Here is a 72,089-nt window from a genome sequence, read left to right as displayed (position 1 = left end):
TTGGTTGACCCAGCTAAGCATAGTACCCTTTTGAAATTTGTTAAAGCCAAAATAACTGGGGATGCTAGATCTAAATTGTTAGTTAGAAAAACCACTACTACGTGGGAAGCTGTTAAACAAATATTAATAGAAAATTATTCCATTAGACGAACTATTGATTTTTATGCATGCCAGCTTTTTAGTGCTAGACAAACCAAATCTGATTCAATTGCTTCATGGGCAAGTAAAGTAGATACTCTTCAAAGTCAATTACGCGAAGCCGTTGCTCGTGTTATAGATGCATCTAAATTGCCAGGAGCTATAGCACTTGTTGAAATTTTAGCTAAAGCAAGTTTTATTCAGGGGCTAACAAATGACAGAATTCAGATGATTGTACGATCTAAAAGCGATGATGATACTTCCTTAGGATATATTATCGAACTCGCTCTAGAAGAAGAAACACAGATCACTTCCCACACTTCTCTCCCCTTTTCAAATGTAAATAGTAAGAAAGCTCAAAAGAAAGAATTAGTATGTTACCTATGCCATAAGCCTGGTCACACCAAAGCTCAATGCAAATTACAGAAAAGAAAGGAAAGAGGAAATTCTTCTAATCAGTTTATGAAAACGGTACATGTTTGTGAAATTTGTCCTGAGATCGCCGCGAGAGGCACAGGATGTAATAATGGTAATTCTCCTGAGATCGCCGCGAGAGGCACAGGAGGGGTTAATTGTAATTTTTCCGAGAGCGCCGCGCGAGGCACGGAAGGTTATAGCAATTGTTTGCATGTTGCTAGTAAGGTAAATACTAGTGGAAATGAGAGAATTTGGGATAAAGAACAAAGTTCTCTGCATTTTAATGATGTAAAAGCCTGCAGTAGTCAGATGTGCTCAAGTTGTAATGGTCAGGGAAACCGCAAATGGATGTAAATGAGCAACCTGTTTGCATCTCAGATAACACGAAGGGTTGCATAGTAACAAATCAAGAAGAAGGTACTATTACGGCATTCATTAAAGAATTGCATGTTGATGCAACTTTTCTCTTAGATACAGGCAGTGACTTAAGTCTTTGGCAAATCCATGCACTTCCATGCAGTTTTAGAAAGAATATCGATACAACACAAACTGTGACATTGAAAGGACTAAACAATGTTAAAACTAGGTCACTAGGTACTATTTATCTAACGTTAGTGATAAAAGGAGTAGAATTCTCACATAAATTTCACGTTATTTCGGAAGGATGCTTATCAGAAGGCAGACACATTCTTGGTCGTGATTTTTTGAAACAAAAAAATTGTTTGTTAGAATTCCATCCTCCCCCTCCTCCTCCCTTGTCAACACATGCTTGCCAGAAACTTGACCTTAAGGGCAGCGATAAGGTTATACTACCGTTGACATATAGTATTCCAGCTCGATGCGAGAAGCTAGTTTTTGTTCCCACAAACAGCACAGGAATTGGAATTGTAGAAAAACGAGAGATTAAACCGGGTGTTTTTCTTTCTTCTTGTTTGACAGTAGCGAAAGAAAATAAATGTATAGCTAGTGTGTTAAATGTGAATTCTTCCGTAGAGAATATAACTTTAGATCCGATAGACTTAGAGAAATTAGAAGAAAACCATGTTTTAAATATTCAATGTGAAAAAGACAGGGTTCCACAAAAGTCAAATTCAGAAAGTTTAACTGAACGTTTAAAATTACTTCATAAGCTTTTAAGGCTAGGTCATTTACCACCCAAAGAAAAAGAAAGTATACTTGAACTTTGTGATGAATTCAATGATGTTTTCTTTCTACCAGGAGACAAACTAACTGCTACAAATGTTCTTGAACATGAAATTATTATTGATCCTAAACATGTAGGCAAGATTGTTAACAAAAAGAATTACCGAGTGCCAGAATGTCATAAGGAAGAATTAAATAGACAAATAGAAGAGTTGTTAAGACAAGACATTATAGAAGTTTCTACTTCTCCTTGGAACAGTTCTATTTTCCTTATTCCAAAGAAACTCGATGCATCAGGAAAACAGAAATATAGACTAATAGTCGATTATCGATCTGTCAATGATTTATGTGTCCATTCGTCCTTTCCGTTACCTAACATAGACGACATTTTGAGTAATTTAGCCAATGCGCGTTACTTTTCCAGTTTAGATCTCCATAGTGGGTACCATCAATGCTATATTAGGGAAAAAGGATAGACCTATAACTGCATTCAGTACACCTGAAAATCATTATCAATTCAAGCGACTTGCTTTCGGTCTGGCGACAGCACCGGCCACTTTTCAAAGATTGATGAATACAGTGTTAGCAGGGCTGACAGGTACGAGTTGTTTCATCTACCTGGATGATTTAGTGGTCTTCTCTAGTTCTTTAGAAGAGCATAATAGTAGATTACGTGAGATTTTGCAAAGATTTCGCAAAAGCAACCTGCAGTTAAGTGTAGATAAGACTGAATTTTTGAAGCCAGAATTAACATACTTAGGACATGTCATTACACCTAACGGAGTAAAACCAGATCCAAGATTAGTGGAGAAAGTTCAGAACTTTCCTGTTCCTCAGAATAAGAAACAAATTAAGGGATTTCTAGGACTTACTGGATATTATAGGAAATTTCTAAAAGACTACAGTAAAATTGCTTTACCCTTAACGTCCTTATTAAAAGAAAACGTCCAGTTTTCTTGGGGAGTCAAACAACAAGTTGCATTTGATTCACTTAAAGAGAAATTGACAACTCCTCCAATTTTGCAGTATCCTGATTTTAAAAAGCCTTTTATAATCACATCGGATGCTTCGGCATTTGCCTGCGGAGCTATTCTCTCACAGGGTGAAATAAACAAAGATCTTCCAATTGCGTATGCTAGTAGAGTTTTCAATAAAGCAGAGAGATCGTACTCAGCGACTGAACGGGAACTGGCGGCTCTAGTGTGGGCTAGCAAAGTTTTTAGACCGTACATCTACGGAACAAAAGTAACCTTTGTCACAGATTGCAAGCCACTAACGTGGGTTTTTAGAGTACAAAATCCGACATCTAGACTTTTGAAATGGAGAATACTTTTAGAGGAATATCAATATGAAATTGTGTATAAGAAAGGAAGCTTAAATACAAATTCTGACGCCTTGTCACGAATGTATTCTTTAGATGTTATTGAAGAAGAAGATAGAGTATCAAATTGTGATTCACAACAGAAAGAAAAAGCTGAAGCTTTAGACTTAGAAACGAAAAACAAAATTTTAGAAGAGTTTCATACTCAAATTCTAGGTGGACATATAGGAATGAATAGATGTTATGAAAAGATTAGGAAGTACCTTTCTTTAAATAATATTGACATTAAAGAATGGCCAAAACTGAAGGAAGATGTTGAAGATTACATAAAAGGGTGTGAAATATGTCAAAAGAATAGAAACACACAACAAAAGGTAAAAATGAAGATGGTAATAACTGACACGCCCAGTACAGTTTTTGAAAAGGTCTCTTTAGATTTAGTCGGGCCTCTCCCAGAAACTTTAGAACATAGAAACAAATATTTATTGACTGTACAAGATAACCTTTCCAAATTTGTTATTGCAATTCCCATCCCTTCTCAAGATGCTGATACAATCAGCAAAGCCTTTGTCGAGAATGTAGTGCTAAAATTTGGCATTCCACACAGTATATTGTCAGATTGCGGAAGTAATTTCTTAAGCGATGTCTTCACGCGTATTTGTAAATTGTTACAAATAGAAAAACTACATACAACCCCATACCATCCAGGATCCAATGGTGGTATAGAAAAAATTCCATCAGTCTTTAAAATTTTTCTTGCGATGTTATGTGGCAGAAAATCAGAATAATTGGGATGAATTAGCATCATATGCTACTTTCTGTTATAATACTACTCCTCATAGTTCCACTCAATACACTCCCTTCGAACTGTTATTCGGGAAACCTGTAAATGTACCAGGTGTATTACAAAGAAAACCCTCTGAAGTTGTATACAATTACGATGACTATGTAAAACAGTTGAAACACAAATTGCAGGAGATGCACGGATTAGCTAGAGCAAACCTCATTGACAAAAAGGAGAAAAGTAAAGAATATTATGATAGAAACGAAAACGAATGCATTTTTCAGAAAGGAGATAAAGTGTTATTATATGATGAGTCAGTCCGCCGCGGCAGATCAAAGAAACTTAACAGTCTGTGGCGCGGACCGTACGATATAATTCGAACAAAAGGTGTAAACTGTACCTTAAAGGTTGGCAAACAAGAGATGACTGTGCATGCCAATAGATTAAAGATGTATTATTAAGTAACTCAAATTCTTCATGTTATCTTGTAAAAAAAAAAAAAAGTAAGGAAAGTAAAATAACGTTTCTATATTTACAGGATTGTTCAAAATGATAGGACTTAAAGCTATTCTACTGGTTTCTCTTATATGTAGTAGTCTAGAGCTTGGAGCACGCATAAAGAAATTTGAAAATACGGCAGGTATTTATTATGACTCTTTAGGAGAGGTTCAGTTATATAATACTTACTGGCAATTGGTCTCTTACGTTAACTTAACTAAGCTAGATATAAGCTTTCGTAATTTGGAAACTTACGTAGATAGGACACAAAACCTGTGTAGACACTCAGTGGTGAAATCAAATAAAACAAGTTGTGCTACAGTGTTCGTAAATCAAGTTTTGACTAAGGTATCTGATATCAAAGAGGTTAAGGAAATAATAAAAGAAGTAACAAAAATTTCTTCGCAAGAAAGTAGAAGAAAACGAGGGTTAATAGATGGTATTGGTCACCTTGCTAAATTTCTATTTGGCACCTTGGACGATGAAGATGCCAATTATTACACTCAAAAAATCAATAAATTAGAAAAAGAACAATTAGATTTCTTGAAATTGAGTAAAGAGCAGATGACTATTGTTAAATCTACCCTTCAAGGTATTAATAACACTCTTCATACAGTAGAAACTAACGAAAATATTTTGAGTCAAGGTTTAGAGCATATAAGTAAAGAGATATCAAAAAGAGAGAGACATTTAAATGAAGCATTTTTGGATTTAAATTTAAAGTATACAATAAATGAACATATCGCAAAAGTTGAAAGGTATTTAAGAGATTTAAAGGATCAGTATGAAATTGTTTTGCAAGCAATTTTAAATGCACAGAAAGGTGTATTACAGCCTCACATAATCACTCCTTATCAAATAATCCAACATTGGAAGGCTAGTCAAAGTGACCTCCATAGTGCGTTATCTTTACCAATTGGGACAAGTACTAGGAATAGTTACCTGTTATTGAAAATAATTAATTTAGATGTGTTTATCAATAATGGAATATTAGCCTATGTAATTCGTCTCCCTTTGACAGATTCCATTCGTTATCTAGTATATAAGTTAACTCCCTTCCCCACTAAAATAAAGAATACAACAAATAAATTTGTTTTTATTCAACCTGAAAAACCTTACCTTTTAGTTGATTCAATTAAACAATATTACGCAAAAATGACTGAAATTGAGTTCAATAAATGTAAGATTCTTAAACAAGATTGGTTTTTGTGTAAACAAACGTTTCCTATCTTGTCAAGCCATATAAATCAAGAGTGTGAAATGAAATTATTACAATATGTTCATTATGTTCCCATGGATTGTAATAAACATGTGATACAAATTGATCATTGTATATTTGTAACCTTAAATAACAATGAGTGGATTTTTGCTGCTCCACAGGAAGAGAAAATGACAATATTATGTAATGGATTTGAACCTTATGATTTAATTTTAACAAATTCAGGTATTATTCATCTAGATAATAATTGTAAAGCTTATGGTTTGAAGGCGATCCTCCAAACACAAACATGGTACGAAACCAATGTTACAGGTAAAGACTTTACTCCGAAATTAAATCTTACTGATAATTGTTGTGAAATATTAAATTCTCATATATACCTGGAAGATATGCAAATTAACCTACCTATTCAGCATGTAATTAATTCGGTTAGTGACTTAAGGGTAGCAAGCCATAAAATTCAGGAAGTAGAAAAGAAAATAGATGATGAACAATGGAAACTACTTCATTCTGAAAAGGTAACTCATCTCTCTTGGTTTTCATATTTTGGTACAGTTCTGATAGCTCTAATATTAATATTTTGTTGTTGTTACCGATGTAAATGTTTTCGCTTTTTCAAAAGGTATTTTGATGATGATAGCTGTTGTAAACAAATATGCATTAAACCTTTTATTATTACCAAAATAAATCAAAAACAAGATACCACTGAGCCTGTAGTCATGTCAAAAATTGCTGAGCAGCTTACTGAGATTACAGATGAGTTACAGGTAGCTGTTCCCCCTAAGAAAAGTCCTAATCTACGTAAGGAAAGGTAAAAAGAAAATCTTTTAATGTTTCATATCAGACTGTGAATTTTCAGTATCCAAATTCGCAACCAAATTCGCAATTTGATATGAAAATTCAAAAAAGGAGGGAGGTGTTGTATGAACATATATTTACTGTTATTTTTTTCTTTTCTTTTTCTTATTTTGTTTATCACCTTCGATGCACCTCCCCTCTTAGCAGTACTTACCTGGAATGTCACTGTATATAGTGTATATAAAGGTTCGGGGTTCGATTATAAGTTAGTGTATTTTATAGTTGTTATATTATGTTTGAAGTCAATGTTAATATTGTATAAAAGACGAATCTTTATTCTTTAAGCTATTGATAATGTGCCAGCCAAGAACAGGATGTAGGGTCACTGAAGGGTCACACATATGTGATGATAGTGTATGTACTTTCAAAATACTCTCTTTTGTAATGGTTTCTTTTTCAAGGAAGTAAGATAATGTACGCGCGTGTACATCACGCAGTGAGAGCATGGATTACTAAGTCCAGTTTCAAAGTCTGTATGATAGGTCTCCACGTGCGTCCACGTGTCGACCTAAACTCATGTGATTATTCGATCTTTGTGCTTACGATAGTTTTATATACTAGTTGCTATACAAGGCTCGGCACATTCCGGGGAAGCACTTCGATATTGTTACTAAATTCTTCGCGGTCTGTATCTGCGACTTCTGTATCTAGCGTTACTGTATCTGAGACTACTGTGTCTAAAATTACTGTATCTTGATTCGTCATAGTAACTTGTTTTATAACATCTTGTATTTTCGTCTATCTTATTAACGACATTTTTACATCGTATATTCTTATATTTTATCGTATCTGGTGTCTTGTTTTCTATCTAAAGTGGAACTATAGTAATTTTACTGAAAGAACAGTCAGTGAGATTTTGTAGTTGTTTGTTGTGGAACTTGTAACTTCTATTTTTTCTTATTAACTTCAATAAACTTATCACGCCTACCAAAAAGAGATCCTATTTTATTTGAAGAAAAAGAAGAACCTGCGCGTGACGCAAACGTCAATCATACAACAGTGGTCAGTGTCACAATCAGCCCCTCTAAACGACCGGACATCAATTATGCTAGATTTCCTTCTTCTATCTACTAAAACGTGATCAATTTGATTATGTGTTTTCCCGTCTGGTGATGTCCAAGTGTATTTATGAACGTCGCGATGTGGGAATTTTGTACTCTTCACGATTAGGTTTTTGAATGTTGCAAAGTTCACGAGTCTAACACCATTGTCATTACTTTCCTTATGCAGACTTTCGTTCCCTATAATCGGTTTGAAAATATCCTCTCGTCCTACCTTCGCATTGAAATTCCCTAATAGAATTTTCATATGGTATCGCGGGAGTTGGTCAAATATCCGTTCCACTTCTTCGTAAAAACTGTCTTTTATATCGTTATCCTTATCTTCAGTTGGGGCATGTGCATTTAAAACAATAATATCACACCACCGTCCCTTATGGTTGAATGCGTTGGTTCCATATATGGTTGAATGCGTAGCAAAATTTTCAACCAAATATTATGGTTGACATTACTATATGAAGTCATTCATGTCGTCATTTTTACCATATATAGGTTGTTTTTACCATATGGTAAATTCAACCATATTTTTCAACTATAATAGGGTTGAATGAAATAGTTGAATTTACTCATATAAGGTTTTCGGAAGGTTGATTTTACCACTAGTTGTTTCAACCATATTTTATTGTAAATTGAACTATAATATAGTTGTCCATATAATAATTCTATTTTTTTTTTGGTAAATTTAACTTTTTTTTTTTGATTCAACCATATCGTTTTTTCTGTGATCTGATAACTATAAAAATGTGTTTTAATATTTAAAGCCAGAAGAGATCTGCTATTGAACTATAACATTAGACTTTTTGATTTTCTTAACTGGAAGATTTGTTAACAGCTACAGATTACAAATTAAATATGTATAGTGGTACAGTCCACAGCAAAAAATCTCCAACATGAGTATGTAAGTTTATTGTGAAACTACGCCTAACAGCGCAAGGAATCAACATAACGCTAAGTGGCACGAATTACGCCAGGAGAAACCTCGGCGTCCTCAACTGGACACTTATTTTGGGGCAATAGACTTCGTTGTTTCACAATCAACTTACATGCTCATGTTGCAGGTTTTTTGATGCGGACTGTACAAGGATTATCCACTCACGGGATACCGATTATCCTACCCAATTCTCAGCTCAACAAAAACCGTAAAAAAATAAATAAAAATTAAAAGACAATTTACAAACCAAACGCCAGCTTGAGTCCCATGGTCCCTCTTCTTCTCACAAAAACCCGTTGCTGTGAGATGTTCGTCTCTGTCGTTCGTTTGGCAAGATGTTTGTGGTTGATGGCTGGTTAAAAAAAAAAAAAATGCTTAAATGATACTCGCTGCTTCCACTCTCTTTTTTTATTTACAAAGTTTAGCTTCCACTTAAGCTTATTTACAATTTTAAATTTTATTTTAATAGTCAATTATCAAACATTGGGTATTAGTATGCGGAGCTATGACTTGTCTCGCCAGTTTTAGCTTTGTTCAATTTGTTCTGGTTTACACTTCTTGCAATTTAATGTTTTCTTCGGGGTGTAAGTCCATAAACTTATTTTAATCGGTAGAGTCGTCTGTTATAATAATAATAAAAAAAGTTTTCATGTCACTTTAACAACTAACTTTTTCTTCTTTCTTCCTGGCGAGTTTTTGACAGGGAGTGTTTTGAATTAATACTCTTGTCTTACTCCTTTTTACAAAATTACGTTCACAATAAAACACTGGTAAAAATGGTATGTTAATATACACTCATATCCAAAATGATTGTCGCATGTCTATAAATAGGAGATCTTCAAACTCATCTAATGATGTGACAGGTGTATCAAGTGATATGGAGAGTATGTCGAATAATAATCTAATGTATGTAGTCTCTGTTGGCTGTATTGATTGTATGATATATATATACGTTTCACTGCAGGTTTAGTAACCTTATTTTCTGATCAGCCCTCGTATGCATTGTGCAACGAGAGGAAGGATTGTATATCAGTTGGAACAGTATATCTGAAACTTGGAGAGTTTTTGGTACCATTCATTACAGTATATGTGTTACACATTTTTAATACAACCCCTTCAATCCTAATGAATCATTTATAATCACCCTGTATATTGTAATCTTAAAAATCGGAAGTGTCTGTCCGGAAGATTGGTATGAATCGCCTTATATAAAGGGTTCACTAGAAATGCCCAGGTCCCTTAATATAAATTGTGACAATAAAGTAGAAATTACTTTCCGGAAGTAGCCAAGATTAGATTTCTTTCGTTGTTCTCGGGGACCGCAGTGGCTCAGTGGTAGAGCGTTCACCTCTGGTGATTGGGGTCTTGGGTTCGGTCCCAGCCCCCGCCAAGTGAACTTTGTGGTGGACAAACACCGTGTGCGTGGGTTTTCTCGGGGTTCTCACGTTTCCTCCCACTTTCTTCGTTCCACCATTTCATTCATTACTCATCATCACCGTCTCCTTTAGCCTAATCGGCATAACCGTGAGACGTAAAACTCAAAGATTTCAATTTTTTCTTTCGTTGTTCTAAATCGATTGATGTACATATTACCCATAAAGAAATATGAATACTAGAAATGTCAGGGCCGCAAAAAGTAAATCATTTCCATGATCAGATGGCTGCGAAATATTACTTCAATTTAATTAATTATTAATGGAGAATAAAATATTAACAATAATGCCTTACTCTGTGTACACATTATTTTAATTTAAAAAATATTTTATTATTTGAGTGTATGCATTGTTGGTTATTCATTTTTATTTCTATAGATACGATTATTAATCAGAGCAGTGGCTCTTAAAGTATTTCGTAGACGTACAATCGCGCTGCTCTACAAGATTAAGTGGTTTTTCACAGTGACTTTGCGAAGTATCAATTTTTCATCGATTGTAAGTACATAAATAACATTTTTATATACTACATAGTATTAAATTACAAGTTAATATAATTTATTAATATATATATAGTAAAAATTTTTATTATGTGCTGTGATGTTGGTAGGTGGGATTGCAGTTTAACTTCTCTTGCTGGTGTTAATCATTCGGGAACAAAGAAGTTTCCACTATATGTATCAATAAATATTTTTAATTGACTGTATAATGTTATAGGTAACAGGCTATACATTAGATTTCTTTATTATTATTAGGGGTCTATTATTATTATTATTATTATTATTATTATTATTATTATTATTATTATTATTATTATTAGTAGTAGTAGTAGTAGTAGTAGTAGTAGTAGGTAGCAGTAGTAGTAGTAATAGTAGTAGTAGTAATAGTAGGTAGCAGTAGTAGTAGAAAGGGAAATGGAAAAATGAAGTTTTTAGTTTAGCGTCTTATGAATACGACCTGCAGGCTAAAGGAGGAGGGACTTTGACGAAAACAAATAAACATTTATGAAATAATTGGTGGAATGATAATATGGGAGGAAACGGTGATAACATGGGAGGAAACGGAAGAATCTTGAGAAAACTCAGACACGATGGAGTCCAGCATAAACTCATATGACTTGAAATTGACGACAGACACTTTGTATCAGATGTGAGTGCTCTTTAACTGAGTCATATTATTATTATTATTATTATTATTATTATTATTATTATTATTATTATTATTATAAGCATTAAAAGTACCACGTTTTTAATCGCTACGCTGATTTTCCTTTAAAATCTTTTCCATAAGTAGAAGCTTTGCTTTGCTTTAATTATTTGCTGAGCAAAACTATATATTTTCATTAAAATTCAACACGTGTTACAGTTTCGCCAACTAACTCTTTGGCTTCATCAGACACTATGTGATACAGGATAACTGTACAATCGTATATACATACAACAGCTAAGATATCTTTCTTCTGATTGGCTACTGGCAGCAGCAAATCCCTTTCAATTATACTTATTTGAAAATTTCTTTATAGATGCATTCTATTGTTGCTAATTACACAAAATGACGATCTTAACTAATTTAAACTAACAATTAATTAACTTAAACAATTAAGTAAAGAATTACACACACACATATATATATATTTTCACTTCTTTCCAATTTGCTGCATGTCCCGTGTCCCTTATGTGTTTGTAGACCGCATTTTTGTCCCTTTCTAACCTAACGTCATCTTTATGTTGTTTTATACGTTCTCTAAGTTTCTTTCCAGTTTCTCCAATATAACACATATCACACTCGCTGCACTGAACTTTGTATATCACTCCTTTTTTCTCCATCAATACCTCTTGCTCTTCTTCTCTCTTCTTCCTTCTTTTCTCCCTTATTACTTCCAGTAGTCTCCTGCTTCCTTTTCTGTATGTTGATATGCCTCACATCTTCTTCAACATTCTTTTAATAATTTCTGTTTCTTCTCCCAAACTTTCCATCCCCCACCACAGTTTTCTTTCTCCTATCCCTCCTTCACTTCGTCCTTCTCTTGTCTTCTTTCTTCTCTTTCTCCATTTTTGTTCTCCCATCTTCTGTACTTTATTTTTTTTTCTATCGTATGAATTATTCTTTAGCTGCTTATGGAATGTTTGTATACTTTTGCTCAGCAAATAATTAGTTTATATTTAATTAAAATCTTTATTTATTTTTTAATCGAAAAAAAAATACAATGCCAATTACAAGTGAGAAGTGATAGATACTTCATTTATTTCAATAATACGACACAACTTCCTGATATTTTGAAAGTATATTACAAACAAGAATGGAAAGTTCGAGGTAGTAGAAATCAGTGCTTTCATAAACGAAATACCTCATCTGGTGCTCGGCGCGGTCTACTCCACATGCAGGGTCCACTTTGGAAAGTATCCGAACTGTCCGCATCGAGGCTCGAGAATCGGTTGAGACTGCGGAAAATGAAATGAAATGAAATGTTTGAGTTTTACGTCCCACGTTTATGCCGGCTAGGCTAAAGGAGACAGTGATGATGAGTAATGAATAAAATGTCGGAATGATGAAAGTGGGAGAATCCCGAGAAAACCCACGCACACGGTGTTTGTCCACCACAAAGTCCACTTGGCGCGAGCAGGGATAGAACCCAAACCCGGGACCCTATGCACCAGAGGTGAACGCTCTTCCACTGAGCCACCGCGGCCTGACTGTGGATAAGCGCCGACAGGTGCTAATGGGGACCTTAACCTTCAAAACCAAGCCTCGCTCAGTTACCTGCGAGCAGTGGTTGAGGTGCTATCGTCGTGTTGTGTACCGAAACAATATCGTCGAGAATTTGTATTTGGTAGATTTAGTGACAATGAAGTGCACTTTGGAACAGAGTAACGCCGTAAAATTTTGTGTTAAATTGAAACGAAACTTTTCGGAGACTTTAAACTTGCTACGGAAAGCTTACGGCGAGGCAGTGATGGTCCGTACGCAAGTTTGCATCTGGTACGCCGCGTTCAAGGTAGCCCGTGTGAAAGCTCTTTAAGACAAAGACAGGCGTTAAAGTCTCTAGGGGATTGCAGAGGAGGTGGAACTGACAATCAAAGGAGGTGGAAGTTTTTGAAATTGTTACCGAAAACTTAAACATGCGAAAAATCTGTGCAAAAATGGTACTCAAAAGCACCTTTCATTTCAAAGTATCTTACTAAATAGCAATAATACCTCTATTCAGTGTCGTGCGGCGGAAAATCATCGCCCGGGGCGCGAGTATACGACGGCGCTCCTGTACGTATGAGCGAGGTCAACAGACTAGCTGCGAAGCGCTACCATGATTGGCGCAAAGCGTAAGAAAGTTTTCGAAAGTAAACTCTGCTTTTCCTTCATTTTCAGCACTTTTTATTACTTTTTCTTTCCATTTTATATAGGGTAGAGGGTGAAATTGGGTTTAGGGGATAATTGGACGGAAAACTTTTAAAAATTTATATTTTGCATTTCAGTATATTTTTATGGAATTTAATTACACCAAAACTTTGGGTGGGTAGATGTTGAAAAAAAAAAGAAAGAAAGAAAGAAAGAAAAAGATGAATTTTGAGAGGCTGTAATAATGACAAAAAACCCAAAACAATTTTGTTGAGAAATAACATATTTGAAACCGAGTTCCATGTTTGTGTGTGTTTTGGTTTGAGTCGCAACAAATCGCGCATCTGTTCATGTTTTCAGTCAGATTTTTTGCTGCTGCTTAAAATCATCGTAAGGATGGTGTCGTGAAGAGCAGCAATCTTGAATTCTCACTGTGAGACAGTTAAACTTTTGTTAAAGTTTGTACCTCCGGCATGTAATTGGGCGCATGATGTGGGGGTAAATGGGTGGAATGCCTTAAGTGAACATTTTTTTGCTTAGAATTCATTTCAATGCTGTGCTACCATTGTCTTTTGTGGTGTACTCTTTTCTTTCATAGTGCATTGTGTTTATTAAGCCATTCCATTCAACCATGTGCGTGGGTTTCCCCGGGGTTCTCCCGTTTCCTCCCACTTTCTTCATTCCACCATTTTATTCATTCCCCATCATCACTGTCTCCTTTAGCCTAACCGGCATAACCGTGGGACGTAAAACTCACAGATTTCATTTCATTTTCATTTCCATTTCATTCAACTTAGGCCTCCAGTGGCCGTGGCGTATGTCAATAGTGCTGATGCTATAAATAGGACCTGTTTATCAATCCAGAATTCCAACGCATGTTCTATTGGAATAATTTATAGCTATTTAACGTTAGACTTATTACGTTCTCCTATATTTGTTTGAATATCAGGGCCTCTTCTCTTGGTTTTTCTTTTCTTTTTCTTTCTTTCTTTTCTTTTCTTTTCTTTTTTTTTTACGTTTTCGGCCAAAGTTTTGACCGCTTATAGTTTTTTTTTTTTTTTGTGTGTGTGTATGGAACATTTTGTAGTAAGTTCACAGGACAATATATTGTGTTATAAACAATAACTGGAAGGTTTGAAAAGGCATTTAAATATCTTTGAGATTTAGAAATAAGTTACTCCTTATTTTGCGTAAACAAAGGTACTTTTTTTCTAGGTCACATAAAACTACTAGGTTTTAAGTGGAATGCAAGTTATGTACACCAAATGAAAGCTTGAGTTTTCTTCATTTACACCCAACCACCCCCATAGGTTTATCAAAAGTAAAGATGGCGAAAGCTTACCACTATCATAGTAGGTGCAGAAGAACCTGCGACATATAATCAGTTCTTAAAACTAGAAAAACATCTATAACCTGTGAGGGGAAAAAAGGTTGACAAAAACATACCTCCTAATCTCCCTTCTATCCTACACCTTTTCTTTTTTCGATTCCTACACTGTTCGCCTTTTCCCGTTTCGTCTTATGACCTCTAGCAATGGAATTTACATGTGAAACCTATTTTCACTTTCCATCTTGATGTAAGGCGGAACGGGAAATCTCGATGTGCATTTCCCATTTCGTTTCGGCAACTTTATGTTGGTAGGCTTGCAAATGCATTCATAGATATAACAAATAAAGTGCAGTAACTACAAGAAATACAGAACATCTATACAAGATGCTATTTATCTTCCATGTGTATACAATGAGCAACAGCATCTACATATTGCCTTAGAGAAATCTGTTTACCACTCATTTTACATTTCAAAGTACGCAGGCGAATGTTTAATTGTCTCCACTTATATTTCTGGTGTCTGTAGCATGTCCTGCTATAAACATGGCCATTGAAGCTTCATTTTCTGATTGCTCCTGCTTCAGTAACTCAATTAGCCTAACTAGGTATATATATTGAGGTGAGGATTCCCAGCACTCTTATTTCACTTTGAGTGCCAACCCTCTGCTCGATTTGTAGACCTGTCCCCTTCATTATCAAAATGGTTCCAAATAAATGGTTATCATAATGGGTCCAGAAATGAAGTAAAAATTCCCTTGAAAGTTTCTCAATAAAGTATTAACAATAGAATACGTGGTAATTGAATTATAAACATAATGAAATTATGTAATAAAGACCATTGTAAATTGAATTTGATAATTGGAAGCACCTTGTCATACTATAAGGTCTTTCAAACAATCAGAAGCTGCTTTCTAAGAACGTGAAGCAGTGTGTATTAACTCCCTAACAACATAACAGCATAATAAATTTGACCTAAGCTTGCAAGGCAGAGCTCCAGACTTGTAACGAGTCTCCCACCCTTAATACAAGTCTATATTTGATGTATCTTTTAGCCTACCCGCCATAACCATGGGATGTAAAACTTAAATATCTCATTTCTTAGATTTATTAAACATCACAGCTTTGTAAATAAATAAATTGACAATAACATATAAAAAAAAATCAAGACTTTTGTACCTTATCCTTTCTCAGGGACCCCAAAGACTTCTAGTATATAACTGCTTCTCTTCTATTTATTGCTATTCGGCCAGTGTTCGGGGGCCGCGATGGCTCAGTGGTAGAGCGTTCACCTCTGGTGTACGGGATCCCTGGTTTGATCCCAGCTTGCGCCTAGTGAACTTTGTGGTGGGCAAACACCGTGTGCTTGGATTTCTATGGGTTTTCCCGTTTCCTTCCACTTTCTTCATTACACTATTTCATTCATTTCTCATCATCACCGTCTCTTTTAGCCTAGCCGGCATAACCGTGAGACATAAAACTTCAAGATTTCATTTCGTTTCGTATGATAGAACTTTCGAGCTGCTCATTTCTCGGAGGGTGCGTATATTCACCAGATTAAGATTGAAATTCATCACAAATTAGAACAATAGTGACCTTACACCCCTTCACTACAATTGCAATATTATTTTGACTCGCAACGATAGTTTATCCGATATACAGGGTTTTCATAAAGTCTGGACGGGACGGATTTAATTTGCTTATAATTTTCATAAAAATGCTCATAATTAAATTTTTAGTTGGCAACACTGTTAGATAAGCGACAACTCTGAACACGTTGAGAGAGGGAGAGGGAGGGCAAGGGTCAGTTTCTTACCAAATTCCATCCATTGTTGTTTCAATGTTGACTGTTAAAAGTAAGTTGTAAGCTGTATTGGTGTGTGTGTCTTTTAAATAAATAAATAAATGAAAAACTCCTCTGAGAAGACTATTTTTTTTTACCGTATCAAAGATGGCGTCGGTGAAAGAGAAAGCGCAATGTGTTCTGTGGTACGCAGAGCTAAAATCACCAATTCTGGTGTGTCGAAAGTTCACCAAAGAGTTCAAAAAGCCGGCACCGACTGAGAGTGCAATCCGAAAGTGGCATGCTAAGTTCTTGGAGACAGGAAGCGTCCTGGACCGTCCTCGAAGTGGGAGGCCGCCAACATCGCCTGCAACAGTGAGCAGGGTAAGGGAAAGCATCATCAACAGCCCACAGAAGTCGATTCCTAGACCGTCCATGGAACTCTGAATTCCATGTGTGGCGGTGAATGAACTGAGCTCGTGCAGATTACAGGTAAAAATTTAATCCTTCCGCTACCGTTTGCACTTTATTTGATTTCAATATGAGCATTTTTATGTGAATTATAAGGGAATTAAATCCGTCCATACTTTATGAAAACCCTGTATATGTTCTTTCCAACAGAATAACCTTCTCCTTCGTTTCATTGCAATGAAAGATACAGCCATTTTACACACTTAAACACGCTTGCACTTACGCACTTTCGAGTGACAAACTCAGTACTGATAAGGAATTTTTACTCATCAGACTCAGTATGAAAATACTTGAGCAAAATACAAGATCTTTAAATGAGACTTCTAATCGGAAATCTGATCCCTGATTCATTCCTAACGATCAATCAACTTACAGAGAAAGAAATTACACAAAAATTCCAAAATACCTTCCCCCTGCTCTATCCTTACAAATGCATAGAAATAATATTAATTACATGTATAGGTAATTCTTATGCCTTTTAAATAATTTATCCCACTGGCAAGAGCGGACTTGCTTACCTGGCTACCTGGCAATTGCCAACATGACAAAGAAGAAAGTATATTTCTAGGTTAAATATTTTGTTCGAAAATTTAATCTTTAGTCTGTATGCTAGATAGATGCTTTCAACACCTTCCACTGCTAGATTGTTTTAATTTTTTTTTCCATGCACAATATTTTTAAAAATCAAAGAAGGTTTGATTTGATCATAATGTATAAAATATGGTTAAAATGTATCAGAATAATAAGTACAGTATTGTCAATGATTATTGGAAATATTTATGATTCATATGCGTTTATTATTATGTGTTGGGTATGCGATCTTATTGAGGCTTTGGTCTTCACTGTACGTGGACTTACAATAATAGGTTGTACAAAATGTACCTATAAACTATTAAAAGGAAGCAAAAATCATTTATGAAAGTCAATTTATTTGATTTTATCTGATATGAATGAAAGAAAAAAGCTCGAAGAAAATATATTAAACTCAGACTCCATTATAGAATATGTAGTTTAGCAATAAATTCGCAACTGTGTATCCAGTTAGGCAAATCAGAGTATCGCAGTGGATTATTAATTTCATTTTTTAAAATCATTTTAAAGTATTGTTCACTTCTTTTTTTTTTTTTTTTAAAATTATTTTATATTACACTCTTCATTTGCTGCAGGCAGGGGGTGGGTCTTGGCAGTCCGAATCCCCCTCCTCGAAATCCCGACTTTTCTGTAAATTTTGTCTAATTTTAGGGGCGATATTACAAATTTTAATACAATTTGCCCTCATATTGAATATGGAAACATCTCTTCCGAAATGAATTTCTGCTCACGTCCCTGGTTGTAAGTATTAAACAAGTTTAATTAACATATAACAAGTGACAGGATATGGTTTGGAGGTCCAGCTTCGCTTTCCTCTCTCTGGTTACCCCTGTATATATCGCTATTGTAAGTTCCTTGTTGCTCTCACTATTTTTTTTAATGTTAACTTTACCAAATAAACTTATCCTCCCTTTAGGTTGTAGAAGAAGGGACCGCGGTGGCGAAGTGGTACAGCGTTCATCTCTGGTGCTTGGGGTTCCGGGTTCAATCCCAGCCCCCGTCAAGTGAACTTTTGTGGTGGACAAATACCGTGTGCGTGGGTTTCCTCTGGGCTCTCCCGTTTCCTCCCACTTTCTTCATTCCACCATTTCATTCATTACCCATCATCACCGTCTCCTTTAGCCTCACCGGCATAACCGTGGGACGTAAAACTCAAGGATTTAATTTCATTTTAGGTTGGGAAGAGTTTATTTCTTCCTCCCCCCCCCCCTATTTAAGTATAGTCGTACACTTTTTGCTTGACATTTTTTGCACACTAATGAACGTTGGATTCAGACTGTTTGATGTCTGGGAAGTTTTGTGAATCGGAATTTGTGCAAAAATGTTTTCATTACGCAATAAATGAAACATGATTATGAGAACTATCATTTTAATCTGTTCTTTTTCTTTACACATAAGTAATGAGCGTCGGCGGTTTTTCTTCTTAACTCTTCAAAACTTTTCTGCACTCCTGATTCGAGTTAAGTTATTTTCGAGGAGTTACAATTCTATTTCTGTAGACAGAATAAACATTTGTCATTGAGGTTAAAAGAAATAAAATACATGTAAAGTGGATAGTGTTAAAAGTGATTCTACTGTTTTACGTACAAAACCAGACACTACGCACACCAGAACTTGTAGAACTATGTTTATGCTGTTTTTTCTATTTTTTCTATCTTTCTTTCTTTCTTTATTTTTTGTGATTAGGTATAACTTTGTTGCCGTGAATGGTAGTAGGGTGTCGAAAATCCGAATTCGTGAGCCTTGATGGTCGGATTCGTGGGTCAAAATTACGATGGTGGGCCAAAGTTCGCCAGTCCACCCCTGCCCTGTGATCATTAATTCTAAGTTATGAATTCCAATTCATTACATTGTTACCTTCTTTCTCAATGAAACTGGTTTCTTTCCAGTTTCTCAGAATCCTTCTGTTGAACACTTTTAATTACATTTATATTTGCTAAAGTAGGGCTACCAATATTTGAAAATTATTGTAAGGCGAAAGGGAAATTCCCGTTTTGCCTTACGATAACAAGTCATGAAGTACCAATTTATGATTGGCGTTTGTTGCGATAAGAATCATAAGGCAAAACGGGAAAAGGCGAACAGTGAAGACACGCTTTTTTCTTCCCGAATTTTGCGTCCCCTTACTTCGGCGTCCATGGACGTCGTCCCCCCCCCCCCCGCATGGCACGGCACTGCCTCTATTGCGGAAGAAGAAAAGGTTTGGTAGTAATTTATTTTAAAAGATAGAAGAAAAGAAAAAACTGCGTATTAGTAGATAGTAATTCTCCTATTAGCAAAATCTTCTCTACTACTATCTACTTTCAACATCTAAATTTTAAATAACGCTTTGCGTTTCTAATAAAAGTATCAGTAGGGAATACTGTGACATCAATTGTGTAGATTCGTATTTCTGACTCACCCTGTATGGTACCATGAAAATCCGTTAAGCTTCGAGTTTATACTAACTCTTAAATAGCTATACAATGTTTTCGTGTTTTTAAAATCTGTTCATTAATTTGAATATATTTATTTAAATGTAAAAAACAGTTGTTAATTATGGACAACGAGGAACACTGGAGAGGAATTTGGAGAACATATCAGCAGACATGGAGGATGTTAAGGCCTGGAACTGCAGCCCTCAGCAATTGCTTACAAGGTGCTAGAGCAATGACCATTATTGCTGGATTACAACACATTGACTTCCTTTTGGCTGAAAGGATTGTGGTAAGTACACACTAGTAATGATCTTTTCTTCTTTTTAATCAAATTGTCCCATCGTAAGAAATTTAGTTTACAGTTTTTGTACTTATGGAAATGTTTTCTTCAGGATTTTGCCAAGTAACTCATGTAGTGAAAAGCACAAACTTTTACTTCCCATTCTAGTATTTCATTCTTCTGAAGATGATCTATGATTGGCTTATTCTTCTTCTCGCATCGGTTGGTCTTCTCCAATCGTGGAGAACGCTGGCCTTCTACATAACGTTGCAGGAACGACAGTCAAAAGCATGGATCAGTCTATGAGTACCAAGATCCCCTGAGTTTCGTGTACTGAAGTCACGAGTCAACATTTTGTTCATTGTCTGATTTCGATGCCAATTGTCTCATTCGTTACAGAAGGTAAGACCATCAATCCCAGCTTCTAGTTAGAGGTCATAAAACAACTCTGCTAGTGAATGGACCATATTAAGATACAGGCCCGTATCCAGGGGGGTCTGGGGGGCCGCCCCCATAATTTTTGCTTCCTCCCTAAAATTTCACGGCTTGCAAATGAACTATAATATGGTTGGATCGCTCTCCCCTTACATTTTTGGGCTGGCTATGGGCCTGTTAGGACACAATTAATAAGCTTCGGCAATTCGAATCTCTCCACATCTTTTGTCCAAGAAATGGACTCTGCCATCTTTTGCCACAGTTTATGTTCTCAAAGCTAAAAGTCCTCTTCAAAGGCAAAAATTTTTTAGAACATGATTGTCATCAACACAATCGACAACAGAACTCAAGGGTACCAAGGAGAGGGCTTCTTCAATGGCTTCCAGTAGCTGCATCAACAATCAAAGTTGTACATCAAGAGAGGACATGACTACATTGAAACAGAAGAGCCATCACTTTCCTTCAGATAATACTTTTCACTTTATGAAATTAGTCCGGAAACTTTACGCCAGCAATGTATATAAGACAATTATTTAGTCCTTTATTCAGAGAACCACAAAATAAGCCTTTTCTCCTTCCGAAACAGTTCTTTCGCATCATATCATCACAAATACAACTACATTTTAATAGTTTCGTTGTATAGCAACAAAAGAATGATCATTTAGTTACAGAAGGCAAACGAATTACGCGGTATGGAAAACTTAATAAACTTAGCTAGTAAACAAGTATGTTATTGAATGACATATGTTGGGTCTTTTGTCATGAACTTAGTAACATACTTTATTTTTCCTGACATGAAAGCCATTATTTAAACAAGATAAAAGATAATCCAATTACGAAATTCTCACGGATTCAAATTAGTACGACATATTCATGCTCTCTCCTCTTGAACAACATTACTATAAAGAAAGTTCTGTCACCTTTTATGGAGGTCTGTGTTCAATTGGCTCTCACACCGTGAGTTGAATGTGAATGGAGATAAGATGAGTTGTTGCTGTGGGTATATCCAACATACTACCTGGTTATGGCAGTTCAGTTACACTGCGAACTTACGTAAGGGCAAAGTGAACATGGAACCTCCACAGGGAGTAATAAGGACGTGAATGCTGTATGAGTTCAAACTGAGGTCAAAGGCCACTTCAGCGAGGCGGAAGATATGCCAGGCCTTTGGAGAGCGTGTCGTGACTACGCGGACAGTGCAGCAGTGGTTTAACAAGCTTAAGAGTCGTGACGAAACACTCGAAGACGCATCACGTGCCGGAAGACCAACACATGTACAAAATAAAGATCTTCAGGCAGCAATTGAGGCGAACAGTGGCCAGACATGTGAGCAACTGGGACTACAATTCAATGTGAGTGGAGAAACCATTCGGTAACACCTACATCAACTTGGGAAGCACTACAAGTTGGGTCGATGGGTCCCACATGATTTGACTCAGGGCCAGAAGGCAACGAGACCAGACATCTGTGTTTCTCTGCTGTCTCGTCTGAGGAAGGAACCATTTCTGGACAGAGTATTGACATTGAGGGGGAGTGGGTCTAGTACGAAGCTTCACGGCGCCGTCATCATTGGTTTAGCATCCCATGAAGCGGTTCCGAAACAGCACTGCACCAGTAGAAGGTCCCCCGGTGTGTTTGGTGGACTGCTCGCGGGATCATGCATAGGAAACTGCTACCAGCTGATCAGATCATCAATGTAAATGTGTACTGTCAGCAGTTGAGCCGTGTTCAAGGAAAACTCAAAACTCTGGAGCCAGCACTTCTGAATCGCAAAAGTGTCCTCCTGTTACAGGACAACGCTAAGCCCTAAGTGGCTAGGATGACCCGGGATACCATTCTACGCCTTGGATGGGAAACACTATTGCATCCACCATAATCCCCGGACATTGCACCGTCCAATTATCACCTGTTGCATTCATTGAAAAATCACTTTAAAGGACGTCAGTTCAAATCCCTAGTAGAGGTGCCAAAATGCACTTGATACCTTCTTCGCTCCACAACCCACCAAGTTCTACCGCAATGGAATGCATGGCCTGGCATGGAGCGTTGCCAGAAGGTCGTTGATGCTGATGAGGACCATTTTTGATCTTCCAGTTACGTCTTAGGTGACATATCGATGTTCGAAGATGGTGGGTGAAAAAGATATAGAACTTTCTTGGTTACCTTTATATATACGCACTCAATTAGGGTAAACTTTACACGCTCCACCTGTGCATCAATAATAGAATCGCTTGAAAAGGGTGTAGTAGAGTAGGGTAGGGTAGAGTAGAATAAGATAGGGAGGTAAGAGTTTATTTTGTGCCGACCAGTGACTCCATAGTATAAGTAGTAGTAGTAGTAGTAGTAGTAATAGTAGTAGTAGTAGTAGGAACGGGTTAGAAGCCCCGCAAGAGTTGGTTGGGTTTTGTTCTTCTTGAACTGTTCCTCCGGGAACTAGATCAGGTGAATCGGTTGCAGTCACTGGTCGGCACAAAGTAAACTCCTGCCGATAGGGATAAGTAGGGTAGGGGCAGGAACTGATTAGTTTAAGGTTATTAAAGTTTTTACCCATTTTCATAAAATTAATAGAGTCTGGTTTCTCTGTTCTGAGTGAGTATACCAGTTGGAGCGGGCGTTGTAAAGTTAACCCCACAATTATTTACATAAAGTATGAATATCGTTGGATACTACAATAACTTAAACAGAATTGAATTCGTATGATTATTCTAAAATACTTAATTTCGAATTGTCCGTTATCGAAACTACTTGTGCTTGTTCTATAACCACAATGGTGGCTTTATAATAGAAATGCCGTGGCCATTAGCCATGTCGACTATTATTCTGGAATTGTTAAATAGTAAAGTTGTTTTAAAAACAAAATTGGTATCCACTTTAATTGCCAAGATCGCAACCAAAGTTACTTACAAGTACATAGGTATTGCTTCAGTACTATTCATCCGAATGTAATGGCTAATACGTCATTAGCTTTTCAATGAAATAAGCTTTTAAATGGTATCATGCGCATATGTGCATGATATACAAGAAAAGGGAAATTTGAGGTAAAATAGGGGAAAGCTTAAAAAAATCACTTTTTTGAAATTTGGTACCCTCCTGGAGCGACCTCGACTACAGTTTCCCTAACATAATCTACCTTGGAAAAACTACTCTATACGTAATGCGTGTGCCATGTTCATTGCTATTTCTAGAATAGTTGCGAGGAAAAGATATTTCTCAATCCTGTTTGATAATACCAAATATCATATATTTATATAAATATGGAAAAGTGGTAGGCTCTCTCTATATATATATATCTTAGCATGCTCAGCCAGGAGGATCGACAGGTGTTGCGGTTTGATTTGTGCTATATGTATGCCACATGGCGAGAAACGGATAACTTCAACCAATCAGAACCGTGTATTTATCTCCTATGGCTAGAGTCGAGTATGATTAAAATATATGGCCCTTGATTGCCACAGAACTAAATCATATAAAATTTTGTGGATGTAGGTAAGGAAATGAGGAGAGAGAAAGGAGGAAAACACTATAATGATCATGTGTTAATATATACGCATGAACTGTGGACCTAAAGTATCGTAAAGTAAGCATGGGCGGAGTTAGGAATTGTCTACTGGGGGGAGGAGATTTTTGGTCGGTCTCGGATCTGTGGAATACTTTCTAGACGAGTGTAGATTTAATATGAGTAACTCATTTTTTTGTCAAAAAGTTGGGGGACAGTGCCCCCCACGTCCCCCATCGCTCCGCTCATGAAAATAAGTGATTAACTTTCTTTTCGTTCCATATTTTTACGCTATCCCAGAACACGCGGTTTCATTTCAAGCCCAAATTTGAAGGGCCGCCATCATCTTACATCGTCAAACGCAAAAAATGGAAAATGTATAATATTATATCCTCTGAAGATAAGAAAAAAATCACGTTTTAAGCAAGCATGTAAGTTCTAGGGCAGGGTCGTACTGGAGAGGCGGGAAACCGGAAAATTTCCCGGTGGGCCCTGAACGGTGATTTTTTTTTTTTTTTTTTTTTTTAAGGCTCTCTGCCTCGTATCGTACGTAGCGGTATATGCACAAAATGACACACGTCACGTACTCCTGGCATATGGGAGTAACGGAACGGATACCGGTAATAGCAAGGATCTTATAAAATACAGGATCTGCCCTTACAACAAAATCTTGAAGTCATACGTCACAGTTTCGCCACCCCTATTCTGCCCACTCTGCCCAATAGGATCGCAATGTTTTGAGCCAACAATCATGGCGGAAACGAAAGTAGCCAATCAGACGATCGTAGAAACGAGAGTAGCCAATCAGACGTGCCGATGCTCGGTTGCTTTTTGGCTTCACCGATTTAATAGGATGAAGATACACATGGGCAGATCCTCTATTTATAACATCTTTGAGTAATACAATCAGCTAATCCCAAACCAGTGTTGCCAGCCCATGATATTGCGAAAATAGCCTTTCACATTTTTCGTAATTCAACCTTTGGAAGATTCCTGATTTCCCACTCTGCTTTCTAATTTTGCTAATATTGAAGTATTCAGTTAAATTGAAATTTCAAATGATGCCATAACTTGAAACTAAATAATAATTTACATTTTACATCACCATTGTTTTCCGTATAGAAAATATACAGGGCCCGATTAAGACCATTGGGGGCTCTGGAGCTGAAAATACAAGGGGGCCCCATTAAAACTTTTATGATGGGTCCTCTCTCAACAAGTTCAAAAGGGTCCATGATTTATATAGGAGTGACTTATGTAATGTTTTTTAAACTTTTATGGTGAAAATATTTTCAGTAATTTTTAAAAATTTTGGGACCCCTTACTCACTGGTAATACAGGGCAATGGAGAAGTGTTGCATTGGTATAAATTACAAATTGCTTCTAATTATTCATATATGTGTTTGTATGTGCACCAGCGGCACCTATAAAGGGTTCATGACAGGCAGTGGCGGCGGTTGGACGTTAAAAGTGGGGCAAGACATGATCTCAATATTTGTATATCAATGTTAGTTTTCATGGTTGCTTCTAACATTTTGTTTGACGAAAGGTTGTATAACTATTAGGATACTTAGTCTAGCAGCTAGGAGAGTCCTGTTGGGAGTTTGAGAGCCAGAAGGTTTGTTTATTTTACCGAGTTCTACTATCTTTAGTGTTTTAAAAAAAATTGGTCACATGTTCTGAATCGTGGTCATTATTGCGCAATGGCCGCCATCTTGAATATTCCTTTCGTATTCACTACATTTTTCTTAAATACATCTAGCTCAAGCTGTAATTGTCGCAAAGTTATCAGTTATACCTCGTTCGATTTGCAATAGTATAGGCTTTTAGGTGACATTATTTACTTGTCAGTAATACACACAAGAGGGAAGTAAATGAGGGAAATTTTGAAAATTTCCCTAAAAATTTTCCCTTTTACCGATTTTTTGCTATTCTTATATGGCAACGCTGGGTTCTAGGCGAGAAAGAAAAATTACATACATTTCCTGTAATGTGATAAATATATGCTGAAAGTTTTGTCTTGATTGGTTCACTAGCAGAGGAGTAATAAAATATTTTGTATTTTATGATTTTGGTCGCTCTAACAATCTTTCGATTTAATGAAAGTACTTTTGTCACATAGAAAGACCTCCAGCTCAGACTGTAATTGCCGCAGAGGTACAAATAATATTTCGTTTTATAATTTGTTTGATTAGAGTAATAAATGGTGCGGATTAATCTTACATATATGCCATTATAACTTATGACAAGGAATTATAAGGGAAATAAATATAAAATTCACACGAAATATTTTCCTTTAATGATGTGGAAACACTAAAAGATAGAAGTGGAACTACTAGAAATTCACTAAACATTAATACCCAATATTTAATTCACAAGTGAAGACATAGATTTTTTAAAAATCATAACATTTCATGTTTCGTAATTAAGAAATAGTCCACAAATGTCTGATAAACTGACACTTTCATCCCACATTTACACACATATTCTTCACTTTACATTTATAGAATGGACAACACGGCATTTGTTTCACTCTGCAAGGACAAACATTAACTTTTGCGCATGTCTTGCACATACAAGGAGAGACAAATTCAGGAGGTCTGAAATATCCAGTCGTTATTATTGGCTTAAGATATCCTGCTCCTTCTATGTAACCATACTCTAATGGATTCAGTGGTTGGGCTTCATCCAGCACAGTCATCCATATGTAGCACTGAAGATATGCACGCTGTATATGAAAGACTATCGTTGATGATGGTGGACATAGTTGAGAAAAGTTGATAGCTTTTGCTTTGTGGTATTGTTCAAATCGTACCATACCACAGTTTGTTTTTGGTGAACCAAGTACTTTTGCGATAAAAAGCTCGGCATTTTGTATCATTCCTTCATTCAAGGGAGCAACCCCAAAATTGTTCAACAGGGTTCCTGATGTCATTGCTGTTTTAAGTGCCATAAGTTTTCTCCCAACCTTACTTGTGGTATCGCAACCAGTTAAACTGTGAACAGCAGGAAGAACATATAAAAGTGTGTCGTCCATGTTCTCCGTCATTTTGTGAAGTGGTATGTACCTCATAGATGGTCGTGTGTCTTTGACAACCCACAGTTCTTTCAGGCCACATTTTTTATAACTCTTTTTGAAATGATATAGTGCCGAAATCATAACATCTGTATCTACTGAGGCAATCATAACTCTTTCAATGGAATCAGTTTCGACCATGTGTTGGATGTGTTTCATGATTCTATTATCAGCTTCCTCACATTCACAGTAAAGATCTGGTACCAAACTAACAGATTCTTCGGTTAATTTCAGGCATAGCTTTGGGTTATGTTTGTGACCTCCTCCCAAATGCAAAGATTTTATAGAATTTCCTTGATCGACAATCCACTCGATGAATAGTTCTTGCAAACGAGCTTTGTTCTGGCTTGAAGCCCAAAAAAGTATCCATGTTGACAGGAAGGGCTGCATTTGGGTTACTAGGAATCACATCAATAGGATCAACATTTTTTTGTCGCCTCAGTCGCTCCCAGTTTTTGATACTTTTATCTTGATACAAGTCAAACACTATGTCAGTGCGCAAACAACCTTCGGAGAGTTTTAAAAATATTTTCCACAAATAGTCAAAGTAGTCTCCAAACGTGTTACACATAAGTCGTTTGACATAGACTTTTCGAGCGTACACCATAAAGTCAGTCACCATTGCTGCTCTCGTTTCCTGCGTTGGTAGATGACTAACTACATAATTCTTATTTAAAAAGTGTTTTTCAAGTTCTTTGCTGAGTTGTGCTTTATCTGTTTTCTTTAAGAACTCATCATCTGTTAGATAATACGATGTAGATGTAAGCTCGTATTTTAGTACTGTCTCAATATCGAAATTTCTTGAACATGCTACTTCTATGAACCGAATAGCATTATTTGTTTCTTGGAGTGCCGTCTCGGTTGCAGATATGTGTTTCTTTATCTTTGGAAATTGTTTATGTATGGGATCTAGAATACCTTTGGATTTGTCAATAAACCTTTCTTGAACGAAGTTTTTGTAGCTAGTATCTCCTTTTCCTTGTATAGAGAGTAAGTACTTAGCTATTGCTTGACCAATTTTTGTTCCACTTATAATGTTAGAAATTCCACAACTATCAACTTTCGAAAAGGGATTTCCTTTCTTAAGCACAAGAGTTATCAAATCTAAAATATTTTGCTGCTCTTGAATTGTTAAAGACTTCGAAAACTCATGATGAAGAGCATATTAATCGTCTTCATTAAGGCCACAAAACCGCCTCAAAAAGTATGTTATATTTTCTTTCTAATGTTTGATAAGATCGTGTTTTGTCACGGCTTCTTTTCGTCTGGTTACTCCGGTTATACCTCCAGATCCCTTAGCTGGCTTATTGTAGTGTTGCTCTAGTGCTTGATCCAATGCAACGCTGCTAAATCTATTGTTACGATGTTGAACTGTGGAATGACCGTTCTTAAACTCATTATAGATCAGAGGATGTTCTTGTTCTAGTTTTAACCAATCGTGGTAATATAGAGTACACCATCATGCATAATTTGTTCTGTCAAATGAGAAGAAGAGTGGCAAACACTCTCTTGGCTGCACACATGCAAGTCCCAGTTATTTTCTCTGTCTGCTCGAATTGTCTCTGAGAAGAGGAGCAAGTGTGGAGACAAACTGTTCCCAATAAGCAAACATTTCACTTTTTTGTGCTCCACTTTCTCTAAATTTCTCAAAGTCCATTCTGATATCACTTAGGTTTTCGATAGCACATTTAGTTTCTTTAGTTAAACTTTGTTCTTCATACACTGATAAATGTATGCGTTTTACTATTGAGAACAATTCGGAGTATTTAGTTGTGTTAACCTGTTCCATGAACGCCTTCCACTCCAGTGTTTCCATTATTTCACAAAGCATTCCTATTGCTCTAACTCCCCTGCTATAGTGGTTTCCTTTTAAAGCGCTTTTAGCAGTGTGTGGACCCATGGTTTCAGTCTGAACAAGAATTTCCAAAGCTCCACTGCTCTTGAGGTATAGACCAATACATGCAAGCACGACTTTCTGAAGATGAAATCCTCCGAGGCTAAGAAATATGTTTGAAAACTTTTCGGGTTGAAGAAGCTGAATTTCTTTAGCTATATGATATACGCCTTCGTCACACCACAGTGAACTCTCTTCGACATTTAACTGGTGCAAGATATCTTGGAAATTACACATTGTTGTATAAATAGAGTCATACCGAGTTGCAGGATAGGGTAGTGTTGGAGTATATCCCGTAATGATCCTGTGAGATGGATGTTCAGACAGAGCACTCATAAAAGAGTTTCTAGAGGGAATCTTAACTTCCTGAGGGAAATCTAATTGAGGTACTTTGGATTTTTTAAGAAATCTTGAAAGAAACCATATGAGAAACTTAAAAGAAACCACCTGCCTGGCTGTTTTATTTCATTTGCTGTAATTAGGTCACTGCGAGGAACGAAAGTACTGAGGATACTGCACCTTGTTTTTGGCTTTGTGTAGTACAATAGCTTTTGGGCATGTATATCTTTAGTGAGAGTCCGTGAAGTGATATCAATGCCAAACGTTCCCAGGTATCTCTCTGGACTATCAGGTTCTTCTAACGAGACGTTAAGTTTATCACTCAGATGATGGTCTTGAAACAAGACAAGTACTGTGTCGTGTGTTCCATGCATTCCTGAAAATGTAGCTTCTTCTCTGTCAAAATTGTCCATAACACCTCGAACAGGAATGTTGGGTTTTATTGATGGAGGTATGGGAACATGGTGTCCTTTAGCCCTAATAATAGTCCTGTTTGCTAGCATTTGATCTTAACGTAGTAGATCATCATAACTGCAGCATAGCCCTTGACGGTTCAACATGGTGATGAGAGTTTTGGATCTACTTAAATGGTGTATTGCTTGAGCATTAGCGACATGTAACGGTGTTTTTTTAAGCCATTGTGTATTAAGAAATAGTTTATCTGAAATAAGGTATCGCGTCTACTTTGAGTACTTGATGATTTACAGAATGAGGGTACTAATTCGTGAAGGAACTTTTTCCATTGCTTTGGCCGTGACTTATTCTATAGATTAAGAGTAACAACCAGTACTTTATAAGGAAGAAAATCTGAAATCACTTACCTTTAAATCATTAATCTTCGCTTTATTGACGGCTTAGACATTAACCTCGACTTTTGGTCATAGTCAAGACTCGAACAGTGCTGCCAACCTACGCACCAAGAAATTTCCTCTTGTATTTACTGTGCTACAGAGAAAAATAGAAATTTTTAATCGTATTTTCCACATTTTTTGATCCTTCCCATACGCACTTCTGGGAAGCCACCTAAAGGCCTATATCATTAAAAGTAGATCTTGATATTATTTGTATCTCTGCGGCAATTACAGTCTCAGCTGGAGGTCTTTCTATGTGACAAAAGTACTTTCATTAAATCGAAAGATTGTTAGAGCGACCAAAATCATAAAATACAAAATATTTTATTACTCCTCTGCTAGTGAACCAATCAAGACAAAACTTTCAGCATATATTTATCACATTACAGGAAATGTATGTAATTTTTCTTTCTCGCCTAGAACCCAGCGTTGCCATATAAGAATAGCAAAAAATCGGTAAAAGGGAAAAATTTTAGGGAAATTTTCAAAATTTCCCTCATTTACTTCCCTCTTGTGTGCATTACTGACAAGTAAATAACGTCACCTAAAAGCCTATACTATTGCAAATCGAACGAGGTATAACTGATAACTTTGCGACAATTACAGCTTGAGCTAGATGTATTTAAGAAAAATGTAGTGAATACGAAAGGAATATTCAAGATGGCGGCCATTGCGCAATAATGACCACGATTCAGAACATGTGACCAATTTTTTTTTAAACACTAAAGATAGTAGAACTCGGTAAAACAACCAAACCTTCTGGCTCTCAAACTCCCAACAGGACTTTCCTAGCTGCCGGATTATACTATATTTTCCAGTTAAAATACCGTGTATCGTGTTTCATATTTTATTAAGTAAATTAGCAAGAGCAACGCAAGTAGATACTAGCGCTTTTTACTCTTAAACAACGAAGGTGTAAGAAGCGATTTGATTCCTTGCTCAAGAACATCTTAAAATTCTGTCTGAAAAATTGTGTGATCAGATTATTTAATAACAAATTTGCAAAACAAATGAACAGAAATTATAATATTAATCGAATACTAATGAAAAATGATGCTTTTTTTTGCAAAAGTTACATTGAAACCAGGGATTAATGAACAACTTATATTTTTAATTCCACACATGCTATTAAATGTATGTTATTACTCTTAGAAAGACAATAAATACTACAAGCATATGCTACGACATTTAAAGAAATACTTACTTTTGCAGCTTCCCGAAACATGTTCGTTGCCATTAGGTGCAGTTTTCACTTTCTTGGAATACATCAAAACTCAATAATACTTAGATTAATACTCCAGTTATACAAAATAATCCTAAAACCTAGAATTATGTTGAATTCACTAAGTTTAATTAGCTCATCCGTGGCTAAGCGGTTAGCGTACGCACCTTTGGCGTAGGAGGCTTGGGTTCGATTCCCAGCGGGAGCTCATGTGGTTCGGATTCCACGTTAATCAGTAGGTCCACGTCTCATATAGCCTCGCTGCTGAACGGGACGTTAAACTCAAAATCAACTCAACTCAACTCAACTCACTAAATTTAATTGTATATACAAAATTATATATGTACATCCCTAAACTCGTATATTAACTGCATATATTGCCGCGCCTTTGACGTGGGAAACCCGAGTTCGATTCCTGGCGGAAGCTCATGTGGTTCGTATTCCACGTTAATCAGTAGATCCACGTCTCATATAGCCTCACTGCTGAACAGGATGTTAAACTTAAAAAATCAAATCAAAATATTCCTTACTATTAGAAAGATGAAAATACATTTTAGGAACTTTCGATTTTTGTGCAATTAAAGAATAACGTGATTCACAAGTTGAGAAGGACTTTTTTTTTTTAACGAAATGTTATCTCAATTACTACCAAAGCGGCTGACACCTATTGAGCCCTTGTAAGAAGAATGAAAGTACACTCGAATTGTGACGCTCCAAGAGGTTAATTTTTGGGCCATTTTTTGTGGCAATTGGCAATTAAAACGCAATTCCTTTAGCTTTCTTAACTGAACGGGAAGACAACCAATACGCACTCACGGGACGGCAAATATTTTATGACACAATTTTTATCCTATGAACCATTAATACATACAAAAACTTTATATTTCCAAATGAAACTATATACATTAATGGGTAATTTCAAAAAGGTGGGGGCAACTGCTCCCTTTACCTCTTCTAATCGCCGCCCATGGACACAGGTATGCCATTGTTATTTTTAGAGAGAGATGTGAATTAATGGATGATTGTAGAGTTGCAAGAGAAGAATGGGGGATTGAGCATTACGTCAGATCAGTTAGTGTCAGGGGAGAAATTGTTGCCTAAAAAGTTTTAAATCTGCATTTTATAAGACTTTTCAGGATGCTTGATCGGAGTGACACTCCCGGACTCCTTTTAATTGTCAGGGGAGGGGAGCAGTACGTACATGTGAATGGGTCCCCAAGAAAGCACCTTCCTGGTGGGCCCCTGGGTTGCAGTACGACTCTGTTCTAGGCCATGATAATTGGTGATAACTAAGGCCCGGATTTTTATGTAGTCCAAAGTACCGAAATATGTACATAAATATTTAGCAAAAATCAATGAAATATGTAAGAAATATGTTAAAAATATGAAAATGTGTAAAAATGTTTTTTCGTGTTTATTTTGTGTCTGTGCTATTTTATTAGCTAATTAATATACTGTAACATATTTATGTAATAAAAGCTTAACAAGTGTAAATAACTTCCTACAGATACGTATAAATTTTCAGAAGAAACAAATGAAAATATGTATAAAGAAATTAAAAAATCACATTATTGAACATATAAACACAAAAAAAAATATTTATTTAAACAAAAGGCACTTACTCTTGGGACGAACAATGAACCACTAAATAATTTTACGCAATGGAAAAACTTTCTCACTAACTTGTCACTGGTACGTTCAAATTTTCACTAAGAACAAATAAAATTGTCTCGTGGAGAAATGAAAATCACATTATTGAATATCAAAAGAGAAAAAAATATTTAAAAGAAAGAACGCTTACCTTTGGAACTTTCAAATTTATAACTGCGCGTTTGAAAACTTCACTAACTTTCGATAGATACGTTCTAGCTTTAACAAGGAACAAATAGACTTTGTAAACACATTATTGTATATCAAAATAGAAAAAAATCTTCAAAACAAAAAACGCTTACTTTCCAGACGAAAAATAAACCACTAAATATTTTATATAATGAATTGCGTATTCAAACACTTAGTGTTACTAACTTGACACAAATACGTTCAATTTTTTTTAAAAAAAGGAATAAAATTGTCTATAATAGTAGGGAAATGAAAATCACATTATTGAATATCGAAATAGAAAAAAAAATATTAAAAATAACGAGCGCTTACTTTCGGAGCGCACCATGAACCACTAAGTATTTTATATGATGGTATTTGAAAAATTCTCTAACTTCCCACAGATACTTCAAGCTTTTACTAGTAACAAATGAAATTGTCTCAGAAAAAATGAAAACCACATTATTGTATATGATGAAAAAAATCTTAGAAAAAAAAGCGCTTACTTTGCTGAATCTCAATGAACCACTACATACTTTTCCAATTGTTCAGGAGCTAAAGAGAGTCGTTGGTCAGTCAGGATCCTTTTATAGGCTGAGAAAGACCTCTCCACGTCGCAGGAAGTGACAGGCGCGAACTTCAGCAAATGACATTTTCCAGGACTGATTTCCTCAGGGGCCTCCGTTTCTTCTCCATCCAATATCCTGCATGCAGTCCTCAATGTTAGGTATCCTGGAATCCTCTTCAAACTGACTGGAACTTTCGGGCAATTTTCGCACCTGTTTCTCCCTGCAGAATGTTGAGTTTCTTGTGTTTCCGTAGAGGTTGCACATACAAAAAAAGGTGAGAAAGCCAGCCAACTGTATGCGTTTTAGTTTGTTTTGTCGGCACACATCCGAGTGGCGTCTGCTTGCAAAGGCGATAAGCACAAAAATCCTTATATTGTTTTCTTTATTTATATATAAGAAAACTGATTTTTTTCAGGATTGGAAGCGATAACTGACGACGTTTTTTTTTTCATATTGTAGAGTGTACGATTTGGTTTAACCCAGCTTTCCCTCAATGCAAATCGGTTGAACAAAGTGAGAGTAAAAATACAGATCATTAAATAAAGTACTTTTTGAGTTATTATTCCATATATGGGCCTATTTTTATTTGCGTATTATTTAAAGAAAATTAGCGAAGAGGAGCCAGAAAACTGAATTTATTTAAAAATATGTACAGTAGACGGAAAATATGTAACAGATTTCAAAATATGTAAAAATATGTAACGTGATTTTGGTTTATATGGCTCCTTACTTCGTAATTTGCGAACATTTCATATTTTCACCAGCGTACATACAAAGGAAAAAATATGTAAAAACATAAAAATCCGGGCCTTAGTGATAACGTTTCATGTGTGCATGACACAGCGTTTGTGCCAAAAGGGTTACAAAACCACTTTCTTTTGTCTCTGACTCCTGACTTGAGATACTATCATAGTGTTTACCTGGCTTGTTTTGAATGAAAGAAAAAAAAAATCTTCTGTCAGGACGGCTGGCCTTGAAATCCTGAATGTAATAGGGTCTATTTCCACCTTTCGAGAAATCGAAATATAAACGAGTGCAAAGTGCGGGTGGGTTTCCATGGATTTTCTTTGTGCGACAGGGGAATTCCATAGTTTCATCCCAAATGTGTACAATAGATTATGAATGTTTAAGTGGTATTTTAAATGAGATATATGGCTTTAAATGTACGTACAAAATTTAATAAAACCTAATTTTGTACAATAACATCCAATTTTACCAAATAAAACCTAATATTACCCAATAAAACTCACTAGGCTGGTTTTTCACAACTTTGGTTCATGGTACAGAAATGAATATTATTATTATTATTATTATTATTATTATTATTATTATTATTATTATTATTATTATTATTATTATTATTATTATTAATAATAATAATAATAATAATAATAATAATAATAATAATAATAATAATATTTATAGTGGAACTAATAGTAGCAGAAGTAGTAGTTGTTTTTGCTTTTAATTGTGAGAAAATACTGATGAACAATTTAGAAGTATTTTGATTCTTCTTTCTCTTTTTACCAAGAAAAGAGCTAGTGTAGATTAAATAATTTTTAACAGAGTATTAGTCGTTATTTATTAATATCTTTTTTCAGACGAACCTGAATGTACAAACAACAAGACTGATCATTCGGCTGAGGTTTGTTCGTGGCTCGCCGTTATCTGAAATACTTGAGTTTATTACTGAGACCGTAGACAGGTATGAATTTATACATAAATACATTTTTATTGGAGAGTAGTTTACTGAATGATGACATTTTTTAAAAAACATGCAAATTTTTTGAAAACTGTTTCTAATGACATTTCATCATTAAATAAATAATATATTATTAAGAACCATATTATAAGTCACCTTTCGCAAGAATCCAGAACGGGTATTTACTCTTGGGGATAAGTTACTTTTATAGCCTTTTCTCGAAAACGCCTCAAGAGCTTTCGTTCATGTTTCATAAATAAATATCCCATTAGTTGCCTTAGAATTCAGGATGCGGCATAAGTACGCCCTTTTTTAATTACTCAAATTAATTGCACTAGTTAGATGTATAACATAAAGTACAGTAGTTTCTAAGAAATTAAGTATTGCTCCATGAAAACAACAAAACAACGTCACTCATTGAGATTAAATAACATTTTCGAAATGTCCACCTTCTTGTTCAGTACAATGTTGAACCCTACCAAGCAACACTTCTAGAAACCTTTTGACTCATTTCCAAGTTAATTTCAGAAAATTTGTCGGAAATTGCTTGTTTTAACTCAGGAATTGTTTTTGGTTTCAGGCTGTAAACAAGATATTTTAATACACCCCACACGAAAAAGTCTGGTGGTGTTAGGTCTGGTGACCTTGATGGCCATTCAATTGCTTCACGTGGTTCTATCCATCTGCCCTCAAAATAAACATTTAACCATTCTCGAATGTTTAATGCATGCTGCTGAAAGTAAATGCCATTCTGATTTTGAACTCGGAGCCAGAATTCAGTTTGTAGCATACGTAAATAATTATCTTGATTAACAGTGCCATCAAAGAATATCGGCCCTATTATTCCCATTAAGAAATGGCAACCCAAGCTATAACCCTTGGTAAGTTGAGAGCAATTAAAGCTATAAAGGGCGTTACTTATGCCGCACCCTGTATATTATTTTTCAAAAAGACCTGAAAAGATTATCCCTGCCAGAAGCTGTTTAGATGCAGAAAAGATGTAGGTCAGTGGATGAGAGGTCTTGTGAATATTGTGGATGAGGTAAAGCTCCGCATGTGATTGATTGCATATTTTGCAGCTCCATTTGTGAGACATTGTTGTGGCACGTTATCCTTGATACTTTCCTCTTGAAGAATGCCGGGTATATATTTCAAACATTTCTGGCTTTATCCATGTTGAGTGATTTATTAATATATTTAATCCTTTGTTGGCAGCAAGGCTGAAGTGAGGTAAAGTGAGAAGGCCTATAGGTAAAGTGAGATCAATCCATCATTGCTCTCCTATCGGGAATCGATCCCAGGATATCGTATACCAGAGGCTAGTCAGTAGATAAGTGGGGAAAATGCATCCACGTTATAGCTCCATGGTTTTGGCTTAGGTGAAAATGGGGTTTGCTGCATCGACCTTTTGAAAACGTGTGGCCTCGCGTAGCGTAGTCGCTAACGCTCTCGCCTTCTGTATGAGCGGTCCCGGGTTCGATTCCCGGTGGGGGCACTCGGTCGAAGAAGTGTAAAACGCTTTTTCAGGCCAGCCTCCCTGAATTAGCTTTTCCTGGGTATTCCTCATTCACACCAGACAAATACCGGGATGATGCCTAACTTATGGGTCCCAGGCCACTTCCTTCCTTCCCTTTCCCAGGATTGTGTGCTCGCCGAGGGAAGTGAAGGGCTAAATGGCCTTAGATGCCGAAAGCCCAGAAATCTAAATCCTAAATCCCCTGTTGAAAACGTGTATTTAAAAGAATTAACCTTTCTTTAAAAAATATCTTATTTTAATTTTCCACGATGATGACTTACATTTCAAATTGTTTTAAAAATTCAACTTAAATTTTATCCTAAAGTCACATGTATGAAACACTATTTCCTAACAGTACCTTGATACAGACAGTAGTTCCGAATAATTAAATTTTACTTTTTAACCCATTAGCTTCTCTGTTAATTATGTTTATCACTTACAGCTGAGGACACTTGTGAAAATAAATAATTGAATCTCAAATTTAAGGACTTACATAATTATATTTTGAAACTAAGAGAGTTGTGACAACCATAGCCGTAGCTACAGATTTCGGCACTTGAGGCAAAGTACAATTCGGCGCCCCCATTACACTCACCTTGTCAAGCTTCCCCCACTCTTTTTCTTTTTACATATAAGAGAAGCATCTTTTGTTGTTATGCTACGCTGAATTTTTATTAAGCTGCTTAGACAGACCATTGCAATAGCCAAAAGCGATTATTATGCATTCTTTTACAAATAAAAGCTGTTTTCAAGAGGCTTATTTTAGACTTTTTGTTAAACTTGACAAAACTATCTTTCCTTGTATAGAAATCCGCTTAGAAAATGGAAATTTACAATTACTGTATTTACAACGTTTCAAACTATCGATAAGAAATGAAATTTCAATACATTAGAAACTATGTGCTTTTAAAATGTTCGAAATGGGTGACAGCATTAATTTCCAGTAATAATTGTAAACTTTTGTAATTTTATTCTATACTAGTTGAATATACCCATGCTTCGCACGGGGGCTGTATTTGGAAGTCAACGCCTGTGGGAGTATCACCATTGATCTCAGCGACCGCGAAAACTATGGATTTGATACTAATATTGGTCATTTTGGGCTTTTTTTTTTTTTTTTTTTTTTTACATGTCTCGGTACGGTATCCTCCCCCGCTGACTCCAGGTCCGCATACAATTGTAACTAAATTTGCAAGTCATCGATAATGGAAGTGTCACCATTGATTTCAGCGACCGCGAAAACTATGGATTTGACACTAATATCGGTCATTTTGGATTACTTTTATACGTCTCGGTATCTAACCCCTCCCCCAGTACCCCCAGCGCGGAGCCGAATAGCGTGAATTTGGAAGTTAATGCGATCGGAGTTTCACCATTGATATCAGCGACCGCGAAAACTATGAATTCGACACTAATATCGATCATTTTCTACTACTTTTACATGTCCCGGTAAACGCTCTCCTGAGACCCCCCTGGTTCGAATTTTGACAAAAACATTTAACTCTAGTCTGGAGCCTGGACCAAGGTATTTATGACTAAAATTTGGTAACTCTCGGTCAATTTGTCTGGTTCCCAAGCCGGCTCTGGTAAACGCTCCTCCTGAGACCCTCTGGTTCCAAATTTGAAAAAAAAGGGCTTCGTCTTGATCTGGGGCCTGGGCCAAGGTACCCCTGGCCAAAATTTGGTAACTCTCGGTCCACTCGTCTTGTCCCCAGACCACATACAGACAGACAGACAAACACACAATCAAACTATTTTATTTATGTTAGATTAGATGTGACCACACAAATAGGAGCAGTTGATGGAGAAATGATCCCAATGAATTCCTTCAAACTGGAAGCATTTCATGTCAATGGAACAATAATAAAAACACGGATAGTAAACAATCTTCGAAAAAGATAAAATTCGTTGGGTTAAGTTCTGTCCCCGTAATCCCCTATTCTACAACTGCTTCAAGTTCGAAAATGTTATTATTCCCCTTGTTTATATTCATTTTTAATATTCCCACGCAAATATCAGCTTGCGTCTGTCTCTACACTTCTCTCATTTTCATACCTTCATTTTCATTGTCGTGATTAACCCGATTGTGTAGAAAAGCGTGATTAACTAAGCAAACTCATCACCATCAAAACGCTGAACACGTATTTCAGACTTTGACTGTTTCTGATTTTGAAAACGCTCTTGCGTACACTGTACGTCATTACTCGGCATTTTGCATATCACATCATCATTAACAAATCATATGCAACAATTTTGTTTAAGTAATAAGTAAAAATTTGTTGTGACACTTATTGAAACGTTTGGTTTGCGAGCGGAGTGGGAAAGAAAATTTTTAAGAAATCTATTTCTTTGCAAACCGATAACAATATTGATGTAATAGGGCTCCAATACTTTTTCTAGGCGACGACGCATGGTTTACTGATTTCCAACACTTCATGCTCGATCGACGCCCTTTTGCTATTAGCGTCCGGGGCGACGATCCCACTAGCCCCAACCCCCTTATAGCTATGGCTCTGATGACAACAAACGCTATGATTACAAACTAAAAACTACAGAGAGAAAAAAAGAAAGAAACTATGTCCTTGAAAACAAAATTATGCAACTTGTTCTTCTCCATTTTTGATTATAAAACAAAAGACTAGCAAATACAATATAGATTATATTATTTTTCCAGTGACTGCAAATAAATGTTAATTACTAATTTGTTAAATTACAGGTCGGCCATAGTCCCATATCATCGACGGCATTTTCTTCCTCCCGAGGGAAGAAGAAGAAGGTGTAAGTAGATAATTACTTCTTGTCTTTATATATTTTATAGTGCTCCTTACCTGAACCACTTTGCAAAAAGGTTTTAGTTACCATGGTAGAAAATTGTTTTTCACAATGGACTGAAGCCCTCCTTGCACGTAAATTATAGACGAAGCCCTATATGCTTATAATTTTATGTCTTTGTTAACACAAAATTGTGTTAAGACATTTTTTGCCCAGTTAAAAATCTATAGTAAGCATACAAAACGTAACTCCAAATGGAAACACTGATACGTTTATTAACCACATTAATTTAGTAAACACAGGGTGCAAGGATTATTCTTCCCAAATTAAAAAGAAAACAGCATCAATCGTCTTGGACTTCTGGGTCGATCTGCTCAACTGGAGGCCAATTCATGATCTCTTCGTAGAAGTGTTTGTGCTCATCGGGAACATAAAGCAGAAGTTTGCTTACGTCACTGATTCTGGCACTCTTGATGGGAAATTTACTGGCGGCATAAGCTTCAGGTGTTCACAATGTTGGTTTTTGTTGTTGATCTTTGCACATTTTGAATGAAAAATGAAATGAAATGGAATTTCTGAGTTTTACGTCCCACGGTTATGCCGGTTAGGCTAAAGGAGACGGTGATGATGAGAGATGAGTGGAATGAGAAAGTGGGAGGAAACGGGAGAACCCCGAGAAAACCCACGCACACGGTGTTTGTCCACCACAAAGTTCACTTGGCGGGAGCAGGGTTTGAACCCAGGACCCCAAGCACCAGAGGTGAACGCTCTACCACTGAGCCACCGCGCTCTACCACTGAGTCAAATTATGTGGGACCCATCGACCCAACTTGTAGTGCTTCCCATGTTGATGGAGGTGCTGCCGAATGGTTTCTCCACTCACACTGAATTGTAGTCCCAGTTCCTCACATATCTGTCTACTGTTCGCCTCAGTTGCTGCCTGAAGATTATTTTGTACATGTGTTGATCTTCCGGCACGTGGTGCGTCTTCGAGTGTTTCGTCACGGTTCTTAAACTTGTTAAACCATTGCTGCACTGTCTGCGTGGTAACGACACCCTCACGAAAGTCCTGGCATATCTTCCGCCCCGTTTCAGTGGCGTTTGACCCCAGTTTGCCCTTATGACGCTCTGTGGAGATCCCATGTTCACTTTGTCCTTACGCAAGTTCACGGTGTAATTGAACTGCCAGAACCAGGTAGTATGTTGGATATACCGACACCAACAACTGACCTTCGTCTTATCTCCATTCGCATTTAACTCACGGTGGGCTAATGGAACATAGACATCCACAAAACGGACATAACTTTGTTGGTTATCTTTATACAATTAACAATATCTGAAGTGCTAATATTTGTTTTCGATGTTCTCATAGTTGCTATCAACGTATTTTAACATTGAAAGACTCTTTAAAATGGTGATAAGCCAAGAACAGTTGGCAGGTCTTATACCCTTACTTACCGATAGCCTGCTTAAGTTCTTCATCCCGGCGAAATTAAAATACCGCTAATTTTACAGTAATTATGTGATATCTTCAAATAGATAAAAGATAATTGAAATATGGAACAAGAGCGTCCTAGACAATATTATTTTGCATGAGGTATTGTTACCACAAGTCACCTAGTAGCTTTCCGTTTTCAGCCGTTTAGAAACGCGAAAATAAATGACGATTTTCAAAATGGCTCGAAATCGAAAGCAGATAAGTGAGTCGTGATAACGGTTTCCCATGTAAAATAATATTGTCTAGGGCGCTCTTGTTCCACATTTCGATTACCTTTTACCTAGTTGAAGATATCACATAAATACTGTAAAATTAGCGGTATTTTAATTTCGTCGGGATGAAGACTCTTAATTAAGTTATCTACAATTTTAATATAAACTAAAAGTTTATCTTCTTTCCTCTTTTCAGCATCTTCAGTCGTTGATGACGACCAAAAGCCTTGCTGCTCTCGTGATCTGCCAGAGATGGCGAACGTACAACATAGTCCAGGTAATTCTGGTTCTTAAATATTACATTAGTGTTTCATAAACTGTGATCCTCGAGCCTTCCTCTTAGATTGAACATTAATTCAAAAATAAATAAAATTCAAGTGAATGCGTATCACATACGATAGGTGACAGGACCAAGGGTGCCCATCAGGGGGGCAAGGTAGGGCGCTCGCCCTCCCTAAGAGAAAATCGTACTTGGGAATATCGAAAACCCAATAGAATTTTTATATTAGTTATAGCATAATTTGAAACTATATTTGAAACCTCGCTTATATTTGCCCCCCTTGGAAACCACAACATGGGCGCCCTTAGACAGGACTATATGAATAATTGAAACGAGTTCAGTGACCTTTTCCCATTCCACTCAATGGGCACCTGTGTGTAAGTCTCTCGGTCTATATCATAAAACCGATTATATTTTAATATTTTATTGCTAATAAAACTCCAACTGACCAAAGTAGTATATATATTTTAAGATTATATATCTGTGTTGCACAGCCGAAACTGTAACACACATATGCTGTATATACTCTTAAAAGCTACGGTAAAATTATCTACATCAATGAATTTCCTAGAAAATTGTACATGAATTTGATGTATCACTTGCACCTATTCCCATTTAAAAAAACGAAAGTGGAATCCAAAATGGTGGATCCAAGATGGCGACTTGAGTGAGTAACACGTGTCAGGGAAGCAGTACTTGATCCAATTTGTTTTGCATATGCCCACATTCATGTCCAGTTACATCTAAAGAAACTAAAAGCAATTATGTGTCCGAGCGTTATAGTAGTGTGTGATTGAATTCCAAATATATGAATGCCCATAAATATGCAAATAACCCGTATGGGCCGCTAAAATTAGTACAATACACATTGGGGTGCGGAGGATTTTACACGAATCCCGAGGGGACACTTCGTGAATGTACCTTGTGAAACCAAACTTTTCCTGCTTCATTACAAAAATTCGCTGGGTTGTCGAGGCCATTCATAGTATTCTTGAACAAGTATTGTCTTCTACGTCACCAACTGGACAACAAGTTCTTTCCTGAAGTTAGATTGTTATGTCGGATAGCTTCTTATTTGGTTATTGTCTTAATCCTGAGGATTGCCTCGACGAGGAAGTTCAACAAATGGAACGACAGCGCATCGTAGAGAACACATTAGGATTAGAAGCAGAAGAGCACAGTTGGGACAGCTGTACACTCTCTTTCGCAAGAATCACATCTGTAGACATCCTGGACTTCCCGGAGTTGAAAGAAAGAGACCTAAAAAATCTTTTTACAGGTTCCTATCAGTTGTCTCAGGCAGTTTCCTACTTGGCCCAAATGATGAACGAGAGATTCTTTCGTGGCTAAACGGTTAGCGTACGCCTCTTTGGCGTGAGAGATCTGAATTCGATTTCAGGCGGGAGTTCATGTGACTCGGATCCCACATTAATCAGCAGGTGAACGTCTCATATAGCCTCGCTGCTGAAAGAGACGTTAAACTCAAAATTAGCTCAACTCATGCAATGATAAATGAAGATAAAGCATCAACCTCCATTTCCTGAAAGAAAATACCCACATCGTTGAATTCGAGGTATGACCTCGACATATTAGTAGGAAGACATACAGATGTTATATTGATTTTGTTCCCATTACAATAGGGTATTCGGGTCTAAAGCCGTATAATTGTGAATGTGCATATGGAAATCGAACAGTTTGTTGTTGTTCATATGTTGTTAAAAACATTTATTGCCTTTCACGTGCTCAATACTTTACTACGATTGTTCGGCCTACAGAAATTTTAAGTAAATTGTGAGTTACTGGTCTTGTCACTCCAGTAATAAACGCACATAGTGATTAAGATTGAAGGTTCCACATACTGTGTCCTTCGTTTTCCTTGTAATGTTTTCTAATACAGGAAAGACATTGCAGAAACACTTTGAATATTTTAGTATTATCATCATCTTGTGCACTATAATATTTTGTACATTATGTATGGGTATACATTATATGTAGGGATAATCAAAAACGTTGTTTCCTGTAAATCATGATTTAAAATATTGGTATTCTACTAAGGCAGATTGAAAATCAGTGGCACTCGTGCTTTCATCCTGTTTCTGGAAGAGGTACAATTATGAGAGTTATATTCCCACGTAGAACTTCACTCTAGACCATCTTTGACTTCTGACAGTATTCGTGCTGGCCAAAACATTTGTGGCGTAACTGGATTGCACATCTTCTAGGCATGTCCTACTTTGATTTTCCTTATTTTACACCATGTTGCACCACGAGTATCAAACCATGATCAAAATATATTGTAAGTGAGTTGGTGCTGCTTCTATGGTGGGAAATAAAAAGTGGTCCCTCAAACATAAAGCAAAAATATTTAAATTTAAATTTTTTCAACGCTTTTTGCTAGAAATTTGAAGGGCGAAATACATTGTTTCTAGTTTTCGATAAAGCCCTTCATGCCAAGTATATTCATATTTTGTTTCACCCTCGTAACTTAATTCGCTTCCGAGATATAAAGAATTTTTTATTTACAAATTTTCAACAATAACTTTGAAATTCGAAGGAATTTGAAGTTGAATCTCTGGCTAACGTTATCTTTGGATATGAGATACCTTTGGTGTAAGTATCACAGCAATCCGTGTAAGGTCACTTTTCACCACCTTATCCGGATACACCCTTTTAATTTTCTCCACGTTAAAGCCCCCCTCGTCAGAGGCAATGTTTCTTTCTGCTTAGTAAGTAGTAGGCCTACTATTATCTGAAATGTATTTTCTTGTTCTTTCCACTGATTTATTATTATTTAAATATCTAGGAGAATCATCGCTTAGACCTTTCCGTAGTGAGCCCAATAACGCTCATTTTCATCAGAGCAAAAACTCCTGGGCGAATGGATTTAAAGGCAAAGGGAAAGGCAAAGGTAAAAGCGTACATTCGGCAGCTAAAACATCTGGAACATTCTCTGGATCCAACATGAACAACTGTTCGTGGTCTAAAGGTGGCTCCACTGCTTCAGGTAATCAAAGTAGCTCAGGTGGATTTTCTGGAACTGGACGAAAAGACTTCAGTTACTCTGAAAAATCGTGGGGTGGAACAACTGCCCAGCGAACAGGTAAGCCTTTTTCTGTATTGGTCCTAACCATTGTATTACATATGTTTCTAATTAGTAAGTAGTAATACTATATACTTCAAGTCTTGTTGTGTATTAAATTTATTATTATTATTATTATTATTATTATTATTATTATTATTATTATTATTATTATTATTATTATTATTATTATTATTATTATTATTATTATTATTTAATACTCGTACATGCATATAAAATCGAATTACTGAATTATTCAAATGGACAGATAGGACTTTCAAAACGCTTTTAATTCACTCCTATTTACCATTAATTTCTGATAAAATTAATTACCTAAAACTTAATAAATTTTACCATTCAATTCAAGGCCGATTAGAAGCACTATTACAATTTAATAACAGCAGCACGTTGTCAATGTCATTATGGGCTAATTGTCTTCTTTTAGCACAATTGATTTTCTTTGTGTTAAGCTGGGTTGTCACTTTACAAGAACCTTGTAGCTGTCATTAAAAAAAAATCTTGTAATCCGATCTTCCTATTTACTGTTTACACATTACAACTTTCTGAAAGCAAGAAATATATCTCCACCCATGTAGCACTGCACTCTAGTGACAAACAGTGAACCTCCTCATTATAAACGTGTATTTTAGCGCTCTTTCCGTCTCTGTTCAAAAGAATCCGTTGTTTCGGAAAAGGCGAAACTGGTTTTTCCTTTATGTCAGCGGGAGGGCGATAGCAGGTAGCAAGCAAGACGTCCCAGAAAGTTGCACATGGTTTGACTCCTTGTAAGATTAAAAAAAAAATGTTGTAAGCACCTTTCAAGACTATGTTTACATGGAGAAGTATTGTAGAGTTAGAAGACTTTTTTTTTTGTTTTTTTTTTTAATGTTAGCTACAAAATTCTTGTAAAGTGACAACCCAGCTTTACTTTTCCTAAGAAAAGAGCATTTGAGAATCAATCGGATTAATGGATTAGAACGTACGTATTTTTAGTAAGACCCAAATTATTCAAAGAGACCTTTAACTTCACATTACAGTTCAGAAGATGGTAAACTTCAGTGGCATTTGTTTCCACACATTTACATAAGTCTAAGTTAGAGTACGATAGAGATCACTTTCTATTTTACGCAAGACTTAAAAGCTGAAGCAATTTGATCAAATGATCACACTCGGTAGGTTAAGAAGCCACCGACCAGTCGTGTTATCCTAATTTTTTAACAACGGGTTCTGTATACACTTTTATATACAGTGGACTCTTTTTAATTCGAAGTTCAAGGGGACACGAAAAAACTTCGAATTATCCAAAATTCGAATTATCCAACAACATTCATTTTCACATATATAACAAACAAACAAACCAAAGTACTGTGCATCAAAAACATATTCATATGGTGTAGACTTTACCTTTAAATAAGCTTATTATTTGCTTGATCGAATACCGCAAACTAACAAACGACGTTGACTCCACATAATTCAAACTACGTGTACAATGGAAAATACCGGTATATTTATGTAGAACACTACAACATACATTGAATAGCCCAAACATTTAAACACCAGTAACAATTTGAATATTCTGTTCTCACTTTTAAGAAGTCGTAAACCTCAGTTGCAAAAATCTGATTGTTTTTGTACGGTCAATAAATCCTGAATTTCATGTATTGCGTGGAATACGATATTAATAACATTTGGTTGACTTTATCAATAATTCATCTTAAATTTTCAACCAATTCTGAAACAAGATGAGATTGGTACACGTTCTCTATCTTTACTTCTTCCCCAACTCACCTTCATCTTTTTAATTACATAGATTTTGTATTTATTTTTTGTATTACTCTTCCCTATGGCTGCAACTGGATAACTGAAAACACGTTAAAACTGTATTTCTCTGTTTACATCTGTCCAACATTAAAAATTTTCAACTGTATTTAGTTCGAATTATCCAAAACATAGGTTCAAAAGTTCGATTTATCCACGATTTTTTACGATTTTTTTTCAATACAGTTTTCAAGGGGAATGGATTTCTGTTCGAATTATCCAATATTTCGAATTATCCAAGTTCGAATTAACGAGACTCCACTGTATATATATATATATATATATATATATATATATATATATATATATATATATATATAAGATCATTTAGAGACATTTCGACACGTTAAGAAACAACTTGACACCACCATGAAAGTTACGATAATTTTATTCTGCAAAAGCGATATTACTTGACAATAATAATTGCCCTAGCTATGAAACACAACATCTTGCCCACGAATGCAGTACTTGCAAATTCAAGAACACATAAACGGAATGTAGATTTTGGAAATCTTGCGGGAGAACTCAACATATAAAATGAAATCCTTCATATCTTTGAAAACAGTGTCCTACTTACAACAAACATAAAACGCAATCAAATACTAGGGGTAAGGTTTCTACTATCTACATATGGGGTCTAGGAAAATTCGGTGTAAGAAAATTCGGTGTAAGAAAACTCGGTGTAGGAAAATTCGGTGTACGGAAAACTCGGTGTGGGGAAATTTTGGTGTACGGTAGATTCGGTGTAATACATATTTAATATTACCACTTACGATAAGTTACGACATTTCATATTGTGAAAACGAAAACCATATAATGTAACGAATAAAATTTTATTACCTATTTCAAGAAAAGCAAATTTATTTTTCTGCCTTGAGTCCAATACCTCTTGCATGTCTTTTGCGGGATATTACTATAAACTACTTTTCATCACACAATGAAGCTGACATTTTTGTCAGAAATAAAACAATTACAAGTTCAGAGAATAGTTATTGGAACAACTAAAAACACCTTTCCTATATAGTACATCATAGAACATATACAAGGTGATTCTTTTAAAACTCATGGATTTCATTTGGGTCTAGAATTTCTAATTGAAGTCCGATTTTCATGCGGTTTGTGGCAAATGATCAAGGAACGTTGGAACATTTATAGAACTATGTTTAGTCGTTTAAATTCATTTGGGGTAATATCGGCCACGCCTCTAGAAAAGCAGCAAATATTCGCCACTGTACCGAATTGGAATTAGGTGAGGTGCGGTGTGGAGATTTGAGATTCTTCGTTAGATGTCAACCTCGCGACGGTCAATAAGAAACAGGAAACTGGGCCGTTGTATTGAGAATAATGCTGTACTACTGTACCAATACGATCAGGACACAGTTACAATAATGTACTCTTTGGAGCAACGTGATTTTATCGTTAAAAAAGATTTTGGAGACCGGGATCTGTTGTTGCTACGCAAAGGGCAGTTACACGCAACTTTGCCTCACGTTCTGCCCCAAACAGGAATATAATATGGTCGCTAGTGAATAAATTGCTGGAAACAGGATCGCTTCTGAGTAAGACAGGGAAGCATCGGACCCCGTTGAAGGATGTTGTGGAAGGCGTGAGTTACCGACTCTTTTAAGTCACCCAAGAAATCCCTCTGTCGTTTCTAGCGAGAAACCGGCTATTCAACATGTGATTTATGTGCGTTACCACTAACACTTAATTTTGGGAGGCGTGGTGGCTCAATGGTAGAGCGTTCACCTCCGATGCTTGGGGTCCCTGGTTCGATCCCAGATCGCGCCGTGTGGACTTTGTGGTGGACACACACCGTGCTCTTGGGTTTTCTCGGGGTTTTCCCGTTTCATCCCACTTTCTTCATTCCATCATTTCACTCAATTCTCATCATCGCCGTCTCCTTTAGCCTAACCGGCATATCCGTGGGACGTAAAACTTAAAGATTTCATTTCATTTAACTAACACTTAATTCACTACGTATTCTTCAATTTCGCTTCAAATATCCAATATCTCATTCGAACTGTTACGTTCAATGGCGAATATTTGCTGTTTTTCTTACGGCCTGCTCGATATTACCACGGATGAATTTAAACCAGTAAACATAATCCTATAAATCTCCCATCCTTCCTTGATGATTTGCGACAAACCGCATGAAAACCAGACTTCAGTTAGAAATTCTAGAGCCAAATGAATCCGTGAGTTTTGAACATCTGCATATACATATGTAAGATACAAAAATATATTGATCAAGAAAGTCTTAGTGGAAAGGGCAATATAAAGCAGGATGGTTTTATCAGGTAATATTTGTACAAATAGTTTACTTCTTTTCCAATCAGACACTTTAGTTTGTTTGCCTTAAGTTAAGGTAAACCAGTTCTGCAATCCTATTGACTCCTTATTGACTTCTCCTTCAATCAGGCGTAGATACTTTAGTTGAGGCATTTATTTTTTTACACCTTTGAGTAACATAAATAAACTATGTCGTTTTTGAAGAATTTAGATTTAAATATTTATTTATAAAATAGACATAAAATCGTCAGAACATTTTTGAAAAATCTACAATTTTCAACTTTACCCGTTTAGTAACCTACATTTTTTTTTTTTTTTTTTGAACTAGAAAAGTCTAGGAGACATCTTCCAAAACAGCTTAAAAACTTAAGTTTTAAATAAAATGTCGATTGGTAGCGATAGTCGCTTCGCTGTCACAAGAACGGACATAAAAAAAAAAATTCTCATCATGTAAGGGCCATGAAATGTTAAAATCAGTCGAAATCTAGAATTCAAATTATTTCACGATCACAATTTTTCAAAATTTGGTATAGTAGACTAAAAGTACGTTCTATGCAAAGTTTGAACTTAAAACTAATACGCTCATTTATCCTCAGTTGAGTTTTCAATAAATCTTACGGTCTACTACAACGAATCTTTCTTTACACCGAACATTCCCCACACCGAGTTTTCCGTACACCGAATTTTCTGTACACCGAATTTTCCTACACCGAGTTTTCTTACACCGAATTTTCCTACACCGAAATTTCCTACACCGAATTTTCCTGCTCCCCTACATATGACTTATTTGCAAACTTTTCTGCAATTCATTACAACTAAATTGAAATACAATAACACTGAAACAATGTAAGCTCGTTAATAACGAACTTTCTTTTCAACCTGTTGCTTTCAACATTTCACTACGCATAATAATAAATAATCGAAAATCACAATTTAACACAATCATTTTCGGAATCCATATGCGAAGAATCCAACAGAGTCTGATTTCTTACAACTGACATTCTCAAAGTCTTCTTTCACAATATTTTGCCAGAGTTCCTACGAACAAAGTTGCCGTAAGATAAGTTGAAATTGTATTTCAAACTACGGAAAAAAGATATTAAGGATTGTCAATTTTGAGTACTGTGTAGTGGAAGCATTAGGGGTTTTCTTCAATATGTCAGAATCTTTTACACATGTACTGTGCTAATCTAACACTAAAGGAACCTTACAATTAGGCTTGCACCTAACTAAATGACCCAGAAGCTGAGAAAGCGTGTTTATTATGTAACCTAAACCTATGATGTATACACTAAGATTAACCAGACGGTAGTTCTTTTGTCTGATTACTTTCCTTATAACAAAGGAACTACATGTCTAAATCTCCCTAAAATCACTGTCAGTTTATCTCCTAAATGCATTGATAAACAAAAGCTGGCATGAGTTGTCACTATAACAAGCAATGAGTGTCAGCCTGACACACATGCATACAGAGGGTATACTCTATCGTACGATTTGCCTATAAATACGGCGTCCGGATATATAGTATGAAAACTATAGTGCAGAAACACAAACCAACCTGTGCTAGGTGGCCCTGAAAAGCACGAATGGTATCTAACCGAGTGAGTGCAGGGCCCCGAGAGTTAGCGAAGGGGTGCGTTCGAAGGAAGCAGGCGCGTCGGCGAAGGTAGTGAAAACGAGTGGGTTTTGTCAATGATACGACTTTGAACAGCACTTGTCATGGTATCATGCTAGTAGCTCCATTTGTAAACATAAGTTACAGCTTCTGTAAACTATGCGGAAATACACCGGTGGTGGAAAATAGTACCATCGGTCATGTTTTAGATGCACTCACTTAGGAAAATGTTTCACTGAAGGGGTCCAAGAGAACGTAAAAAATACACAATTTACAAGAGAAATGGAAGATGTAGGTATTTATACCCAACACACCATAACCAAATCTAACCTAATGAAACTAAACAAACCTAATATTGATAGAAAAAATTATATACCCCTATACTAATATAACTTAATATAACAATATAACCTAACCTATCCGTAACTAACTTGAACTAATCTAAACTAAACTAATGTGAACAGAAACTACCGAAATTGTAACATTTCTCAGAAAAAAATAGCTGGACTCCTTCTGCTAAACATTGTCCCTCACTTATTTCATCCGTAGTAAAACACTCATAATGATTTTACATTAGTAAACCTACACTTGTTATCGTAAAATATAGGTGTATTACTTTCTATTTAATTCTATTTCTTGCAAAAATTTGTTGTTTATAAATATGTCTTTTCATGGAAAGAATTGAATTTTACTTATAAATCTTCTAAAATGTGGTACACCAGCACCCTTCTGATTTTTATGCTTTTTTTTAGAGGTATCCAATTTAACAAAATAGCGCCTGGTATTAATATTAGTAGGATGTGCAGGGTAGTTAGCATTGGAACTCATCAATCTTTTACTTTTATTAAATAGAACTATTTCATAATATTGAAAAACGTCATTCGCTCAGACAGGAAAACTTCTCACGTGTATGGCAGAAAACGGTAGGATTTCCTACGAGATATGTCAAACATTTTTTCGAAGATAAATCCTAAGATATTTCCTAGGATTTATCTCGTAGTGTACAGCTGCCCTAATCTTCCACGCTGAATGTTCCTTGTTGCGTGCGTGTATGGTCACTACCTTTGCCAGATCTTAAAAGTGTCGAGATCTCCGTAAATGACACTATATGTATGTATGTATGTATGTATGTATACACTAGCTGAAATACCCGTTTTTCGCATGGGTCAGATAAATTATCTATGTAAACAAACTGACCAACGAACGAAAAGAAATATCGGTCATTTTTTTTTTTAATTTTTTTTACATGTCTCGCTAACATGTCAGCATACTATAGTAGCTGAATTGGCAAGTCATCGCTAATGGCAGTGTCACCATTGATCTCAACGACCGCGAAAACTATTAATTTGACACTAATATCGGTCATTTTGGATTATTTTTATATGTCTCGATATCCCCCCGGTGACCCCCGGCCCGCAGCTAAATGAGGTGAATTTGGAAGTTAATGCGATCGGAGTTTGACCATTGATCTCAGCAACCGCGAAAACTATGCATTCAGCACTAATATCGGTCATTTTCTACTACTTTTACATGTCCCGGTAAACACCCTTCCCTGAAACACACCTGATTCGAATTAAAAAAAAAAAAAACGCTCCGTCTTGATCTGGGGCCTGGACCAAGGTACTGTTACCAAAATTTGGTAACTCTTGGTTCACTTGTCTGGTCCCCAAACTACACGTGGTGCCCGTTGGCTATAAGTGCCCGTATATAAGCGCCATGTAATTTATGTAGTTAGAAGATGAACAAATATATTCTGTATAAATAGAGTTTAATTATTGAAATTGGATGATATATAAAAACAAGTATAATATCTAAATTATTAATCCAATTTACATGTGTTTAGAGGTGAAATATTAAATAAATGAATTAGTTAAATCTCAACTTGTGTTATCACGTTTAGTGTTATAAAATAGTGGACTTTGGAGAATAATATACAGTGGAGTATCGTTAATTCGAACTTGGATAATTCGAAATATTGGATAATTCGAACAGAAATCCATTCCCCTTGAAAACTGTATTGAAAACAAGAGTAAAAAATCGTGGATAAATCGAACTTTTGAACCTATGTTTTGGATAATTGGAAGTAAATACAGTTGAAAATTTTTAATGTTGAACAGATGTAAACAAAGAAATACAGTTTTAACATGTTTTCAGTTATTCAGATGCAGCCATAGGGAAGAGTAATACAAAAGATAAATAGGAAATCTATGTAATGATAAAAATGAAGGTGAGTTGGGGAAGAAGTAAAGATAGAGAACGTGTGCCAATCTCATCTTGTTTCAGAATTGGTTGAAAATTTAAGATGAATTATTGATAAAGTCAACCAAATGTTATTAATATCGTATTCCACGCAATACATGAAATTCAAGATTTCTTGACCGTACAAAAACAATCAAATTTAAGCAAATGAGGTTTACGACTTCTTAAAAGTGAGAACAGAATATTCAAATTGTTACTGGTGTTTAATTGTTTGGGCTATTCAATGTATGTTGTAGTGCTGTACGTAAATATATTTTCCATTGTACACGTAGTTTGAATTATGTGGAGTCAATGTCGTTTGTTAGTTTGCGGTATTCGATCACGCAAATAATAAGCTGCTTTAAAGGTAAAGTTTACACCATATGAATATGTTTTTGATGCACAGTACTTTGGTTTGTTTGTTGTTATATATGTGAAAATGAATGTTGTTGGATAATTCGAATTTTCGATAATTCGAAGTTTTTTCGTGTCCTCTTGGACTTCGAATTAAGAAGAGTCCACTATAACGAACTTACCGTTATAATATATATCACTATATATAATACTATTTTATAACACTATATATATAGCGAGAGAGAGAAACAGACAGAAAAATAGTAAATGGATAGATATAACTCTCAGAAAACAAACTCTACAAGACAGCCAAAAGCAAACTTTTTACTAAATACCACAAGTGACAAGTAAAGGGAGTATGTTTAATACAGAAGGGTCCAGAAGCACGTAAAAAACACAAAATTTACAGGAGAAATGAATGATGCAAGTACTTAGACGTAGCATAACATAACCAAATCTAACCTAACCTAACTAACCTACGATAATCTGAACAAACCTAATATTAGTAGAAATAAGCGAAATTCTATCATTTTTGGAAAATTATGCGGGACCCCTACACTAATATAACATAAACTAACCTAACCTATCCTAAACTAACCGAATGTGAACAGAAATTACCAGAATTGTAACATTTTTTAGAGAAAAGAGCTGGACCCCTTCTGCTAAACATAGGCCAAGTAAAATAGGGACCTACACAGCATTCCAATACAAGGTGATGCGACAATATTATTTAGCACTGCGAATATCTCTTGGAAACGAATTACCCAAGATAGATGGTTGTCAAAAAGTATTGGGAAGATCTTAATCTAGCAATGGATTGGCAATTGTTGGTTATGGTATGTATGCGTTTCAGGTATAAATAAACCTCACCACTACACTCATGTAATCCAAGTTCTCATTCTTGATATCTGAGCATTTGAGATTAAGAAATAAACGCTTATACGTTATTCTGAGAGATCATGTGTTTAATCCTGTTGCTGAAAGAATTTCTGGAAACAAAGATAGTTAAACTAAAATTTACTGTTCCTGGGTATAACTAGGTAAAATTTACTGTTATATTTGGGTATAAAAACGGTTATGCGAACTCGAAATATTTTAACAACCGGTTCTATCGAACCGTTGCGAACCGCTCCGGTGAATATCACCACTGTATACATTCTTCTATGTACCTTTCCTTACAAGCTTTCAAAATTGGAACTGGAAATGCAATCATAAAAAGACCACTAGGAAGACGTAGGAGATGTCGGAGAACAATATTAAGATGAATCTTGTAGAAATAGGTATACGAGGTGTACTTAAAATCTGATGCAATTAAAGAATTCTACTATTACTAATGCCCTTAATAAATAAATAAATAAATAAATAAATGTAAGGAAATTTCGTTGGAAAGAATATAGGTTTTCCAAAATGCTGTCACTATTTCATAATTTACATCTTTAGCCTTGATTATAAGAAACATCAAGGAGCATAACCCTTTTAAATTATGGCTTTTTTGAGGTACTTTGTAGACTTTCACTCAATCATCTATTGCACCAAGACTCTTTATCGTAGGATCATGGTTCATACCCCGTTTTGTTTCAAGTAAAGCAGTGTTTTCAACCGTCCGTAAAATTTCCCTAAAGTGTACCAAGTGCGGGAAATTTCCGCTAAAAGTGGGAAAAAGGGATTTTCTTTTTAAAAATCCCTTTTTTTTATCGCGAATATCTCCACTTTGGTATAGGATACGATCATGCGAATACTACTAAAAAAACTTTGCTTTATGGTGAAGAGAATGAGATACAAAGAGTGGCTCTGGGATGAATAGTTTTGATGCTACAGCCGATTTACATATTTTCCCTTGATAATATTTTTTAGTGAATTTCTATACTATCATCATCATCATCATCTAGACTGTTCATTGTGGAAAAATGAATTGTACCTCGTTTTCTTTGCTATGAACCAGTCTTTTAAACGGTACCACTCGCATGTCTCTAGCATGTACCACAGTGGAGAAAATTCGCGAAAAAGGGAAATTTTTGTCAAAAATCCCTTTTCTCAGATTTTGGGCCCCTCTGGCCGGCCCCTGTGTCAATCCACAGAGCCCCAAACAATCTCAAACATACTACATAGTATGTGTAATAACTGTACGAAGAGTCAATGTTATATCTTGAAAAATAAGAAAGGAAAAATATTGCCTCATTTGCAAACAGTATCAGCTTTCCCCTATGTGAGCAATGGATAACCCATTTTTATATAAAAATTTCCTGACCAATCCCTAATTACCGTAAAGAGATGATTGATACACCGTTTTGTTTGGCCAAGATCAGTCATTTAAACGGTACCACTCACATGTCTCTAGTATGTACCATAGTGGAGAGGGCCCAAAATCGGGGAAAAGGGGATTTTTTGACAAAATTTTCACTTTTTTTGCAAATTTTATCCACTATGGTACATGCTAGAGACATGCGAGTGGTTTCGTTTGAAAGACTGGTTTATGCCAAAGAAAACGAGGTACGTATCATGACTTTAGAATAAATAGTGATAATACTGTAGATACTTTACTAAAGTAACTGGCTAAAAATGTGTAAAAAATGAAAAAAATAAAGAAATCGATATTTTTTGACGCATGTCTGTTGACTCTAGCAACATGAGTCATATCTCATTTTCTTCAGCGTAGAGCAGCCTTTCAAATGGTACCACTCAAATTTCGCTATCGTGTACCTGTGAAGAGAAAAATGGGGAAAAGGGAAATTTTTCTTTAAAAAATTCCCTTTTTTCATTTTGGACGAGATTTTCCCGCTTCTGGTACACGATAGGGAAATTTGAGTGCTACATTTCGAAAACCTGTCTCATAACGAAACCAACGAGGTACAAACCATGATTCTAGGGTAAATAGTAATGTGTCAGGGATTTTTTTTAAAAAACTTCTCAAATATACCCTTTTTAAAACCCATCGTCCACGTTTGTGACGTCACAGCCCCCAGACAGAGCACGCGAGGCTGCAAAATGCCCATAAAATATGTTCTATGATACTTCCATATTTGAATGAATGCAAAAAACCTGATCTAAAAAGCTTTACTAGAGATTTATAAAGCAAATTCCGAAGGTCGACGTCATGGCACAGGTGTTGTGCCATCATAATTTAAAAGAGATAAGTATAAATGATGCAAGAAAAAGATACTAGGATAAATTACTAAAAAAAAATTATTGAATATATATAAAACTCAGTATAAAATGTTAATTAATTCAAAATACTTGATTCGGACACTTCATGACAAAAGTGATATCTTAAGGTGGATCACTAGGTGTTCTCGGTGCTATGCTAAACGCTGCTTTAATAGTGCTGCGTTGCCAGGTAGTGTCGAATGCTTACTGGTGCCAGATAATAAAGGAAGTAATCATGGAATTCTGCTTGGATACTTACTGGAGAAATTAGTTTTCAATCCTTGCCGCAATCTCTTCTCGAACTGCTACGCATTATTACGCGAGGAATTAAACGTACAAATTTGGCGACAACGCATTATGGCGTTCTGCGTAAGTTTCTTCTCAAAATCTATTTTCTTAAATGTAAATTAATATTTAAATAAAATGTGAAACATAACACGTAAAACGGTCAAACAATATATCTACTTCGTAATAAGATCATTACTTTAAAATACTTTACATATACAAATAAACATTCCATAAAATTGAACACTTCTTGTAAGATCTAACAGCAAGTGCTATCTTGTGTGCTCATTGTAAAACGAATCAAATATTTTCTTTTATTTGTTCCCTTTTTCGATATTAGAAGCCACAACCAAATGAATCAGTATCTTGTGTTGTAGCTGAAACATAACTTTATCTTATAGTACAATATTTATAATATGTAACGTTTCATTGCGCAGTAGTTAAGGGAATGAGCTAAATTATGTACTGACTTCCGGGTGGTGATCCTCGTTAATGGGAGACATTTCGAATTACATGTTAAGAATCATGAACATCACAAATAAACACTTATCCATATTCTAGGATAAGAGAGGGATTGTTATTTACGTTAATATTCAGCGGACGAGATCTAAAGATTCAACCTTTGATAAGCGGGAGAGATCTATATCAGAACTCCTAATGACGGAGACTTTAGAAGATGTATAATTCAGATTCCAATTAAGACGATCTGCCTGCCTTCCTTCTCCTCCGAATTGACCCCGAAGTTAAATCGACGGCAGTCTTTTTATGTGTATCGTGTAATTGTTGATAAATTCCTTTTAACCTGTTTCTGCTATGACTCACTCACCTATCATAGAAAATGATATTTAGAATTATACTGTTAGTTGGAAACTTCTGGTCTCTTTTAACTCAAAGAACACCAAGAAAGAAATCTCAGGTTCTTTAACGTGTATGAGAAAATTAAGTTAAAAAAAATGTGTAACTTTTTTTCTGAACTGTGATTTACACCACAGTACAAAAAAAGCTTGACCATTTCCTGTCTTGGTTTCCTCCCCATTACACAAACTTTGAACCATTATTGCCTTAAAATTACTCCCTTCTACTATCAACACACCGTTGGCATTGATTCTTCCAACTTTGGAACACCTGCTGGAAATCACTTTTGTGGATAGCGTGCGGAATTTTGGTGTCATTTCCCTGTATTTTCTCTATAAGCTGGAATGACGCGACGTCCAACGTCTTCAACAATCTTACAGACGGTTAAATGAAGATTTTTATTAATTACAACATGCATAATTTCAACATGTTGGTCTTCTGGTGACATGAAAGGTCGTCCACAGAATATCTGCCACATTTCGAATGCTTAACTGTATTTGACTCATGTAATCATCTTGCACACTTTAGTTAAATATTTGGAATGTTCCTATGAAAGTTTTCCCCAGTTTTATTTAAAAAATCACGAAAATTCGTCCAACTCCTTCACGGTTACTTTTTCATCAGTTTATGCACCACGGCACCCAATTAATAATTATTATTCGACAACTAACACACAGATCGAAAGCAAGTAAAAGGTGATCTTTTACCAAGATATGTCGCTAGGTGCGTATTGTATACAACTGCCGAAGCACGCCATCTAAAGTCTTTGACCTGCTAATTAAAAACTGGTTTTATTTGAACACACCTCATACAAAGGAGAAATTTGATTTAGTAAACTAAGAACAGAAGTCAATAGAGAATTTTTTTGTCAATGTAACATTGAACTGTCGTATTTCATAGGCCATAGAGGTAGTTGTGTGATTTTGCTTTCTTAGACTTCGACAATACAATTAGATAGAAAATAGGGCCTATAAATAAAAATATTTCACGCATATAAGAGCAATCTTTTGTTTTATTTCAGTTTCCAGAAATCAACGCCATCCTCCAACGCCATCCTCCACTGATCAGTCCTATTTGATCAACGAAACAGTTAATAACAGCAGAGACATTAGTCAGGATAAGTAAGTTACCATCGAAAACGTTATTCTTTAATAATATGTTTATAATTGTGTTTCTTATTACGTGACCAACATAAGCGTACCGTTTTTGACTTGGGGTGTCAGTGTTCTGTTTAGCGAAGATACTGGGTGAGCAGGGTGTGACAAGGAAGTGAAGAGTCTCACTGGTGCTGTGAATCGAAATTTTTTTCAAAGTTATTAGAAATAGTTTGTTTGCACTTAATAAATTACGAGGCGTATCGAGAAAGCAACTTTTCCACCTGTCCCATAGCTAGGAAACCGTATGTTGCACGAAGCGACTGTGTGCACGTCAGAGAGTAAGGTCCTAGCATGGCGCATGCTCCAGCGGAACATCCTTAGTGCTCTCAGTAGCGTCGTGGCACTGGTTGAAGATGGACGTTCCTATACAAGTAGTGATAAAGTGCCGAAGCAACTGACTCCTGAATGCAAAACGAGGCGCATATAATCAGTATTCACATTTTTGCAACGATACCACAATGCGTGAGAAGAGTTTCTGGACCGGGTCATCAGAGGGGATGAAACGTGGGATATTTTGGCATCCTGCTGCAAATTGTCTACACCAGCAACGTACCCTCTGCTTGCTTATGATGTTAGACCCATAGACCTGGCACAGCTGAGGATGGATTTCAATCGACGCTATGCTCTGTGCATTCAAAAACTTTATTACTGCTCGCACTTCACACGTGGCGGGAGCTGGAATAGGAATGTCCATCTTCAACCAAAGCACTGCCACAACGCTACTGAGAGCACTAAGGATGTTCCGCTGGAGCATGCGCCATGCTAGGAGCTTACTCTCTCTCACGTGCACGCAGTCACTTCGTGCCACATACGGTTTCCTAGCTATGGGACGCATGGGAAAGTTGCTTCCTGGATGAGCCACTTATATACAGTAGTTGTGATTGAATGTACGTGGAAACCACTAACGCGCGAACAACATAGGAATTCACTGAGCCTGTATTATGCATTAACCAGCTTATGTAGAAATTTATCATTTTTTATTAGGTTTTATTAAGTGCTATAAAACAGAAGCAACCTGTAAAGGATGGAATGGCGATATCAATGACTAAGAATTTGGAATTGATAGTTTAGAGTGCTTCATATTTTGTAAGTTTAAGTTTAAATCAAGCTAAGGTTAAAGTGAGTTGTTTAAAGATCAACAAACTTTATGGCGATTGCGTTTAAAGTTTGTTCTAAATATATGTTTATCGATTGGCACATGAACGATTTGATCAAATTTCAGTTAGGGGAGAACTCAGACGATTTCACTTCAGGAATGAGAACCCTCCAGGGCAAGAGAAAGAACTTCTTCCTGCCTTTTTCACAGAATTATGATATTGAATAGTTTGCATTTCAGGATTGTTGTTAAAATTTCATTATAAGAAATCTTTTACCTCGACTCCTTAAATACTTCTCGAATCCTTTTGTAGAGCTGCAATAAAAGTACATAAGTTAATAAAACATGAATAATTTAGTGTAAATATTATTTTCTCAGCACTTAATAAACCCAGAACTTACAAGGAATCCCCCTGGACTGTTAGGATCTTGTGCAGAGTGATTAGTACCATATTAAAGAGTTCGACTAACATTTGTTTTCTGCAGTAGTTAGGCCTTTAATATGAAGCTAATGATACGTGAAAACGACTCTACATAAGCCTCTCAGAATTTATCTCTGGTTCTAGCACTCCGGTGACAAAGAACTCATTCTAATCCCTAGGGTTGCATAGTGTGAGCAAGCCTAGTGTCATTTTTGTAACCGTCTTTCTGGATAAATAAAACTAGCATGCTATTCTATTGAATATGTTTCCAAACTACCCTTAACGACTTGGAAGATATAAGTTTAGCCAGATGACATGAAGTATCTGAAGCTTGAACTTACCAGGTCCACACTATTGTTTAAAATAAAAAAAAATTGCCCACTCGCCTTTCTTTGAGAAGACCTGTATTCTTACCCATAGGTGGAATTAATTCAATGGTACGTCTTTTTTTTTTTTTTTTTTTAACCTCTTATGATCTTTATCTAAGTTAAAGTAGTGTATTAGAATATGCTACATATGGTTGCAGGGAAATGGGTCACTTTTATTCTTTTATTTTTCCTCTTTAAACTAGGCTGCAGTTAGGTATTTAAAATTAGCATCCCCCTTCTTCATGAATTGGTATACGTAAGAAGTGACCGTGTGATTTCCGACGAATTGTATTATCAGTTCTATCTTTCGCCAATGAGATAAGTGAGGAAAATAAATTTTCCTTTTCTCAAACTTGTTTGCCTCTAATGTGCTTAGCGACTGAATCATTTTTTTTAAAATGAGAAACTTATGTCAGTGATATTCCTCTTCACATACTTTTCACTCTAATAAGTTTCAAAGCAGCACCAATATTATAATAAATTATGTTTTTAACCATGTCGGTCCCGGCGTCCCCCACAGGGGACATAAAATATGCCGATATTATTCTTTCTTCACAACTTGTAAAATTAGGCTGGCAACATTGAAAAATGTTTACTGGGGATAATCATAAATGGATCATAAATGCGTGTCAGGCGTTATTATGCTCCACCCTCCCTTCCTGTCTAGGTAGATAACTTATTGAACGCCCCTCGTATATAAAGTTGCAAGCTTGAATGTCTCTTTACTAACTTCTGCGTGCACCACTGTCCACAACACTTATGCTTTGAATATAGAAAGAACTAGAACGCGTTTTATTGATGTTAATTTTGTAGATGCAAGTGCGAATAGTACATTTTTAGTTCTTATATACGCCTATGTTGATATAAAGATGCTATAGTTTAGATGGTGACATTGGCTTTAGCACAAGTACGAGGGGAAGTTAAACAGAAAGGGACTTTTGCAATTTCTTGCACTAGGGTTTGGTAACACTGCTAGTATCCAGCGCTGAATTAGTGTCGTCTGCAACGCTTCTATGCAACGTATCACTCTTATTCCCGTGTTAGTTGGAGTGCAGCAGCTGTTCAACATGGCAGCTTCATTGTCGATCTGCACCAAGGAGGAAATTATCCGTCGAATGCAAGCGCAGTATGGTGACAGCTGTTTATCGCGAAGCAAGAAATACGAATGTATAGAGCGTTTCAAACAGGAAAGAACTACTTTATGTGACAAGGAAAGATCGAGCAGGTCATCGACGTCAACAACTGAGGACAATTTGAAAGTCGTTGAGAGAATGGTGATGGAAAACCGACGAATCACAGTGGACGAAATCACCAATATTTTACATATCAGTCATGGTTCAGCGTATTCCATTTGAAGGAAACGCTCTGGGGAAGAAGATTTGCAACCGATGCAGAAGCATTTGATGCGGTGCAAAATTGGTTACAGGTGCCACGGAAAAACGTTTTTTCCAACGACATAAAAAAAAACTTATGAAACGTTGGGAAAAAAGTGTTGACGTGCAGGGAGATAATGTGGGAAAATAATGTATGTTTCAATTTTCTATCATTAGAATAAATGTACATACCTTTTCTCAAGTCCCTTTACTTTTTGATTTCTCGTACTTTTCTGTAAATCCATTTCTAATGCTTATTTAGATTTGCCAACGCCATGCTTCAGTAAGGAATAGTATCACACTAACATAAGCTCTCTTTTCATTGAACAGTACATCCACCGTCCCATCATCTCGTGGAAGTAACAGAACACCTAGAAGATCGAGGTTGCTAAATCTGCTATGTTTCTGTTGTTTAAGAAAGAAAAAGAAAAACAAGTAAAAAGTCTACGAAATCTTTAAGCTTCTCCCAACAACATCTGGGAGATTGAGGTGTTACTAATGAGGTAAGAATATCTTTTTTCTCATGTAGAGTAACTTCTAGCGAATTTTGTATAAGTTCGTTAACAAAAAATTATTTAAATATATATTTAAATCAGTGGCCGCCAAACTTATGAAGGTTCTGAGCTACTGTACCATGTCTAAATCCTACTGTGAGCTAATATATAGTATATATATGTTTATTGCAATAAATTTATATTTCTAGTAAATACAAAATCCAGGGGTGTAGCCATGGGGGGGCCCATCGGGGCCCGGCCCCCCCAAATGACTTCCTGGCCCCCCCAAATGACCAGCTTTTAAAACATCATTGTAAGATTACCTCGCTTCAGTCACTTGAAAATAACAAAGTTTACATATAATTGATAATTTACGGTAAAACATTATGGAAAAATACTATTTTACTATACCAATCGAAATATAGTATGGTATTTCCTCCTTATACCAGTCGGAAAAAAAATTTGGTTTATTATTTTTTTTTACAGCAGATCACACAGTTTACTGCGATTTATATTTGACACTTTGAAAACAAACGTTTCAACAATTTACTGTAAATACTACCACAAAACAATGGTACTAAACTGATTTGTAAGTAGGCCTGCATTACATTTTTTATATGCTGTAACTAGTATTTAAAAAAAAAAAAACATATTTATACCAGATGAAAAATTTGGTGAAAAACGTTTTTCAGTATGGATTTCAATTAATCGGTAATTTTCAATTATTTTCACATGTCATCATCCCCCTTAGGAGTAATAATGGCCACTGAATTTGGATTTAAACGGCATCGGAAGTGGCACTGTTCGTATCAGCCACTCCGAAAACTATGATTCAACATTAATATTGGTCATTTTCGATCATTTTTGTATATCTTCCGCTTCTCTTCAAAGTGCACATTCAAAGTAAAGCTATAAAAAACATTCAAGGCCCGAAACTCATCTACGTTGAAAATTTAATCGAAATCAGTCGGGTGGCTCAAGAGTTGTTACAAATGTAGTAATTTCATTATATATATATATATTACAGAGTGAATGGTAACTACGTGGACACATTTGGGCGGGTGATAGTACATCTAATAAGAAGCAAAAAAAAAAAAAAAAAAAAAAAGTCGTAGTGAATATGGGAAATTCCATCCCGTTTAGGACTGACAGAGTGTCGAAAGCAATACATCATAGAGAATGCGGTTAAAAATGTAACTTACGGTTAGAAAGTCATACCTACTCTGTTGAAAAATGCATGTTTGGAAACACAGCTATGCGTGCGCACGGAATTCCCCAAAGGAACGGAGGGATTCCCGGATATGCTGTAAAGGAAAGAAGTGTCACACGTTGTTAATCCCGTGCGCACACGTAGCTGCGTTTTCAAATATGGATTTTTCAATAGAGTAGGTATGAGTTTCTAAGTGACGTTTTTAACCACACTCTCCACAATGTTGGCCTCTGAAGCTGTTTTTAAGCTGTTGGCCTCTGAAGTACATGTTCCCATGCTTTCAACACTCTGTCATTGCTAAATGGGACGGAATTTCCCCCATGATCACTAGGACTTTTTTTTTTTTGCTTTACTAAGATTTACTATCGCCCATCCAAGTTCGTCCACGTAGTTACCGTTCACCCTGTATATATAGATATATAAATAAATAATTATAGGCTATTATTTCGGAAAGTTTCGAACTATAGCCTATGTAAATTGAATCATACAGAAGTTATTCGAAGACGCACTAGACACCAGCATGACTGGTGAAGAACTCTGTGTGTATCACAATACAATAAAACTCGGTTTTGCGGCTATCGCAGCATTGCATTTACGTCACACGATTTTCTGGAGTTAGTTGTTAGTGATCGTAACTACCGCTTTAAAATTCCTTCGCGTTCCCACTTGCATCGCTATTTCTGAGAATATTATTTAAAACTTCTGATTCGAATCATTACCCATTCTTTTCTTCGAAGAAATTTCGCATGTGAAACAGAAGAAACTTTTTTTTCTTGAAACATTTTTTGACGGAACAATGCACGATTTGCAGACCTAAAGATATTAAAAACCTTATTCGTCGGATATTATTGTCGTACTACTTTATTATTATTATTTTTGGATTTGAATGTTTCTGAAGAAATCGAGTTTATTCGCATTCTCGCACTAATTTGTTTAAAAAAAGAATTTATAAAGTGGTAAACTGAAGTCCGAAGTCCAAAGAAGATGCTCGAAAGCTTGTTTACAAACGAGATGTCCCTGCTCCTTCACGTGTGCAGCCACTTCGAATTTGTGGTCGACGAGGAACAGAACTCTGTATCGTTAAGACTGGCGAACTTCAAATGCACGAAGCACCCTGTATCTCGGAAGAAGAAGTCGATGTTATTTCTTTAAATCCTGTTTTGACTGCATCTTCCGCAGTAAATTCTCCTTGCCAATCACCAGTGACCTAAACTGATGGGTGCGACCTCCTTCGTTAATTAAACAACCTTATGGGGATAAAAGATTATTACGAGTCTACCATTTTCTAATACTTTGATTTGTTGGCGAAAAACGCTATAAATATATTCACAATAATATAAGCATTTTCTAATAAAAAAGTTCTACCCTAAAATAATCAAAATAATGAAAAAATAAAGATCAAAAAGTGTTACGTAACAAAGGGGTGGGGTTCGGCCTTGCGTTACAAAGTGTGACAAGCAGAAGGGTGGGGTAAAATTGGTCAAAAATAGCGTTACGTAATATGTGGACGGCCCCTAGAACAGGAAATAAGACATAGATGTTAATTAAATAATTATGTTTTTTTTTTTAGTCACGAATAATAAATAATTATTTTTGTCAGGAAATCTTAAAGAAAATAAGTGAAATTTCAAAGAAAATTAGCCTTATGTAGATAGGTTCTGTGTACAAGGGCTTAAACTAGTTATGCAAAAGGTATATTCCGGGTCCGGTAAGGAATTTGGTCCGGGACAGTGATTATTGGTTAAACATAATAAAAACTACCTGGAATATAATTTATGCACAAAAAGCAAATAATAATAATAATAATAATAATAATAATAATAATAATAATAATAATAATAATAATAATAATAATAATAATAATAAAAGAAGAAGAAGAAGAAGCTGGAAACCAAAATTTGCCAGTTTTTTCATGCCTCAAAAACACTAGCTGCAACATAATTCTTTTGGCTTTGTAGCTGGCCCCCCTCAAAAACGACGGCCCCCCCCCTACATAAACCTGCTGGCTACACCCCTGACAAAATCTCACGAAAAACACAACGTGAACAACCCCACGCGCAGTGGCGGATCTAGAAGGTAAAAACTGGGGGGGGGCAGCCAGCACCCAGACTATTATAGGTATATGTAAACTTTCAAAAATATATAATAGCTTAAATTATTTTGTCACTGAAAAAACTCGAGGCCTAGGCCCCCCGGCCCTGACCTAGATCCGCCACTGGCCATATTTCAATATCAATCATGCGATCCCACTAGTGACATTCATTTAGTTTAGCCAGTTACTTTACGAGTCCCAATGCACAATTTCAACTTGGCCTCAGTTGTTGCATCCTTATTGGTATGCAACCGTGCACATCATATTGCATCGGGTTGATGGAATATTATTGGTGAATCGGCAATGGCTTTCATGTTCTTGATGCTATTCCTTACATTTCCGACGCTTTGAACTCACGTTTACTTATTATGATTGCATTTCTGGGCATTTTGCGTTACGTGTTTCCACAGATGTGAATCACCTTGCTTCATCTGTTGTGCTCTACCGACACTCCAAATGTCTTTCTAGAGCTTTTGAGTACAAATTCGCTACACTTAATACTCAGAACGTCGCTGCTGGCCAGCATCCGTACCTGGCGATTATGCAGAGCTCCTCTGTGGCTAAGCGGTTAGCATTCGCGCCTTTGGCGTGGGAGACCCGGGTTCGATTCCCGGCAGGAGCTCATGTGGTTCGGATTCCACGTTAATCAGTAGGTCCACGCCTCATATAGTCTCGCTGGTGAAAAAGAGTTAAACTCAAAATCAACTCTACTCAATTGGCGATTATGGAACTACACACAACGGGCATGAAGGTGTCCGCCATTTTGTATTTGTTTCAGATATCGACTTAATGCAAAAGAATTATTGTTACCTGGTAGAAACCATATCAATTCATATCCATTTAGACCAATTTTCATTTGGCAGATTATCCGAGACTCCCTACGTTCCTTTGGGGAATCTCTTACGCGTGCATGGTAGGATTGTGAAACATGCAAAATTCAATACAGCAGGTATGACTTCTTCAGTGCATTTTATACCCGCCCTCTTTACATTGGATAGTTTCCGAACAATTGGAGTCCGAAAGTCATTTCCCACGCTTTCGGCACCTTGTAGATCCGACACTATGTCCGATAGCCGAAAGTTCAAGAGAACTTTTTTTCTTGTCTCAGTGGCAGGAGTCACATCTCAAGGGTTGTAAAACCCGATATATATATATATATATATATATATATATATATATATATATATATATATATATATATATATATATATATATATATATATATAGGTATATGAGTTGTGTAACATTTCGACTGAAAAAGGGAAATTTGGATGTTCTGAAGGGATTTTATGCTGTTTCGGGTTGGCAACAGTGACCAAAGGTCAAATACAAAGTTTTTCTTTCTTTTTTCTTCTTTCCAATCTCGAATTTGCTAAGGAGCCGCGATGGCTCAGTGGTAGAGCGTTCACCTCCGGTGCTTGGGGTCTCTGGTTCGATCCCAGCTCGCGCTGTGTGGACTTTGTAGTGGACAAACACTGTGCTCGTGGTTTTCCTCGGGGTTCTCCCACTTTCTTCATTCTACCGTTTCATTCATTTCTCATAATCACCGCCTTCTTTTGCCTAATCGGCATAAGCATGGGACGTAAAACTGTAAGATTTATTTTCTTTCTTTGAAAAGATTTTTCGAATTTGCTAGTTGTTTATCGTCAAAACAAAGACGTGTGACTTGACTTGACTTGACTTCTTCACTCTTAAGAGTGTTAGAGAAAAAGGGCACCAGGAAATAACCAGTATGTGCCATAAATGCTGAAAAGAATGAAGTTGTAAGTTAAATAATTTCTTCTGTAAAAATTGATGGGATTCATACTCGTTGGAATGACTTTTTTTTTGTATTTACAGTTTTTTTTTTGTATTAATGCCTTGATTAGCATTCGTTGATTTGTTACTAAAATGAATTTATATGAAAAAGGAGCACTTCCAAAATGAATGTAAAGTTTATGTAATAAATTGTGATTTAGTCCATGCAAAAAGTTCACTTTTGAATAGAAAATAATTCATGTTTTCGAAGCCTCTATCAATTCATTGTTTGAAGAAAATGTTAATATTTAAAAGTAACCATGCTGTTGTTATAACCTAATAAAAAGACGTGTGTGTCGTAATTGAATGCTCCTTTAGGCCTGCCATCTACTGAGAGAAAACATTTTTTCTGTAAGTAAGGTGCTGTAATCTAAGGAGAAATAGTAGAACTAACTCGTGCCTTGCATCCACTAAGAAATTTCATCATCTCATTTTGAATCTTCTGTAACGACTTGCGTTCCATTTGTCATTTTCCCATGTGCTTGCTGTAATACAAGGTTTTCATTTACTGTTAAAAGAGGTCTACGCCGTTATATAACAGAGTTATTGTATAAAGTTCAGTGATTTTAATTTTTTTGTACATTAACTATTATTATTTCCCTTACCTGAGTTTGACTCATTCTTTCTCACAAACTTAAATAAATTTTCCAATTGATGCGGTAAATTTCCTACAATTGGTCCGGCGATACAGCACCTAACCCAAGGAGAAACAGTAGAACTAACTTACGCCTTGTCGCCACTAAAAAATTTCATCATCTCCAGGATTAATACTCCTTAATATAGGATACGTTTTCATGACATCCCCAAGATTGTCACAGGTATTTTGCAACGGACTATTTTATGGTATCCACCTGCATGTAACTGGAACGCAAGGGATAAAGAAAGATTTAAATCTTTACAAATAAAGTTGCGGACAATGACTAGTTTTATTTTTGAAATATGCACTCGCACGTTAATAGAAGAAATTCGTTTCGAATTTTTGTCTCTAATAGTATGAATATTCAAACACCGGAAATATCACTAAAGCGAATAGAATAGTTGTTTTGATTACTTAAAGAGTGCGTTCAGTTTTAGCCCCAATTCGTCTCCCCATGGATTTGCCCGAACGTGATTGCAACCGATAGCTTCGGATGCGTAGAACACGACTGTGATGTGAAGGAACCAGAGTTGACAGATGCACCGTTCTTCAGATATCACGTTTCAAAAGTGTGGGATGCCATCAGATGGTGGCACTTTAGTTTATGAAACTCAATCAGAAAAATCCTCATCATCGGAAGTTCTTTCAATGCGAAGAGAAACGTTGGACAATCGATGACCGGGCACAACAAAGTCATAGTTGTGGCCGTAAGAGAAGTATCAAATAATGGTGGTCATGTGTGAACAACATCCTACTGTACGTGCTCCAGAGTCGCAAGAACGAGCTGGTCGACGACTTTAATACGATACGGAGTTATATCTGTGACCATTATAACATGACAGCTTTACAGTTTATACAAATATCTTCGAGGCGTTAAGAGGTGATCTCGTAGCTGCGCCTCGATACTGGCACCATCTCGTGGCATCCCACACTTTGGAATGGGATAACGCAGGAACGGTGCATCTGACCGCTCTGGTTTCTTCAGAGTCGTGTTTTATGCATTGACGCTATCGCTTGCACTCAAATTCGAGCAAATTCATGGGGAGATGAAATTGGGGCTAAAGACTAATACTTTGTTTGCCGCACTCTTTATGTTTGTCCTGTAATACAAAATGATTATTTTTATTTCTTTTTACACTACACCGTAAAACCACAAATGTAAACGAAACAGGAGAAAAGGTTGTTTTGAAAGAGAATCAGAAAGTTTGTTTATTATTTTAATAATATTATTATCATTATTGAACCTCTGCAAATCTTTTTAGTGTTGGTTATTACATTTTGGTCTAACCAGTGACGTATCTTGTCCGGGGCTGGGCGGCGTAGGCCTCTGCAGTTTTTTGACTGACAAAAATAACTGAAGCTATTATTTATATATTTTTAAAGGTTATAGTAAATTCATGATATACCTATCGTAATCTAAATTCTGCCTGCCCCCTCTAATTTTTACCTTCCAGATCCGCCAGTAGGTCTAACGTGCGCCCTAAAGAACTTTGTGCCTAGAGACGGATCTAGAAAGTAAAAACTGGGGGAGCCAACCAGAACCCAGACTATGATAGATATATCATGAGTTTACTATAAACTGAAAAATATATAAATAATAGCTTGAATTATTTTCGTCACTCAAAATACTGGGAGGGGGCTAGCGCCCCGGCCCAGCGATAGATTCGCCTCTGTTTACCCCCCTAGATCCTGGATAGTGGAGTTAGTGTTAAATCCGGCCCTGGAAACACAATCATTTCCTGACTATTTGGATAAACTACGCGCCTTTATGGAGGAAACAAGGAAGGCAGAAAAAGAATAAATTAATTGGAGTAGAAAAAAAGTATAATTCCAACTTAGTGATGAAGTTATCTAATGAGTCAATTAATATGAATTGATATAAGAGCGATGAAGGACATTTATGATGAATTTCAGTGGTAGAAATGGAAACCGGAACCCACTAGGTTTTAATTGAAGTAGCTCCCCAATTACCTCACGATTTTCATATAAATTTCGTTGGAGCCTATAAGCATCTGTCTTCTAGTCTTTTAACATGCCATAGACATAATATCTATCATGAAATAGCTTTTAGTTTAATCAGTTTCTTAATCACGTGTTGTAAACAGCTTCGTTCATCTTACCTTTATTATAATTATGAATTCATAGGTATTATTTATTTTTTATCTTTTAACCTTGCAGACACTTGGAATCTTCTCTCACATAAAGAAGAGGCGCCTCAGGTGAGTTATTGTAACAATAGTCGAAGGATTTATTAGTATTAGTATTAGTAATTGCTTGGAGCTGAAATCTGCAAGTTTAGAAGAGTGAAAGAGGGTAAATCAATCAATCGTAAATTGAAAGTTTACCCGTTGATTTGATTTGCTTTGATTTTCAGTTTAGCGTCTCTTTCAGCAGTGAGGCAATATGAGACGTGGTCCTATAGCTTAACGTGGAATCCGAATCACATCAGCCGCTGCCGGGAATTGAATCCTGGTTTCCCACGCCAAAAGCGCGTACGCTAATCGCTTAGCCACGAGAGACTTCGGAAAATTTACCTGTATAGTGCATTTAAAAAAATCCAAAATAACTCATTTTCTTCAATTTTAATGCAATAAAATGAAACCCATTACTTAAAGTTCGAATTTGTCAAGAATAAGGGATGATTTTTTTTTCGATTTTAAACAAGTTCTATGTAATTTTATAAAACAAATTTGACTTTCGTGAAACAAAATGTGTATGAAGTTGAGATTAATGAGAGTAGGGAAGCACATTCATCTTTAGTTGACCAAAAAAAAAAAAAAAAAAATACTGAGAACATTTTTACTAAATATGTGAGTGTGGGTGGCACGGTGGCTCAGTGGTTGAGCGCTTACCTCTGGTGCTAAGGGTTCCCTGATTCGATCCCCGGCTAAGTAAGTTTCTGGCCGGACAACATGGTGTCCGTGGACTTTCTCAGGGTACTCCTGTTTCCTCCCATTTTCTCATTCTACCAATTCTTCCACCATCATTCTCTTGCTTTAATCATCGTCTCCCTTAGCCTATTGGACATAATCGTGGAACGTTAAACTGAAAGATAAATATCTAAGTGTTTCTTGAGGCTTCCCAATGTGCATTGAAATCAGTAAGGGAAAAATTAATCCATTTTAAAATCATATTTAACAATAAATTTTCTTTTTAAAAATTCCCATGAAACATATACTTCTCTTTCTTTGGTAAATATCCAACGGGATCTGTTGCTTACAACCAAACTTAAAGATTTCCTAGTAGCAGAGACAATTCGCAAACAACTTGCTGTAAGCTTGAATTGCAAGTCAGCGAAGTTTGCATGCAGCTTGATTAGAAAACGTGCAAGCATGCCGCAAGTTGGATTCCAGTAACGAAGTAATATAGGGGCAAGCTTGCATTCAGTGTTCCATTCAAGCTTGACGTAAGCGTTTTGCAAGTCAAGACAATACCAATGAACGGCCAGTGATGCTATGATGCTCTGCGAAGGATCTAAAGCATTGTTTGCAGATTCTATGAAAGCATGCTTTTCAAGTGCAAGCGTAGAAAGCCAAAAAGGTAAGCACGCGATGAGTGGCCGAACGCTTCCTTGCTACTAGAGTTAAGCCTGACTTCAAGAAAATCTTTCAGTATAACATTCACTAAACAAAATGAATTAGTTTAAATGTATGTGTTCTTTGAGAATTAGAAATTAATTTTATTGGCTAGAATTCAAATCGGTTAAAGAGCAAGGCGAAAAAAAATCCAAAATGAAATGACATTTCTAATTATGTGTTCCACGTTTGTGTCATTTAGGCTAAAGGAGATGGAGATTAATGGAAGTAAGTGCTTACGAAATAATTGGTGGAAAGAGAAAGGAAACGACAAAACCTCACGAGTTTGATGCCGCCCATCACAAGGTCCCCTGGGGGAGAATCGAACCAGGAATCCCTCATACTCCTGAGCCACTGTGCTCATAATATAATAATAATAATAATAATAATAATAATAATAATAATAATAATAATAATAATAATAATAATAATAATAATAATAATAATAATTTTTTCCCGCATGGAACACCTTTACGAGTCTCTCCTATATCTTGGTTTGAGATTTGC

At 36.1% G+C, this 72,089-nt stretch overlaps 2 protein-coding genes across 2 annotated transcripts in view; both read left to right on the top strand.

The window, feature by feature from the left end:
• LOC145671792 (uncharacterized) overlaps window positions 1-7,318 on the top strand; it is a 9,138-nt gene extending 1,820 nt beyond the window's left edge. The window contains exon 2 of the mRNA XM_081741007.1: window positions 4,342-7,318. Coding sequence (XP_081597133.1) covers window positions 4,353-6,335 — 1,983 coding nt within the window. The 5' untranslated portion in view covers window positions 4,342-4,352 and the 3' untranslated portion in view covers window positions 6,336-7,318. The remainder of the gene's footprint in view (window positions 1-4,341) is intronic.
• A 12,516-nt stretch (window positions 7,319-19,834) lies between these two features.
• On the top strand, window positions 19,835-70,228 carry LOC145671995 (uncharacterized). The gene is made up of 8 exons (XM_081741177.1): window positions 19,835-20,011; window positions 35,304-35,407; window positions 39,637-39,698; window positions 41,599-41,679; window positions 44,486-44,782; window positions 58,384-58,483; window positions 62,108-62,280; window positions 70,186-70,228. Exons 1-7 carry the CDS (start codon window positions 19,844-19,846, stop codon window positions 62,214-62,216), a joined length of 921 nt encoding a protein of 306 aa, XP_081597303.1. The 5' UTR covers window positions 19,835-19,843; the 3' UTR covers window positions 62,217-62,280; window positions 70,186-70,228.
• Window positions 70,229-72,089: the final 1,861 nt, after the last annotated feature.

The sequence above is a fragment of the Thermobia domestica genome, chromosome 15 (assembly GCF_964235325.1).
Source record: "Thermobia domestica chromosome 15, izTheDome1.hap1.1, whole genome shotgun sequence".
NCBI classification, from domain to species: Eukaryota; Metazoa; Arthropoda; class Insecta; order Zygentoma; family Lepismatidae; genus Thermobia; species Thermobia domestica.
The sequence above is the reverse complement of the archived record's forward strand: the minus strand, read 5'-3'. Positions and strand labels throughout refer to the sequence as shown.

What these genes read in the sequence shown, in the direction of transcription:
- LOC145671995 (XM_081741177.1), top strand. Translation starts at nt 19,844, where the DNA reads ATGGACAACGAGGAACACTGGAGAGGAATTTGGAGAACATATCAGCAG. An exon ending in GAACGTACAACATAGTCCAG is followed by an intron (nt 41,680 to 44,485) that starts GTAATTCTGGTT and finishes TTAAATATCTAG; the next exon opens with GAGAATCATCGCTTAGACCT. An exon ending in AGAGACATTAGTCAGGATAA is followed by an intron (nt 58,484 to 62,107) that starts GTAAGTTACCAT and finishes TTCATTGAACAG; the next exon opens with TACATCCACCGTCCCATCAT.